The 68516-nt window shown below is 65.1% G+C and overlaps 2 protein-coding genes across 4 annotated transcripts; one reads left to right on the forward strand and one right to left on the reverse strand.

Annotated features, from left to right (window-relative positions):
- Positions 1 to 7643: 7643 nt before the first annotated feature.
- IGHMBP2 (immunoglobulin mu DNA binding protein 2) lies at positions 7644 to 41527 on the reverse strand. Of its 2 annotated transcripts, XM_051827841.3 has the most exons (15): positions 41391 to 41519; positions 39713 to 39882; positions 35833 to 36025; positions 35604 to 35701; positions 34418 to 34581; positions 32548 to 32748; positions 30820 to 30967; positions 20594 to 20768; positions 15151 to 15333; positions 13897 to 14012; positions 13380 to 13474; positions 11665 to 11788; positions 9677 to 10561; positions 8991 to 9163; positions 7644 to 8297 (listed from the first exon to the last, which is right to left on the reverse strand). In XM_051827841.3, exons 1-15 carry the CDS (start codon positions 41471 to 41473, stop codon positions 8100 to 8102), a joined length of 3006 nt encoding a protein of 1001 aa, XP_051683801.3. In that variant the 5' UTR covers positions 41474 to 41519; the 3' UTR covers positions 7644 to 8099. The 2 variants fall into 2 exon arrangements, with proteins under 2 accessions (XP_051683801.3, XP_089163510.1); XM_089307384.1 differs by lacking the exon at positions 39713 to 39882 and having other exon boundaries at positions 41391 to 41527.
- A 55-nt stretch (positions 41528 to 41582) lies between these two features.
- MRPL21 (mitochondrial ribosomal protein L21) lies at positions 41583 to 52423 on the forward strand. Of its 2 annotated transcripts, none has more exons than XM_070064912.2 (7): positions 41583 to 41696; positions 44862 to 44919; positions 46157 to 46242; positions 46522 to 46735; positions 49803 to 49855; positions 50877 to 50980; positions 52305 to 52423. In XM_070064912.2, exons 1-6 carry the CDS (start codon positions 41597 to 41599, stop codon positions 50942 to 50944), a joined length of 579 nt encoding a protein of 192 aa, XP_069921013.2. In that variant the 5' UTR covers positions 41583 to 41596; the 3' UTR covers positions 50945 to 50980; positions 52305 to 52423. The 2 variants fall into 2 exon arrangements, with proteins under 2 accessions (XP_069921013.2, XP_089163514.1); XM_089307388.1 differs by having other exon boundaries at positions 46522 to 46685.
- The last annotated feature ends 16093 nt before the right edge of the window (positions 52424 to 68516 follow it).

Below are 68516 nucleotides of genomic sequence, written 5' to 3' on the forward strand. Positions count from 1 at the left end.
GCCGTGGGGCCGAGTGGATCATCCCTGCTCTGCCCCCATCTGCATCTGTCTTCCACCGAGATACTGGGGGTGACCACCCAGCCCCCTTAGCGCTGTGGCGGCACGCCCCCGAGTCTCCCACGGCCAGCGGGCTCAGGGGAACTGGCATCTTGCACTGGGGACGAGGAGGCCCCTCTGTGGGCTCTGCTGCTGTCCCAGGGCTCGGTGCAGGGACCCCGGGGCGGAGGGGACAGTGTCCTCCACACACTTGCTCTAAGCCGCCTCCAGGGCGCAGCGCAGGACAGGTCCCTGAAGGTGCCACGGCCTCGCTCCCTCCCGCCCTGGGCAGTGACACCTGCCCTGAGGGGCCTGACTCTGTCCGCCAGGTGGGTGCCAGGCCAGGGAGCACTCTGGCCTCTGGAGCGAGGATGTCCCTGCCGCCCCCCCCACCCTGTGACCACGGGCGGCCCTCAGCCAACACGCCAGGGCCGAGGGGGCCGGAGGCCGTCCTCAAGTGCACACAGCGCACCTGTGGTGGGGCTGGCACAGGCGCCTTCTCGTGAGGGGAGCTGGGGACACGCGGTGCTGTGGTCGGCAAAGCGCACACACCACACACCCACACATACACCACATACCCCGCACACACACACAACGCCTGCACACACCACACACTCACATACACCACATACCCCGCACACACACGCAACGCCTGCACACACCACACACCCACATATACCACATACCCCGCACACACACGCCTGCACACACCACACCCACACATATACCACACACCCTGCACACACATCCAACACATGCACACACCACACACCCACATTTATACCACATACACAACACACACCCATCTATCACAGCCCCACACACATATACACCCAACACACGCACACACACATACCGCACATTCCACACACATATACAAATATCACACACATACACACCCCACCAGGCCCCAGCTCTGCTCCGCCCGCCCCTGTGCGTCCAGCCCTGTCCAGTGTGCCACATTCCCATGTCCGCCGAGCGCAGGGGCTGCGTCTGCTTTGGTCACCGCGGGGCCCCAGGCCCGGGACAGGCTAGCAGAGCGGCCACGCGGCAGGCGGGTGCTGGAGTCCAGGCCGGGGGTGGCACGGGAGCCTCCAGGACACACCGTGGCGAGGGCTGGGGGCACTGTGCTCCATGGACACGTGTGTGTGTGCACAGCACTGACCTCCAGGGGCTGTGCGTCTGGGGTTTGACCGTCTGAGTCGCAGGACGGAGAGGCGAGCCATGCGTGCGCCGACCCGATGCTGCGTCATGCAGGCCACGTCGTCAGGCGCACGCAGGGTTACGGCGTTGTCTTCCTGGGAACGGGCCTTTGCTCACAGAGGCGGAGCCGCCGCACTCGCCCCACCTGGTCCGCGAGCGCAGCCCACACACTCCTGCTCACGTGAGCACACGCATGCACGCCACACACGCACACACACGCACACACTCAGCTCCTGATGCTGCGCTCACATGCGGAGAGCCAGGCTCTCCAGACGCTGGGGATGGCTTCACCGCGGGAGACAAGATGCCAGACTGCAGAGGAGACGGAGCCGAGCCAGGTTGGGCGCCGCCTCCCGGCTTAGGGTGGGGACGGCGCTCGCCCTGGACCCTGTGGGCCCTGTGGGCCCTGCCACCGACCCAGTGCGGGGGAGGGGAAGAGCTGTCAAGGAGCTGGCCTCCCACACGCACCGCCTGGCCAGCAAACCACAGGGGCAGAGCGGCAGAGGGGTTTCCGTCCGTGAGCGCGTGGCGGGCAGGGTCCACAGGAGACGAGGAGGTGCTCAGGGCGCATCCCTCCTCCCTGCCGCGTCCCCCGCACTGCCCCCCTCCCCTCCCTCCTGAGCCCCCGGGCCACGCCCCACAGAGGGCTGGCTCCAGGGGGTGTGTGCACAGCACATGCTGTGATCCCCAACTCTGGGAACACAGGGAGGCGACGTGTCCCGGATGGAAGACAGCTCCACGCCACAGCACCAAGCGCTCGGCAACCTCACAGCTGCAGGCCCGACTCCACGGAGCAGGCGTCGGCAAAGGCAGCCGCGCGGCGCGGGCAGGCAGGGGCCGTGCACCAGGGCAGCTGGGCACCAGCGTGGAGCCAGGAGGGACCCAGAGCGGAGTTCCTGGGCTGGGTGGGGCAGGGCGGGGCTCAGAGAGAGACAGCAATAGAACGAGAGAGGAAGCGAGAGGCGTGGAGGGGGCTGCCCTGCCCTGCACGTCTCCGGCTGCGGTGCCACACCTGCCACGCACCAGAGCCCACGGCCCGCGGCGACGCAGGCACAGACGTGTTTCCCATCACGGCTCACAAGTCACAGAGGTCCCCCAAAGCCCGTGGTGACACCACGCTGTGCGTGGCCGGCGGCCACTCTTGGTCACTTCTGTGGTCTTCCAACTAAGACCTGGCCCCAACTCACTGACCCCACGGCGGTGGGAGAAAGGAACGGGGCCCAGGGCACTGGGTGGCTGCCGGGGACTTCACGGCGGCGGAGGTTCTGCACTTCACCTTCCACTCCAGGGTCTTCCTGCCCGCCGCGGACTCAGCCCCTGGCTCCGCGAGGCAGCGGGCTCCCCGCGAGGCAGCGGGCGCAGGGCCGCGAGCTGAACTGCCACGGATCTGCTGGCGACCTCATGCCAGACAGCGCCTGCACTCCACACCCAGGCCTGGGGGGACGAAGGGAACGAAACCCAGGAACTCTGGGGTGGACGGGTGCGACTCCTGAGGTTCCGAGCGGCCAGAGGAGCCAGCGGCCACGGCCACAGTACCGCTGAGGGCCAAGGGCGAACGTGGTCCTGTGGGCCCCGGCAGCTCTGGGTCCTGCTGGGCCACGCACAAGAGCGAGATCACGGCTGCAGGGCAGGCCCGGCGCCCGGTGTGCAGTGTGTTCCCCGTCACCATCACCATCCCCGGCAGGGCAGGCCTGGTGTGCAGTGTGTTCCCCGTCACCGTCCCCACCAGTGAGTGAGAAGGCCGGGCCCCGGCAGCCAGCCCGTGCTGTGGACCCGGCTCGGATCCACCTCCGACGTGGCCCTCTCATCCCGTGACCCACAGGGAAGAGGCCCAGGCCTCCTCTGCCCTGACCAGCCTGGTCCCAGCAGGTCCACCACGCCTGCCCTACTTCTCCCTGTGGGGTCACGTGCTCTCAGAGGTGTTTCTGTTTTTTCTAAATCGCTGAGGTGGAGCCGTGAACTTGCACAGTCTCACGGCTACGCAGCAGCCGAGGGGGTGCCCGCACGCTGGGGCCTGGGAGCCACCCAGGGCAGGCTGTGCTGCGGGCCCCTGGTCGGGCGTGCGGATGCGCACGGGACTGAGACCCAGGAGGGCACCCTCAGCACAGCCAGTGACCCACAAGACGCCAGGACAAGGCAGCAGGGAGCGGGCGGTCTCAGCAAGTGGAGCTGGGGCGATCGGACCCTCACGGGCGACACAGACAAGAGAACGGAGACCCTCCCCTCAGCACGCAGGGAGCACGCGTCCCAGAGAACCTGCAGGAGGCCCTGCGCCCCCCAGGGAGGCAGGACAGCAAAGCGCAGCCTGCAAGCACACATCTGGGACTGCACCTCCACACTGCCAGAGCCCCAGAGCAGCATGGGACACGGGCCCAGGACTGGAGGCAGGCACCTGTCCACATCGGACACAGACCCCTGCGCGTGTGACGGGATCTCCTGTTTACACCCCAGGAAGAAGACCAGCAGGGGCCTGCCACCCCAGCACCCACATGGGCGCCGGTTTGAGTCCTTGCTGCTCCACTTTCAGTCCAGCTCTCTGCTGTGGCCTGGGAAAGCAGTGGAAGATGGTCCAAGTCCTTGGGCCCCTGCACCCACGTGGGAGACCCGGAAGAAGCTCCTGGCTCCTGGCTTTGGATAGGCACAGCTCTGGCTGTTGTGGTCATTTGGGGAGTGAACCAGCGGGTGGGAAACCTAACTGCCTTCCAAGCAAATAAATTCATCTTAAAAAAAAAAAAAACCTGGGCCGGCGCCGTGGCTCACTCAGTTAATCCTCCGCCTGCAGCGCTGGCATCCCATATGGGCGCCGGATTCTGTCCCGGTTGCTCCTCTTCCAGGCCAGCTCTCTGCTGTGGCCCGGGAGTGCAGTGGATTATGGCCCAAGTGCTTGGGCCCTGCACCCCATGGGAGACCAGGAGAAGCACCTGGCTCCTGCCTTCAGACTGGTGCAGCGCCAGCCGCAGCAGCCATTTGGGGGGTGAACCAACGGAAGGAAGACCTTTCTCTCTGTCTCTCTCTCACTGTCTAACTCTGCCTGTCAAATTTAAAACAAACAAACAAACAAACCTGCCCACTTTTAAGAGGCGCGTCCCTGAAGGAGGGGTCTGTGCGGCTCGAGGCTCAAGCCTGTGGACAGCGGTCAGCACGCCAGTCTCTGGCTTGAGCACGTGGACAGTGGTTAACACGCTGGTCTCTGAGCGTGTGCAAAGCCGTGGCGGGCTCTCCCGGCACACCCATGGCCAGAGAGAGTGGATGAAGCGCGCAGCCCTCGCACGCGGCTGGGAGGAAGCGACGTGTCGCAGGCGCGCCGCAGAGGCCCCGGGGTTCCTTACAAACAAACAGAGACTGACCACAGGATGTGGTGACCACGCCAGAGACCGCGCCCGAGAAAGGCGCAAACCCACTCCCCCCGTGGCTGCGAGCTCACGCAACCCCAACATTCACCAGGCACCGAGTGGCCAGACAAGAGCTGACTGCGGCTACCCATGCGGTGATGTCCTGACAACAGAAAGGGGGTCGGCAGTGTGGTGCCGCGGGCTAAGCCACCACCTGGGATACCCCCACCCCACACCGGGGCACCCGTTCCAGTCCCGACTGCTCCGCTTCCGACCCAGCCCCCTGCTACTGTGCCTGGGAGGCGGCACAAGACGGCCCAGGTCCTCCGGCCCCGGTCACCCACACAGGAGACCCGGACGGGGCTCCTGGCTCCTGGGTTGGCCTGGCTCAGTCCTGGCTGCTGTGGGCACTTGGGAAGTGAACCAGCAGAAGGAAAAACCTCTCTCCTTTTTAAGTCGATGAAAACAAAAACATGTTTAAAAAAAGAATCAAAGATTTACACACGCCACAGGTGGGAGAACCCCACAAACACATATGAAGTGACAGACGCCACACGCAACAACAGGTTGTACGTGAGGGGATCCAAAGATCCTAGGGAAACGGAATCAAAAGACAAGTTTATTCCGATGCAAATTTTAAAAACATGCACTTTTTCATGATACGCACTTCCCACGTGATTTCACAATCCTCCGCATCGAATAGACTTATCTGCTACTTTGCACAGCTTCCTGAAGCAGCCTGGACCCCAGAAAGGTGAGTGTGTCGGCACAGAGGCTGGCGGGAGACCGCCAGGGCGGGGGAGGAAGCGGGGTCTCGTGCCCCAGGCCGCGGGGACGCCCATGTTCGCCCCATACCTCCAACGCCCGAGTCTCACGCTAACGGCACCCCAGGCCACACAGGAACCCCTTGGCGCTGGGGGCAGGGGACGGGGCCGAGGCGGGGGTCCTGGGGAGACGGGGAGGTGGGCAGAGGGGGGCAGGGGACAGTCAGGCAGAGGCTGGGGTGAGGGAGACCGGGCCACGTGTCCGCCTGCTCGGGGGGAGGCGCACGCTCCCTGCTCCATCTCCCTCTAAGCAAAGAAGTTTCCAGACCAAATAAGGCCGCGCCTCTCCAGGCTCCTGGCACGGGGCACAAACTTGATACTTGCCAAGGCTCTGGCCTGGACCCAAGCCCTCCCAGAGCAGCCACGGCCCATCGGGCACTCAGATCCCTCCGGGTAGCGCTCCCAGCAAACCAAGGTAAACACACAGGGCCGCCCCGCAGAGGGCGGGGAGCCAGGGGCCCCCACACCGAGGGGAGCACAGTGACCGGCCGCCCTCACCTCTGCCTGGGCCAGGGGCATCTGCTGGCCCATCGCGGGCCACACGTAGTGTCACCCCCGCTTCCCCACAGCCTGCAAGGGGGCGGTGCCGACAGCAAGCGCGTCAGGTGCCGGTGCTGTTCCGAGGGCTTTGAGCGTCCGCCCCTCCTACTCCCCCGTCTCCCAGGTGGGAAGACTGAGCCCGGTGAACCTGGGGACAAACTCCAGGGCTGACCTGCTCGGAAGCCAGGGCGCTACAGTCTGCACCCCGTGACCCCTGGGTGCCAAAGAAGACAGCAGGGACGCCTCAGGGCCAGCTCTCCAGGGAAGGGGTCCCCAGCCCCGGTGCCCCTTCTACAAGAGGGTCCAGGGTCGGGCCTGTCAGCAGGTCACCTCGCTGGCTGGGGGGACAACGGGCTCAGAGGGCTTTCCCCCTCTTCTTTTCAAAAAGTATTTGTTTCCTTGAGAGACAGAGAGGTAGAGACACAGAGATGGTGCCATCCACTGGGCCACTGAACACCCGTGATGGCCGGGGCTGGGCCAGGCTGGAGCCAGGCACTGGGAGCCACACCCGACGCCCAGCGTGGGCGGCAGAAGCTGCACCCCGAGAGCCATCACTGCTGTGTCGCAGGGAATGCGGCGGCAGGAAGCTGGAGCCAGCGGGACCGCGGGGCACTGACCCCAGGCCCTCCGGCCTGGGGCCGGGCGTCTGAGCCGCGACGCTCAGCGCCTGCCCTGCCCTTGGTCGGACGCCCGGGCCAGGCCCAGCGCGAGGGCATTTACCAACTTTCCCCAGCAAGTCCTCTCTGGGGTGAGAAATGGAGACCCTCGTGCTGCACCCTGCCACTCGGACACTGTAGCCAGGCCTCGGCCACCGTGGGGGGGTGGGCACAGAAGCCCCTCGCCCTCGCCCGCACGCGCGTCCCTGCCTTGGCACGGCAACCAAGGGGGCAGCCACGCGCACTGCACAGACTCACTGGAGCCACGGCGGTGTCAGCGCACGGTCACGCTCTGCCCTCCACTCTGGGCTCTTCCTGGAGGGGGGCCCGGGTGAAGGGACCGTGCGGGACCCCCATCCTGCTGAGGGCACAGGCGGCCTGACTCCACGCTGGCCGTGCCGGAGACACAGGGACACCAAAGAGCCTTCGGCAACAAGTGACACAGACTCGAGGCAGGCTTCAGCTACAGAAAGACGGCTTAGGGCCGGCACTGCGGTGCGACGGTTACGCTGCTGCCTGACACCAGCGGCCCTATCAGAACACCGCAACCAGTCGAGTCCCAGCTGCTCCACTTCCCAGCCAGCTCCCTGCTCATGCGCCTGGGAAAGCAGTGGAAGATGGCTCAGGTGCTTGGGCCCCTGCACCCTCATGGGGGACCCGGAGGAAGCTCCTGGCTTCGGAACAGCTCAGCTCCGGCCGTTGCGGCCATTTGGGGAGTGAACCAGTGGTTCGAAGATTCTCTCCCTCTCTGTGTTAACTCTACCTCTCAAATATTAAAAAAGAGAAAGCAGAAGGGAGGGGGGAGGGAGGGCGGTTAGGATGGCATTTTACTAGTTCAGGACTTGGGGGATGGGGCCCGGGCGGCCTCTCCGTCTACACCAGGCTCTCTGCCGCGTGGCTCTTCCCCCGAGTCGGCAGGCAATTCAGCAGAGGCCATTTTCCCTCCCACCTGCCTGCAGGACCGGAACCTCCCCCTCGCCACGCTCCTGAGACGCCCTGCGCACCACTGCCGCCGCCGGCAACCGGAAATGGACAGAGGCCAGCCCAGACCGCACGGTGCAGCTGACTTTATTTGGTTCTGGAGTGTACGTCCCTGTGACACCAAACCCTGAGGCTGAACACATCACCACACAGCTGGCGAAGCGCAGAGGGCACTGGGAGGGAGCCCCAGCCCGAGAGGCACGGCGGGCACCAGGGCGGAGCGGGGGCGGGTCCTCCCCCACGGCCGGAAGCTGGCCGGCCGGAGGCACAGTCTGAGGCTGGCACACGTCCACGGGAACAGGGCCTTCCTCAGCCCCAGCCCCGCACTGGGATCTGGGCTGGGCCGCAGTGAAGGGGGCCCCGGGAGGCGGGCCCGTGCGGGAGCCAGGGAGAGCCACCTGCTGCCCCCGCGTGCCTGCCACACTCCTGCCACTCCGCAGAGGCCCAGCGTCTCCCACGGCCGCTCCACGCCAGGCAGCAGGCCGGGGGAGGGGACGGCGTGGCACTGGCCGTGTGGACGTGGCCGCTCACGTCCCCCGCTCCTTCTTCTTGCTCGTCCTCTGGCTGCTGAGCTCGCCCAGCTTCTTACCCAGCTTCCTCTGCAGCTGTGCCCTCCTGGCCGGGTCCAGGGACCTGTCCTTGGTCCCACTGCCGGCATACAGCACGCCCTCCCGGCTGATTCTCTGCCGCGCGTGCGCGCGGGCCTTCTCGCCGCAGCCGTGGACCTGGGGAGGACATGAGAGTCAGTGGTGGCTCAGGTGGCAGCTGTGCTACCCAAGAGTGTGGGGACCACGGGAGCCCCAGCTCCGTCCTCCTCCCCGACGCTGCAGGCTCCCGGGTCGGGGCGGAGGGCTGGAGGCTACAGCCCACAGAGGACGTGGCCAGGAAATGCCCCCCACAGGCCGTGGCCAGTGTGCTCACACCCCCCAATACACCCCACGCCTGACTCCTCCAGGCGGCCTGGCCTGGCCTCCACTCCCCAGTGCCCGGCTGCACCCCAGGGCCTTTGCACACGCAGGCTCCCCAGCCGATTCACCCCTTAGGTCTCAGCGTGACCACTGCAGCACCCCCAGGACAGAGACCAGTTCTGCTCCGGCCCTAGCTCCACACGCAGCCGGGAGGGTACTTAGCACACAGGCTCCAGGAATGAGCACGGGCAGACGGCTGCTACCAGCTCCGAGCGCGGACTGCAGGCCCCACTCCCCGCCACGCAGACAACAGCCCGGCACTCCGCCGAGCGGCTGTGACAGCGGATGGCGCATTTTACTGACGTGTGCCAACTGCTGGAACCAGTCACGCCCGATGTCACCTGCCCTGCCTGCGAAGCCACCCGAGCTCATGCGGAGCTGACTCCGTCCGCCCCCGGCCCCGCCCCGCCCCGCCCCGGCCCCGCCTGCACAGGGAGGGCGGCAGCAAACCTCAGGCAGGTGGTGGCTGAGGCAGTAGCGGCGGCTGCAGAGCTGGCAGAGCTGGCCCAGGGCGGCGACGCTGGCTGTGCACCTGGCGAAGCTGCAGGTGTTGTCGGCCTTCACGGCCGCCGAGACCAGAGCGTCGAAGTCCTCCTCCGGGGGCGGGTCTCTGGCCGGACGTCCTGGAGAAGGGCCGGTGCCACGCAGTCAAGCCGCAGCACGCCAGGCCCGGAGCCGCCCCCCGCCACCTTCACTGCGTGTGCAAACGGGGTCTGCCCAGCTGCGGGGCCCCTGCGACTCCCCGGGCTCTTCAGGAGCGAAGAACCCAGAAACGCCCAGCCGCTCTCCGCTGGGTGGACTCCCGGAGGGGCGGGGGCAGCACGCACGCTGCAGCCCAGGCAGAGCCCCTCCTGACACAACACGGCTGCGTGTGCAACAGGCTGGGGCGCCTGAGCCCCCGGGGGCCCGAGCGCTTTGCCCAGGCTGAGCACGAACACCAGCCACCCCCAGCCCAGGAGCCGGGGGAGCCCAGCCAATGTCCCCTCCTCCAGGCCCTCTGCCCGCCACCCAGGCCCGGGCGCTTCCTCTGTGCCAGGCCTGCACCAGCCCTGTGCTGAGGGGGACGGCGGCCCGGGGAGGCCAGCGCGGCGCGGGGAGGGGCACCGTCACTGCACGCGGCGGCCGCCACCACTCACCTTTCGCGTCTTTCTTCTTCTTCTTGCCGGGGAGGCTCTGCGGCCCGGCGCCCCCGGCCGGCTGCCCCCTCTCGGTCTGCGGCCCGGGCTCCCCCTTCGCCCTCTGCAGTCTCTCCAGGTGGAGCGCCTTCAGGTCTGGCTGGCCCTGGCCATGCGGCTCCTTGGGGGGCTGCTCCCCGGGGGGCTGCTCCCCGGGGGGCTGCTCCTCCTGCGCGGGGCCCGGGGGCGCAGCGGGTACGGGGGCCGCGGCAGGTACGGGGGCCGAGCTGTCTGATGGCGCTGTGGGTGGCCGGGAGGGCGGGGTCCTCTTGCTCACTGTGATGTACCTGGCCTTCCCCTCCCCCGCGCTGCTGTGCCTCAGCCCCAGCTCCTCGGCTATCTGGTGCACCCGCAGCCTGTCGTGGGCGTTCAGGGACGCGGGAAACTCCAGCCGCGTCTCCTCGCTGGCCACAAACTCGGTGAGGAGGGCCCTGAGGTGCTGCGCGCTGCCTCCGCCCCCGGCGCCCGCGGGGCCGCCTCCGCTGGGGCTGGCTTGCAAGGGGGCTCCGGACCCCGCCGGCTTCCCGCCCGGCTGCCTGGGGGGCTGCCTGGCCGCCGCTGTAGCCTCCTGGGCGCCCTCCTGCCGCCGGCTCCCAGCGGGCTTCTGGGCGGCCACGCCGGGGCCCCGCGGCTTCTCGACGGCTTGGCCGTAGTTTTCGGGGACGATGTCGTCAAGGTACTCGAAGGCGGTGCGCACTTCTCCGTGCTCTGTGAAATAATCCACCAGGGTCTTCAAGAAAGCGTGGTTGCTGACGGTGCGGGAATCGCACACGACTGCCACGTGGCGCCGGGCGCGGGTCACGGCAACGTTGATCCGCCGGTCCTCGGCCAGAAAGCCAACTTCCCCTGATGAGAGGCCGCAGTGAGGGGCGGATCCGCGGCCAAGAGACCCCTCGCTCTCGCAGGAGCCCTCCCGCGGCCCTCAGACAGCCACGCCCACTGCACGCCATTTGTGGCTCCGCCACGCTCCCACGGGTGCTGGCAGCTCTCAGACTGCCGCTCGTATCCAGAAGCCCGGCCGGGGCGACAGCGTCCTGACGGGGGCCCAGGGACCACTTGCAGGCAGCTGTCCCGCCGGAGCTGAGCCCCCCTTCCGCCTCCTACGGTGAAGGCTGCCCAGGCCAGAGCGAGGGCCGTGGCCGCAGAACCACCAGGCTCGCGGCTGAAAGCCAGGCCCGGCCTCAGGGGCTCCGGGCTGCTGCCAGCCCACCCTGCGCTCCCAGCCCCTGCCTCTCCGCCTCCAGACTCCGTTCCCTCTGCTGTACAGCCTTCTCCCCTCAGCAGGTGAGGTCCACTCCCCAGCACCCACTCAGGTGGCCCTGCCCCAGGCCCCATGGACCCCCTGAGCAGGCCCCGCGGACCCCTGAGCAGGCATGTGGACCCCTGAGCATGCTCTGTGGACCCCCTGAGCAGGCCCCGCGGACCCCTGAGCATGCCCTGTGGACCCCCTGAGCAGGCCCCGCGGACCCCCTGAGCAGGCCCCACGGACCCCTGAGCATGCCCTGTGGACCCCCTGAGCAGACCCCGCGGACCCCCTGAGCAGGCCCCACGGACCCCTGAGCATGCCCTGTGGACCCCCTGAGCAGACACCATGGACCCCTGAGCAGGCCCCGCGGACCCCTGAGCAGGCCCCGCGGACCCCTGAGCATGCCCTGTGGACCCCCTGAGCAGACCCCGCGGACCCCCTGAGCAGACACCATGGACCCCTGAGCAGGCCCCGCGGATCCCTGAGAAGGCCCTGGCAGACCCCCTGAGCAGGCACGTGGACCCCCTGAGCAGACCCCACAGACCCCTGAGCAGGCCCCGTGGACCCGAGCAGGCCCCGTCACAGCCCTCGCCAGGCCGTGTGCCTTGGTCTCCTGCACCCAACCCGAGCCCCCGAGGACGGGGCAGGCGTGGCACCTGGCAGACCCGACAGCCTGAGCGCCAGCAGGTCCGCTCCGCCCCACCTTTCCTGTTGGACCGGACAAAGGACAGGATCACTGCCTCCTTCTCTCGTCCCTGGAAGCCGTCGACGGATTTGATTTCCAGCTCGGGGTGCCTACGGGCAAGGCTCTGTCTCAGCAGGTCCACCTGAAACACGAGGCAAGGCGTGGCCTCGTCACATCCCGCCTCGCCAGGCAACTTTACGGCCCTGCCCTCTGGGCCCTGCCCGGTGCTGTGACGTGGTGGGCTAAGCCTCCGCCTGAAGCGCCAGCATCCCACACGGGCGCTGGTTCGAGTCCCGGCTGCTCCACTTCCCATCCAGCTCTCCGCTGTGGCCTGGGAAAGCAGTGGAGGATGGCCCGAGTCCTCGGGCCCTGCACCTGCATGGGAGAGACCCGGAAGAAGCTCGAGGCTCCTGGCTTTGGACTGGCCCAGCTCCGGCCACTGCGGCCAATCGGGGAGTGAACCGGCGGACGGAGGACTCTCTGTGTCTGCCTCTGCCCCTCTGTAACTCTGCCTTTCAAATAAACAAATAAAATATTAAAAAAAAAAAGGATCCTGCTTCCTGCTGCTCAGCAGAGGCCCCACACTCACGCAGCCAGGGCCCAGGACGGCTCCCACGCGGCCCTTCTCACAGGCGTGGGAGAGAAGACAAGGAAACATGGAGACGTGTCACATGAGCCCTGTCACAGGTAACATTACACACGTCACACGTGACCCCCATCACCAGGTAACACACCAGCATGTCACGTGACTGCCTTGTCCCAGGTAACAGTAAGCACGTCACATGTGAGCCCCCGTCACTAGGTAACAGGTAGGTGTCACACATGAGCCCTGTCACAGGAACATGTAAGCATGTCACATGACCCCCATTATTAGCTGACACATGAGCCACATCACAGATGGTCTTATCACTGTGTAACCTGCAAGCATGTCACAAGACACCACCAGGTAACAGGCAGGCCTGCCACACGTGACCCATGGTCGCCAGGTAACAGGTAGGCCTGCCACACGTGACCCATGGTCGCCAGGTAACAGGCAGGCCTGCCACACGTGACCCATGGTCACCAGGTAACAGGCAGGCCTGCCACACGTGACCCATGGTCATAACAGGTAAGCCTGCCACATGTGACCCATGGTCGCCAGGTAACAGGCAGGCCTGCCACACGTGACCCATGGTCACCAGGTAACAGGTAAGCCTGCCACATGTGACCCATGGTCGCCAGGTAACAGGTAGGCCTGCCACACGTGACCCATGGCCGCCAGGTAACAGGTAAGCCTGCCACATGTGACCCATGGTCGCCAGGTAACAGGTAAGCCTGCCACACGTGACCCATGGTCACCAGGTAACAGGTAAGCCTGCCACACGTGACCCATGGTCGCCAGGTAACAGGCAGGCCTGCCACACGTGACCCATGGCCGCCAGGTAACAGGTAAGCCTGCCACATGTGACCCATGGTCGCCAGGTAACAGGTAAGCCTGCCACACGTGACCCATGGTCACCAGGTAACAGGTAAGCCTGCCACACGTGACCCATGGTCGCCAGGTAACAGGCAGGCATGTCAGGTATCTGCCCCTCACCAGGTAACAGGCAGGCAGACGGACAGGCAGCGAGACCGACCGACCCTGCTCTGGGCACAGGAGGCCAACCCCGCCTGGCCCCGCTCACTGTGGCCTCCTCAGCGCATGGCTGGCTGAGCCCCAGGCTGCGCGCAGGGGGACAAGGGCCCACGCGCACCTGCAGGTTGTAGGGCGTGATGACGGCAATGTCACTTGCTTGGACCCCAGCATCCACCAGAGCCTGGATGTGCAAACTGACGAGGCGGACTTCACCTGAGGGAGGAGGGTGGGTGGGTGTGGGCGCGGAGGCACACCTGCCCGCCTGGAAGGCTATGGCGCCCATCAGCTGAGTGGGAGCCGTGCCAGGCTCAGGAGACAAGAACCCAGGGCACCAGCTACTGGAACCACACACACCCACACCCTCCCGTGAACTAACGGCCGTGCGCCCCACTGATCAGCCCTGGCTGTGGAACCTGGGGACGCTGGGCCTCGTGCCCAGGTGGAGAGCACGCCCCGCTGCCTGGGACCCACGGCCGTCCTGGCGTCACAGCTGTCTGCCCCAGGGGGCATCGAGGCTGCCTCACCTCCGGAGGGCCAGGTTCCCGGGACCTCGCTCCCACAGCCTCCGCCCCCTCGGCCCCCGGTCAGGCTGGTCAGCTGACAGATGGGGCCGCCGTGTCCACAGAGGTACTCACCAGGGTTCCCCTTGGACTGGTTGCCCTCATCCAGCTCAAACAGCCCACAGCCGGCGGTGTCCACCAGCAGCAAGGGGATGCCTGTCTCCTCGGTGGCGGCCACACCCGGGAGGTCCCTGGCACACAGGTGGACACCGAGCATGTGAGTGGTGGCTGGGGGCAGCGATAGAGCCAGCCCCTCCCCCTAGGAAAACGTGGGCCTGCACGTGGAGAACACAGGGCCCAGCAGGGACACCAGGGTCAGCGGTGGGCCAGTCAGGGCAAGGCAGGGCCAGGTGGGCCAGGCAGGGCAAGGAGGGGCAGGTGGGAGCCAGGGCAGGGGGGCAGGTGGGAGTCAGGGAAGGGGGGGGCAGGTGGGAGTCAGGGCAGGGGGCAGGTGGGAGCCAGGGCAGGGGGGCAGGTGGGAGCCAGGGCAGGAGGGGCAGGTGGGAGCCAGGGAAGGGGGGGCAGGTGGGAGCCAGGGCAGGAGGGGCAGGTGGGAGCCAGGGCAGGGGGCAGGTGGGAGTCAGGGCAGGGGGCAGGTGGAAGTCAGGGCAGGGGGCAGGTGGGAGCCAGGGCAGGAGGGGCAGGTGGGAGCCAGGGAAGGGGGGGCAGGTGGGAGCCAGGGCAGGGGGCAGGTGGGAGCCAGGGCAGGGGGGCAGGTGGGAGCCAGGGAAGGGGGGGCAGGTGGGAGCCAGGGAAGGGGGGGCAGGTGGGAGCCAGGGCAGGGGGGCAGGTGGGAGCCAGAGCAGGGGGGCAGGTGGGAGTCAGGGAAGGGGGGGGCAGGTGGGAGCCAGGGCAGGGGGCAGGTGGGAGCCAGGGAAGGGGGGGCAGGTGGGAGCCAGGGAAGGGGGGGCAGGTGGGAGCCAGGGCAGGGGGGGCAGGTGGGAGCCAGAGCAGGGGGGCAGGTGGGAGTCAGGGCAGGGAGGGACAGGTGGGAGCCAGGGCAGGGGGGGCAGGTAGGAGTCAGGGCAGGGGGGCAGGTGGGAGCCAGGGCAGGGGGCAGGTGGGAGCCAGGGCAGGGGGGCAGGTGGGAGTCAGGGCAGGGGGCAGGTGGGAGTCAGGGCAGGGGAGGGACAGGTGGGAGCCAGGGAAGGGGGGGCAGGTGGGAGCCAGGGCAGGGGGGCAGGTGGGAGCCAGAGCAGGGGGGCAGGTGGGAGTCAGGGAAGGGGGGGGCAGGTGGGAGCCAGGGCAGGGGGGCAGGTGGGAGCCAGGGCAGGGGGCAGGTGGGAGCCAGGGCAGGGGGCAGGTGGGAGCCAGGGCCGTGTCACTCACTGCAGGAGGTGCCCCGCCACGGAGGGGTGGGCCGTGAGCTGCCCGTGGTACATGGCCTCCGAGGCCCAGCGCATGATGGCCTGGTGCATGCGGTACTGCACCGTCAGCACCCGCATCACGTTCTCGCCGTGCTCCTCGGCCAGCCGCTCCATCAGGCTCCGCGACAGCCCCGCCAGTGCGGCCCTGTGCCGGGGGAAACGAGGGCCTGAGCTCCAGGGTCCACACGAGACCCTGCAGCTGAGTGTGACAAGCCGCCCTCAGCCTCGGGCCCAGTGCGGCCGGTTCCAACCCTGAACTCTGGGCCCCGAGACACCGCGCCTGGCGATGACCAGCCTCACGCGACAGGCAGGGCCTGGCTGACGCATGGGAGGGGGTGAGGACCCTGACACGGGTGGGCCCTGCATGGTCACACACTGCAGGACAGGTGGGGCCTGGCTGACGCATGGGAGGGGGTGAGGACCCTGACACGGGGTGGGCCCTGCATGGTCACACACTGCAGGACAGGTGGGGCCTGGCTCACGCATGGGAGGGGCGAGGACCCGGACACGGGGTGGGCCCTGCATGGTCACACACTGCAGGACAGGCGGGGCCTGGCTGATACATGGGAAGGGTGAGGACCCTGACACAGGGTGGGCCCTGCATGGTCACACACTGCAGGACAGGTGGGCGGGGCCTGGCTGACGCATGGGAGGGGCGAGGACCTGGACACGGAGGTGGGCCCTGCAGGGCCTGGCTGGCTCATGGTAGGGGCGAGGACCTGACACGGGTGGGCCCTGCAGGGCCTGGCTGGCTCATGGGAGGGGCGAGGACCTGACACGGGTGGGCCCTGCAGGGCCTGGCTGACGCATGGGAGGGGCGAGGACCTGACACGGGTGGGCCCTGCATGGTCACACACTGCAGGACAGGTGGGCGGGGCCTGGCTGACGCATGGGAGGGGCGGGGACCTGACACGGGGTGGGCCCTGCAGGGCCTGGCTGACGCATGGGAAGAGGTGGGCCCCACACAACAAGGGACCGCAAGATGCCACGCTGCAGGCTCTGAAGATGGAGCAAAGGGCCGGGAGCTGACAGACGCGGCGGCGTGCGGGGCAGGCGGAGCAAGGAGATGTCTCTGGGCGCTTGCGGGCCGTGAGCCTCGCTGACACCCGACTCCAACATGTGACCTCCAGAGCCAAGAGGCCACGCCTCAGGTGGCTGGAAGCCGCTGCGTCTGTGGCCACTGGTCACAGCAGTGACAGGAAAGTGACACAGGACACCTGGCGGAGCGCGAGACGCTGCTGGCCTGGGCTCACGGCTCAGCTCTGCTTCCGGTGCAGCCCCCTGCAGATGGGTGCCTGGCAGGCAGCCAGCGATGGCTCAGGCACCAGCACCTGTGTCCCCCGGGCCGGTGCTGTGCCGCAGCAGGCCACGCCGCTGCTGGCATCTCATGAGCACCAGGTCAAGTCCCGGCCGCTCCACTTCTAATCCAGCTCCCTGCTAACGCACCTGGGAAAGCAGCAGACCATGGCCCCGGCACCTGGGCCCCTGCCACCCATGTGGGAGACCCGGATGGAGCTCCAGGCAGCTGGCTTCCGCCTGGCCCAGCCCTGCCTGCTGTGGGCATTTGAGAAGTGAGCCAGCAGACCAGAGGTCTCTGTCTCTCTCTCTCTTTCAAATAAACTTTAAAAAAAAAATGTATTTATTTATTTGAAAGAGTTACAGAGAGGCAGAGAGAGAGATCGTCCATTTGCTGGTTCACTTCCCCAAATGGCCATAGCAGCCAGAGCTGAGCCAATCCAAAGCTTCTTCCGGGCCTCCCACATGGACGTAGGGCCCCAAGGACTTGGGCCATCTTGCACTGCTTTCCCAGGCCACAGCAGAGAGCTGGATGGGAAGTGGAGCAGCCAGGACTCGAACCAGTGCCCATATGGGATGCCGGCACTGCAGGCGGCAGCTTCACCCGCTAAGCCACAGCACTGGCCCCTCAAATAAACTTTGTAAATTCTTAGAATATGTTCCACTCCAACACTGCCAACACCCGTCAGCACTGCGGGGCGGGCTCTGGCACGGTGGTCAGTCCACCACAGTTCCTGGGTTCAAGTCCCAACTCTGCTCTTCCTGCAAACTCCATCGCGGGAGGCAGCAGGTCCCGGGCAGGCGGTCCAGCCCGACACTAACGTGGGAGCCTGGCGCAAGTTTCTAGCTCCTGGCTTCAGCCCGGCCCAGCTGGGCTGTTGTGCGTATCTGGGGAGTGAACCAGCAGAGGGGTGCTCTCTGTCTGCCTGTCTCTATCTCTCAGCTTTTCAAATAAATTTGTAATGTTTTTTAAAAAAGGAAACCTGGGGACTGGTACTGTGGCACAGCAGGTAAAACCACCATCCGCAGTGCCGGCATCCCATGTGGGCCCCGGTTCGAGACCCGGCTGCTCCACTTCCAATCCAGCTCCCTGCTAATGCACCTGGGGAAGCAGAGGGTGGTCCAAGTCCTTGGGCCCCTGCACCCGCGTGGGAGACCTCAAAGAAGCTCCTGGCTCCTGGCTTCGGGCTGGCACAGCCCCAGCCACTGTGGCCATCTGGGGAAGTGAACCAGCTGATAGAAGATCACGCTCTCTCTCTGTAACTCTGCCTTTCAAATCAATAAATCTTTAAAAAAATAAAGAGAAAAAGAAAAGCTAGCCTGCAGAGAGCCCTCACACGGGCCAGCCTGGTGCCTGTGGAAATATTATTATTTTCAGTGGATAGCTCGGAAATTGTTTTCTGTACTAGTAAGTTCATCCTTTAAATTCTCTATTTTCCAAAAATCTTTTATGTATTTATTTATTTGCGAGGCAGATAGGGGGAGAGGGAGAGAGAAAGAGACGGAGAGACAGAGGGAGTTGCCCATATGGGATGCCTAGACCCCTGCTCCTGAACGCCAGGTGTGGTCCTGGCTCCCTGGTCCACTCCCCATAAGCCCACAATGGCCCCGGGCCAGGTGCAAGTGGAAGCCGGAAGCCGGAACTTGATTCGGGTCTCCCGCTGCGGGACAGGGACCCAGCCACCTGAGTGTGGCTGCTGCCTCCAAGCGGGCGTTAGCAGAAATCTGGACCTGGGGACCACCGCTGGGCACCGAGCAGGCACCCGACGTGGGCAGTGTAGCTGGTAACCCCCAGGTCAGACGCCCACCCCACACACCGTCATGTGCACTGTGTGTGGATTCGCTCACTCCACCTCCACCACAGCCTGTGTGGGAGGCAGAGGTCCACTCCGGTGGTCAAGACGGTGCAGCCCACGTCAGACTGCCTGGCTCGGACTCCGGCCCTGCTGACGCAGACCCTGGAGACACAATGACGGCGCCAGTGACTGGGTTTCTGCCGTCCGCACAGGAAACCTGCGCTGCGTTCCTGACCCCTGGCTCCAGCCCCAGCCGAGCCCTGGCCACTGTGGGCATCTGGGACGTGGACCAGCAGACAGGAGAGCGTGCTTGTCCCCCTCCCCCCCACTCCCTTCCTCTCTCTGCCTCACAAATAAAAACTTAAAACCAATAAAATCGGAATCTGGGACCCAGAGGTTAGGGCGCCAGCTCAAGGGGCCCGGCCAGGGAGCCGGGGAGCCAGGACCACACCTGGCGTTCAGGAGCGGGGGTCCAGGCAGGGACACCTCAAGGCCTGGGAGGCCGGTGTGGTGGGTAAGGGGTGCGTGACTGGGGGGCTCGGAGGAGGGAGGGGAGAAGAGGGGCAGCACTGCCTCCACCCAGGAGAGCTCTGCCGGCCCAGCTGCAGCAACTGCTCACCTCCCCACAGCAGAACCGGGGCCCGAGCGCCCCACGGCCCGCACCGTGGACGTGCCTGCAGACGGGAACCACAGAGCCGCACAAGGTGAGCCGCAGGGCGGCTGTCACTGCCCCACCCCCACCCCCACCCCCAGAGCACGGGCCTGCCTCTCCCCACGCTGTGCTGTCACTGCCCCCACCCCCACCCCCACCCCCAGAGCACGGGCCTGCCTCTCCCCACGCTGTGCTGTCACGGCCCCACCCCCACCCCCACCCCCAGAGCACGGGCCTGCCTCTCCCCACGCTGTGCTGTCACAGCCCCCACCCCCACCCCCACCCCCAGAGCACGGGCCTGCCTCTCCCCACGCTGTGCTGTCACGGCCCCACCCCCACCCCCACCCCCACCCCCAGAGCACGGGCCTGCCTCTCCCCACGCTGTGCTGTCACGGCCCCACCCCCACCCCCACCCCCACCCCCAGAGCACGGGCCTGCCTCTCCCCACGCTGTGCTGTCACAGCCCCCACCCCCACCCCCACCCCCAGAGCACGGGCCTGCCTCTCCCCACGCTGTGCTGTCATGGCCCCACCCCCACCCCCACCCCCACCCCCACCCCCAGAGCACGGGCCTGCCTCTCCCCACCCTGTACTGTCAGAGCCCCACCCCCACCCCCACTGCACGGGCCTGTCTCTCCCCACCCTGTGCTGTCACGGCCCCACCCCCACCCCCAGAGCACGGGCCTGCCTCTCCCCACGCTGTGCTGTCACAGCCCCCACCCCCACCCCCACCCCCAGAGCACGGGCCTGCCTCTCCCCACGCTGTGCTGTCATGGCCCCACCCCCACCCCCACTGCATGGGCCTGCCTCTCCCCACGCTGTGCTGTCACGGCCCCACCCCCACCCCCACTGCACGGGCCTGCCTCTCCCCACGCTGTGCTGTCATGGCCCCACCCCCACCCCCACTGCACGGGCCTGCCTCTCCCCACGCTGTGCTGTCATGGCCCCACCCCCACCCCCAGAGCACGGGCCTGCCTCTCCCCACGCTGTGCTGTCACGGCCCCACCCCCACCCCCACCCCCAGAGCACGGGCCTGCCTCTCCCCACGCTGTGCTGTCACAGCCCCCACCCCCACCCCCACCCCCACTGCACGGGCCTGCCTCTCCCCACGCTGTGCTGTCAGAACCCCACCCCCACCCCCACTGCATGGGCCTGCCTCTCCCCACGCTGTGCTGTCACTGCCCCCACCCCCATCCCCACCCCCACCCCCACCCCCAGAGCACGGGCCTGCCTCCCCCACGCTGTGCTGTCACGGCCCCACCCCCACCCCCACCCCCAGAGCACGGGCCTGCCTCTCCCCACGCTGTGCTGTCACTGCCCCACCCCCACCTCCACCCCCACCCCCAGAGCACGGGCCTGCCTCTCCCCACACTGTGCTGTCACGGCCCCACCCCCACCCCCACCCCCAGAGCACGGGCCTGCCTCTCCCCACACTGTGCTTCTCACAGGCACGGCAGACACACAAGGCAACAAGTACCCACTGAGCCAGGAAACGGGGGGACACCCGGCACTGTGCCTCCGCCCCTCGCCCCAACAAGGACACAGTCCAGTGATCAGTGCAGGGAAACAGGGTGGAGGAAGCCCATCGGCGCCCCGGGCAAGCCCGGCCTTCTGGGCTGGAGCTGGCAGGGCGGCAGACAGGCGCCCGGCCAAGGCTCTTACTTGGGGGACACGGTGGTGGGCGGCAGCTGCTTGTGGTCTCCAGCCAGGATGCACTTCCGGGCCCTCAGCAGCGGGATCCAGCAGCTCGCCTCCAGCGCCTGGGCGCACTCGTCCACGACCACCACGTCGAAGTGGCTCTCGGGCAGCAACTTCAGGGGGCCGTCGGGAGAGGCACCTGCCGCGGACAGGGCACCGGGGTCACGGGGGCCCTGGCTGCTTCCTCACAGCCACAACCACACCGGCAATGAGACACAGGCGGTGAGGGGGCTGCTCCGCCCGCCAGCCGTGCTCAAAACTGCACGGGGCGGGCGCTGCGCCCACACCCCACGCTGCATTACTGTGCACGGGGCAGGCACTGCGCCCGGCACCCGAGGCCCACACCCCACGCTGCGCTACTGTGCACGGGGCAGGCACTGCGCCCGGCACCCGAGATGCCCACACCCCACACTGCATTACTGTGCACGGGGTGGGCGCTGCGCCCACACCCCACGCTGTGCTACTGTGCACGAGGCGGGCGCTGCGCCCACACCCCACGCTGCGCTACTGTGCACGGGGCGGGCGCTGCGCCCGGCACCCGAGGCACCCACACCCCACGCTGCACTGCCTGGGTCCAGTCCTGGCCCCAGCTCCCAGTTCCAGCTTCCAGTCAGTGCAGACACTGGGAGGCGGCAGGTGATGTCTCCTGCCCCTCACCTGGAGACCTGGGCTGACTCCCAGCGCCCGGCTTCAGCCTAGCCCAGCCCAGGCACGGCTGGGGCGGGTTTCCGGGGAGTGAACCAGTGGATAAGAGCTCCCTTGTGTCTCTTTCTGTCTTTGCCTCTCAAATTGAAAAAAAGGGGAGGTGGTGTGGAGTAAATTTATCTTAAAGTAAGAACAAGGAAGGAAGATTAATCTCTCATCTTTGGGGCAGGGGTTTGGACTAGCAATTCGGAAGCCACTTGGGACGCCCGTGTACTATACTGCAGGCCCTGGGTTCAAGTCCTGAGTCTGCCCCGACTCCGGCCTCCTGCTGACACACGCCCTGGGAAGCAGCAGGTGACAACTCAAGTGGCCGGGTCCCTGCCACCCACGTGGGAGACCCAGATGGAGCTTCCGGCTCCTGTCTTCAGCAGTTGTGGGCATTTAAGAAAAAACTAGCAGATAAGAGACTGCTTTCTGCCTTTCAAATTCTTTTTTTTTTTTTTAATTTATTTTATTTGAAAAGCGCACAGGCAGAGAGAGATAAGAGACAAAGAAAGAGGTCTTCCATCTGCTGATTCACTCCCCAGATGGACGCAACGGCTGGAGCTGAGCCGATCCGAAGCCAGGAGCCTGGAGCTTCCTCCAGGTCTTCCCACGTGGGTGCAGGGGCCCAAGCACTTGGGTCATCTTCCACTGCTTTCCCAGGCCACAGCAGAGAGCTGGATCAGAAGTGGGGCAGCCGGGTCTCGAACCGGCGTCCATATGGGATGTTGGCACTTCAGGCCAGGGCTTTAACCCGCTGCGCCACAGCACGGGCCCCTCAAACTCATTTTTTAAAAACCTTCTGGTTCCAGGGTGGGTGCTGTGGCACAGGTGGGCTCAGCTGTCACTTGGGACACTCGACTCCCACACCAGACCTGGTTCAAGTCCCAGCTGCTCCACTTCCCATCCAGCTCCCTACTGACGAGTCTGGGGAGCAGTAGGAGATGGTCCAAACACTCGGCCCCCGCGACCGCGGAGGAGACGGGCGCCGTGCCAGGTTCCTGGCTTCGGCCCGGCCCAGCACTGGCCGCTGCAGCCATTTGGAGTGAGGCAGCGCCAGTGGACAGAAGATTCTCCCTCCCCACCCCTTCTCCCACTCTTCTGCAACACTGCCTTTCAAGTAAATAAATCTAAAGATAACGGGCCAGGTTCCCGCCCGCCTGCGTGATATGCAGCCGGGGCTGTGGCCGCGACCACACTGGCCATCAATCGCCAGCGGCCGTGGCCCTGAACCACAGAATAATCTAATTTTACACATCACAACCACATCGGCTCTGACTTCAGCGTTTAATTCTCCTCTGAGGATTTTAGACAGAACAATTCTCGGCTGGGCAAGCACGCAGAGAAAGCCCACGCATCTGACGACACAGAACCACTGCCCCATTCCTTCCTGGGGTATGCAGCATCGCAGTGAGAACACGGGTGGGCAGGCCCGGCCCCAGCCCCACGCCAACTCCTGCAGGCGGCCTGGGCCCGGGCAGGCCCACCCGAGCTGTTCTCACGGGAAAACGTGGCTCACACGTGTCTCCTATCTGAATGAGGGCGTGTGGCTTTGGTAAATGCTGGTTTGTAGCCGTATGAATCACGCTACAGACACCCGTACTATTTTATGATATACAAGAGGACCTCAAAAAGTTTGTAGAAAATGAAGTTGAGTTCATTTTGGTGCAAGAAAATTTTGAAATCCTTGCACAGAGGAATCGTCAAAAAGCTCATGGAACCGGCCGGCTTCGGGCACGGCAGGTAAGCTGCTGTAGCCGCCACGCCACAGCGTGGCCCAACCCACACCGTTCTGAAGCCCCAGGTACGTCTGGAAGGACTCCTCAAGCCCGGACCTTCAGAGGCGGCTGGGAAGGGGCCGCACGGGACGCGGGAAGGGGCCGCACAGGACGCGGGAAGGGGCCCGGACCTTCAGAGGCGGCTGGGAAGGGGCCTCACAGGACGCGGGAAGGGGCCGCACGGGACGCGGGAAGGGGCCTGGACTCTGCATAACAGAGACGTGGTCAGATCACAGATGCAGCCTCACGGTGCCAAAGGAATGTGTACTTTTGGTTAACATCTACTTATTTGAAAGGCAGAGTGACAGACACACACAGACACACACACAGAGATCAATCTTCCGTCCACTGGCTCACCCCCCAGATGCCCGCGGCTCCACCCCGGTCTCCCCCGTGGGCAGCAGGAGCCCAGGCACCTGCTGCCTCCCCAGGCACACCGGCAGGGACCTGGGTCAGAAGCAGAGCAGCAGGGACTCAAACCGCGCGCCAGTGCTGGGCTAAGTGTGGCACCACCACCAGCTCCAGAGGCCAACTCTAAAGGAGAAGCACTCCCAGAAACTGGCCTGGCTCCTAAGGCCGCCAGGGGGGACCGAGCGGCAGCGCAGTGGGCAGGGCCGGCCCTCACTTCCCCAGGTGCTCCATTTAAAGCCAGGCACGGAGTGACGACCCCTGCACTCTCTCCTCCATTAACGCAACACCACCACCGGCAGAACAGCTGGAGTCAGCTCCGAGAGTTCTGGAAGGTTCCCTAAGCTCTGCCTCAGCGCAGCGGGCTGTCCACGCGGGGCCGGCCGACTCTCAGGAATGTGAGCCGTGCCTGTTGTAGCCGCCCTGGTGCCAGCCGTCCCCTGCCCATCCTAGGGGCGCCTGCAGGCCCCGAGGGCGGACGGGGCCGGACCCCCACAAAGCCTTCCCAGCAGGCCTCCACGGCCTTTTCCCGGCAGCAGAGGCAGCTGCTGGACACCGTGGCCCTCTGGGGCAGGGGCTCGTGGTGGGAGCAAAGCAGCGGCCAACCCCAACACCACGTTCCTGGGAATCTGGAAACCCAGCTTGGGGTCAGTGCACACGCCCAGGGGAGACCACGAGGCCCCACGCCCCGCCTCCGCTTCATCTGGAGGCACTGCACACACAGGAAGTGAGAGCCAGGGCTGGACACAGCCTGGCTGGGGGCTGCCCGTGCGCCCCAGACACCGGGAGACGCACTGGTTCCAGGAGCCTGAGGGAACTCTAGTCCCCAGCTGGCTACAAAGCCAAGGAGAGATCTCAGCAACCAACACTGTGGCGGGGAGGGGGCTGCGTCTCCAGGACGCCCACGTCACCGCACTGGCAATAAACGCAGCAGGACAGCAGAGCCAAGGCAGGGCCCGGACACAGCCAAGCAGAGCAGGCTGCAGGGGCCCGCCTGTGGCGCGAGGGGCTTCGAGTCCCACCTGCTCGGCTTCCGACCTGTCAGCTCCCTGCTGCTGCACCCGGGACAGCAGCAAAAGATGCCCCAAGTACTTGGGCTCCTGGGACCCACGTGGGAGATACAGATGAAGCTCCTGGCTCCTGGCTTTGGCCTGGCCCAGCTCTGGCTGCTGTGGTCATTTGGGGAGTGGACCAGAGGATGGAAGATCTCTCTTTCTCTCTTTCAAATAAAATAAATCTTTTAAAAACATTTTTGTTTTTGGCCGGCGCCGCAGCTCACTAGGCTAATCCTCCGCCTTGTGGCGCCGGCACACCAGGTTCTAGTCCCGGTCGGGGCGCCGGATTCTGTCCCGGTTGCCCCTCTTCCAGGCCAGCTCTATGCTGTGGCCCGGGAGTGCAGTGGAGGATGGCCCAAGTGCTTGGGCCCTGCACCCCATGGGAGACCAGGAGAAGCACCTGGCTCCTGCCATCGGATGAGCGCAGTGCGCCGGCCTGGCCGCAGCGCGCCGGCCACGGCGGCCATTGGAGGGTGAACCAACGGCCAAGGAAGATCTTTCTCTCTGTCTCTCTCTCTCACTGTCCACTCTGCCTGTCAAAAAAAAAAAAAAAATTTTTTTGTTTTTGACAGGCAGAGTTAGACAGTGAAAGAGACAGAGAGAAAGGTCTTCCTTTTTCCGTTGGTTCAGCTCCCAAGTGGCTGCTACAGCCAGTGCGTTGCGGCCAGCGCGCTGCACCGATCCAAAGCCAGGAGCCAGGTGTTTCTCCTGGTCTCCCATGGGGTGCAGGGCACAAGCACTTGGGCCATCCTCCACTGCACTCCCAGGCCACAGCAGAGAGCTGGCCTGGAAGAGGGGCAACCGGGACAGAACCTGGCGCCCCGACCGGGACTAGAACCCGGGTGCCGGCGCCGCAGACGGAGAATTAGCCTAGTGAGCCGTGGCGCTGGCCTTAAAAACATTTTCCGAGAGCAGCAATCCATCAGGAGGTTCCGCGCCGAGGGCCCGGGTGCCGGGTCTTACAGATGAGGGCAGTACAGCCCCTTCACACGCAACAAGCAACAGGAAACCCAGCGAGACCAACAAGCGCGAGACGAGAATTCGCACGCAGAGAGCGCACCGGGGCAGACACCAAGAAAGCCCCACAGGGACCCAGGACCCGGGACGCGGGCAGTGGAGTCCACGAGCAAGGCTCGGCAGGCAGCGGCAGTGGGCGGGACAGCGGTGACCTAAAGACGGGTGAGCGGAGAGCGTGCCGTCTGTGCACAGAGAGAGAATGAAGGGAAACAGCGGAGCCCTGTGGGGCACACGCACAGCAGGAGCCCCACACAGACAGGGGGCGAGAGGGGGCAGAAGGAATATCTGAAAGAAACAGCGGCCAAAAACATCACACTTAATGAAAAACACGAATCCACACGCCCAAGAAGCTCCGGACTCCATCAAGTTTGCAGAGCGCCACCAGACATGAACTGGGACAAAGGTGTGGGTGGGCATGGGCCTGGTGCCCAGGACACGACTGGGACACCCACATCCTGCCTCACAGCCTGGGCTGCAGTCCTGGCCCGCTTCCTGCTGAGACGCACCTGGAGACAGCAGGTGGGGCGCGGCCAGTGGGGTCCTGCTCCCCACCTGGGACACCTGGAGGCAGCAGGTGGGGCGTGGCCAGCGGGGTCCTGTTCCCCACCTGGGACACCTGGGACACCTGGAGGCAGCAAGTGGGGTGTGGCCAGCGGGGTCCTGCTCCCCACCTGGGAGACCTGGAGGCAGCAGGTGGGGTGTGGCCAGCGGGGTCCTGCTCCCCACCTGGGACACCTGGGAGACCTGGGAGGAGCAGGTGGGGCGTGGCCAGCGGGGTCCTGCTCCCCACCTGGGAGACCTGGAGGCAGCAGGTGGGGCGTGGCCAGCGGGGTCCTGCTCCCCACCTGGGACACCTGGAGGCAGCAGGCGGGGCGTGGCCAGTGGGGTCCTGCTCCCCACCTGGGAGACCTGGACTGAGTTCCCGGCTCCAGCTTGTCACAGGCATTTGGGGAGTGGACCAGAGAGGCAGGATAATCGCTCTCTCCCCTCCACTTCCCCTCTCCCCCCTCCCCTCTTCCTCTCTGCCTCTCAACTAAATAAAAATCCACAAAAAAATGCAGACAGCCGGAGCGCTGCACAGGAGGAGAGGCGCGGCTCCCAGGCAGGCCCATGGTCAGGTTCACGGCTGGACTCTCGGCAGGCACCGCGCAGGCCCACGGCGCGGCACAGCACGTCCCATGCGCCAGCGCCGACGGTCACGCAGGACTCCGCCCACCTGCGCAGGAAGGCGCGGACGGAGCCCCCAGCACGCGGGCCTCAGCAAACTAGTGGCCACAAGCCCAGGGCCACACGAGGGCGGCAACCGCACACTAAAGGCAAACAACTACACGGACGTGGCTTTCTGGTTTTTGACTCATTTTTTTAATCTTCCACAATTCAGAAAACAACTGGACTCGGCCCTGCGCCCAGCCGCCGTGCCTCAGCACAGCCCACAGCACAGAGGGCACCACAGCAGGGTGGCGGCGGCCCGGGAGCCCAGCCCCGGCTCCAGGCCTTGCTCCGTCGCCCCGGCGTGTGCGCGGGGCCTGACACTTGCCCGTGAGCACCAGGCCGCGGCGGTGAGGCAGCCGCACTCCCCCGTACGGGACACGGTCACTCTGGCGCTTGCCAGCTTGGAGGAAGAGCGGCCAGGTCGGGAGGCCGACGGACAAGCAGCTGCCAGCGGCCTCCACTGACAACCGGCAAGAAATCCAGCCAAGGGCCCGCCAGACCGGGCGCTGCGCAGAGGCAGAGGCGCCAGCCACACCTGGCCGCAGCCGGCTAAGCCGCGCCAGGACCCCTGGCCACGGAAACTGTGGACTGAGAAGTGTGCTGTTCGTCGCTTCCTCGTGGTCACGTCACTACAGCAAGCGCAGGGGTCTCGGCCCCCCCAAGGAGTCACAAGGAACACGAGAGCCAACAGGGAGGAGGAAGGAGGCCCCCACCTCTGCCCCGGGCTGCTTCTCCCCTGAGACGGCCCCTCGAGTCCTAAAACCACAACCCGGAGCATAAAACCATACTGACAGGAAACAGAAACACAGAACGTACGAGGGGAAAGGGGCGCAAGCAGGCGGTGGCAGGCACCAGGCACAGGAGACACAGGGGTAGAGCCAGCGGGACGGTGTGAAGAGACTGCCCGGAGAACGCCGGGGCGGGCGCTGGCACATGGCGCAGAGGGGGTAAGCCGCCGCCTGCAAAGCCGGCATTCCACGCGGGTGCGGGTTCAAGTCCCGCCGCTCCATTTCCAATCCAGCTCCACGCTAATGTAAGGCAGCAGAAGGTGGCCCAGGGAGTTGGGCCCCTGCACCACGTGGGAGACCTGGATGAAGCTCCTGTCTCCTGGCTTCAGCCTGGCCCAGCCCTGGCCATTGCAGCCATTTGGCGAGTCCCACAGCGGATGGAAGGTTCTCTTTCTCTAACTCTGCCTTTCAAATAAATAAGCAAATCTTAAAAAAAAAAAAAAAAAAAGTTACCATCCCAGTATCCCCAACGCTCAAAAAATTAAGTCAAAGCACCAAGATATAAAAAAAGAGCGAATCTTATTTCTGGGCATCCGACGCAACGACACCGGATGGACAGACGTGAGACTCCACACGAGAGCCGAAGGCCGGAGCAGTCAACAGGGGCAGCTCCTGCACGCACGGGCCGCCAGCCGCACCGCAATGCGCATTCAACACGTGAAGACGGCAGTCTCAGCTCCGTGTTCTCACAGCAATCAAAGACAACAGCAGACGCGACGATCCAAAACAAAACATGGAGGAATCGAGAGACAGAGAGCGCACGTGGGCAAACACTAGGCAGCCAGAGGTCCGTGCAGCTGCAGCCCCCCAGGAAGAGGGGCAGGGGGGGCGTCCCTGGAGAAAGAGCGGCCGGAACATTCTCGAAGCTGGTGAGGCCGGAAAGCCAGGGACCGGGAGGTCAACGACCACAAAACACAAGCAGGGAGGGGACCGAGCATGGCGCGGGCAGCGGCTGCTCAAACCAGCAACTGGCCAGCTCCCACGCAGGGCCTCGTAGGGCAGGAAAGCTGGAGACGCCCGCCCCAGGGACAAGGCGGAAGCAGGTGTCTCCCCAGAAACCGCAGGCAGGAAAGCACCGGCCCAGAGCCCCCCCCAGCACACCTCGTCCCAGGCAGAGGCTGCACGCGACCCTCGCCAGCCCCACGTCATCAGCAACGTCAGCGCACGTCCCTGGGGCGGAGGGAAACCGTACCGTCCAGAAACACGGGTCTGCACACACGACACACACACACACACACACACACGGGACACACACCCAGACGCACACACACCAACACACAGGACACACATCCACACACACGGGACACACACACACACACACCCAGACACACACACAGGCACACACCCACCCACACAGGACACACACACACATTACACACACCCAGGACACACATCCACACACACAGGACACACTGACACACACACACACACACACGGGACACACACCAACACACAGGGCACACACACACACAAGGCGCACACACATACATGGGACACACACACGCCCACACAGGACACACACAATCACACACCCAGGACACACATCCACACACACGGGACACACAGACACACACATACACATACCGACACACACCCACCCACCCACACACCAACACGGGACACACACACACCACAGGCACAAGACACACCAACACACACCGACACACACACACACGGGACACACACCACACATCTACACATACCACACACACACACACGTAAGGGACACACACACACACACACACACACACGGGACACAAAGCGGAGCCTGTGTGGAGGAGCACCTAAGACAGCTTTCTCATCACTTAGATCTTGTCCAAGACAACTACTGAAGCAGTAGCCAGGGCCGGCGCAGCAGCGCAGCGGGTTAAAGCCCCATGTGGGCGCCTGTTCAAGTGCCGGCTGCTCCACTTCCCATCCAGCTCCCTGCTAATGCGCCTGGGAAAGCAGTGGAAGATGGGCCAAGTCCTGGGGCCCTGCACCCCCATGGGAGACCCGGAGGAAGCTCCTGGCTCCTGGCTTCAGGTCGGCTCAGCTCTGGCTGCTGCAGTCATTTGGGGAGTGAACCAGGGGATGGAAGACCTCTCTCTCTCTCTGTAACTTTTTCAAATAAAGAAAATAAATTTTTTAAAAGATTTATTTTGTTTATTTGAAAGACAAAGTTACAGAGAGAAGTAGAGATAGAGAGAGGTCTTCCATCTGCTGGTTCACTCCCCAGGTGGCCGCAACGGCTGGAGCTGCGCTGTTCCAAAGCCAGGAGCCAGGAGCTTCTTCCAGGTCTCCCACATGGGTGCAGGGCCCAAGGACTTGGACCATCTTCTACTGCTTTCCCAGGCCACAGCAGAGAGCTAGATCGGAAGAGGAGCAGCCAGGATTAGAACTGGTGCCCATATGGGATGCTGACGCTGCAGGCTGGGGCTTTAACCCGCTGTGCCACAGTGCTGGCCCCAATAAAATAAATTTTAAAAAAACAAACAAAACAGTAACAAGTGGGCTGGCACTGAAAAGCCATTGCCCGCAGTGCCGGCATCCCATATGGTCACCAGTTCGAGACCCGACAGCTCCACTTCTGATCCAGCTCTCTGCTGTGGCCTGGGAAAGCAGTGGAAGATGGCCCAAGTGCTTGGACCCCTGCACCCACGTGGGAGACCCAGAGGAAGCTCCTGGCTCCTGATCAGCACAGCTCCAGCTGTCACAGCCATCTGGGAGTGAACCAGTGGAAGGAGACCTCTCCCTGCCTCTGCCTCTCTGTAACTCTGCAACAGTAAGGAGCCTGAGGAGGGGGACGACTCCGGGAGATGACAGCAGGCGCGTGGTGCCGTGCCACACGCACAGGGACTGGGACGAGCTACAGCTGCGCCCGTGCAGCCTAGCGCGAGCACCGAGAGCACAGACATCACCAAGAACTCAACAACGACGACCAGAAAACTCAGTTCATCCAAAACAAAACACAAAAATAGAAAAAAGGAAGAAAGAAGAAACGGCAGAAACCACAGACCTGGATGCCACGCGACCCGGGGAGGTGTCACCCGTGAAGAACTCCGCCGGGGCAGGCTCTTCACGCGGTGGATCGAGACGTCCCCCCGCACCCCGTCCACGTCGGGGCCCCGAGCTCAAGCCCTGCCTCCACTTCTGATCCCGCTCCCTGCTAAGGCGCGCCTGGGGGCAGCAGACGGCGGCGAGCGAACGGAGGGCAGCGCCTCCCCCGGGCAGCCCACTCCCCCGGGAGCCCCGGGCCGCCTCACCTGTGTTCGTGGCAAGGACCACGCTGGCCGCGCTGAGGCTCTCCACCATGGCCGCTTCCTCCCTCGCCTGCAGCTCCTTCCGCAGCAGCCTCACCTCGTCCCGGAGGCTACTCTTCTCCCGCCTCTCCTGGGTCTTGGTGGTCTTCACCTGCAGCGGGCGGCCGAGGAGAGACCAGCATCGAGCGGGCCGCCGCCCACCTCCGGCCCCTTCCCGCTCGCCAAGGGCCCGGGCCAGCTCCCCAGAACCTTCCCCGCGGGAGCCACGGACGCACACACGTGACCAGGCTCCTGAATCCCGGCCCGCATGGAGGTCCCTGGCCCCTGCCTGGGGAGCACCAGGAGGGCCGTGGGGTCCTGGCGGGGTCTTCACCGGAGCTCACGAGAGGCAGACACGGGCTCCACGCGGAGGCAGAGGCTGTGCCCACCGCGAGCGCCCAGCCTCCAGGGGCTGAAAAAATATTTTCTCCACGGACACTGAGCCCGCGCCCCACTGCACTCCAACAGCTCAGGCTGGCTCGGGCCCTCCCCGCGTCCTGAGCTCTCCTGGGAGCAGGGCTCCGGTGGGAGGAGCCGTCTCCTCGGGCACAGCTCGGCGGGGGGGGGGGGGGGGGGGGCCCTTGAGGGCATTCATCTCAACAGGAACAAGAGAATCAAACTGGGGCCGGCGCCGCCGTGGCGTGGGAGGCTAAACCCGGCCTGCGGCACGGCACCTCTTCCCATCCCACCTGCACCCGCGTGGGGACCTGGATGGAGCGCCAGGTTCCTGGTTTGGGCCTGGCCCAGCCCTGGCCATGGTGGCCATTTGAGGAATGAACCAGTGGGTGGGTAGAGATCTCTCTCTCTTTCAAATAAAAAAATAGATCTTAAAGCAACATCAATGAAAGAAATGAAATCGTCCATGGCCGCGAGGGGCAAACACCTCCGCATCCCCCGCCCCGCTGGCACCAGAGCCGACCCCTTCACCAGGGCAGCCTGAACCCAAGGCCGCCCCGAGCTGCGTGTGCAGCCTGCGCGCGTGCTGGAGGGAGCCGGGCACACACACAGCTCGAGCCCGACACCACCAGGCTGCCAGAGGAACGCGCCCGCCTGCCCTCTCCGGACGAGCGGCGTCCTCTTCACCAGGGTGACACAGAGGGACACGGGGACCTGCGGGACACAGCGTTCTCACGCTCAGGCCACTCTTCCCCCGCCAGATCCAGGCAGACAACGCGGCCCAGCAGGGGGAGACGACGGGGAACACTTCCTTTAAGACCACTGCTCACCCCCATGTTGCGAGCATGAGGACATCGGGTCCCTGGAGACGCTGGGTACAGTTCTGCATCAGAGTGAGCAGTCCGGGGACGGGCACTGCACTGGGCCTTCGGCCTGGAGTTAAGACGCCCACGTGCCTCAGGGCAGTGCCTGGGCCTACATCTCAGCTCCACTCCCGATTCCAGCTTCCTGCTAACGCGCACCGGGGTGACGGCCAAGTGCGTGGCCCTGCCTCCAACACTGGAGACCTGGACTGAGGTCCCACCGCTGCAGGCACTGGGGAGTGAACCAGTGGGCAGGAGCTCGCTCTCTCGCTCGCTCCCATTCTCTCTCAATTAATAAATAAAACCCAACTCTTAGAATTGAGTGACCCAACGGAGGCGAGGGAGAAGCAGGGGAACACGGGGACGTGGCTCGTTCCTGACCGCCTGCCCACGGGAAAGCTGGCCGCAGGGCAGGCCGCCGGGCGGTACCTACAAAGACCTGGTCGATGTCCTTCCTGATGTCGGCCACGAGCTGGGCGCCGTCGCTCCGCGCCAGCACGGCGTCCAGGCAGTGCTGCTGGATGGAGGGCAGGAGGCGCGCGGGGTGGCCCAGACGCACGATCCGCTGCTTGCACCGGGCCAGCCGCTCCACCAGGTTGTCCACGGCAACGTTGGAGGGCGCACAGCACAGAACCTGGCAACGCGGGCTCCGGTTAGGGCTTGTTGCTTTGCTTTACCTCGACCCCTCGCTGCAATCCCACGCTGAATCACAGACACAGGACGCCCCACAGGTAAGGAGCCAAGGGCAGAGCGTGCAGCTCTCCCACACGTAACCACCATCTGCAGGACACCTGCCACCGCGGGCTGCCACGCTGGCCAAGGAGACCCTGCACCTCCCCACGCGGCACACCTGCTAGTGACCAGCAGCTCGGACAGGTCGGAGTGCGCCCCATCGAGGCTCGCGGCGCCTCACCAGCCTGTCTCAGCCTCCGGCAGGTCCTGAGCGGGCCCCCGCAGGCCACCATCAGGAGGGGCGGCAGCTGGCGGAGGGGGCAGAGAGGACAGTCCCCCAGGCCACGGGCGGGAACGTCCGGCCCACGGGCCCTGTGAGGCCGGCGAGATCACTGGTGTGGCCCAGCCCGGGCGACCGCGGCAGGACTCAGCTCAGAGGATGTGCGGCAGGCTGGTTTGCAAGCTGAGAATTCCGTGCGGCCAGCGAATGATGCTCTAAATACCCCAGTGGCCCTCAGCGGGAAAGGGCTCCCCAGCCCCGGCCTACACCCTCCAGCGCAGGGCAGAGGGGGCCCAGGAAGGAGGCCCAGCTGCCCTTCCTGGGGCCGGAATCCTCTCTGCCCCCAAAGGCACAGGAGCGAGGACCTCACCCCGCCTCACTCTGGACGCCGAGACAGGAGGCGACCAGTTAACCCCCAAAGCTGCTGGCTGCCGGTGACCGTTTTCCTTAGGAGCTCTCGGACACCTGCGAAGACGGTGCCCCGGAGGAACCCCTGCCGGGTCTGTAACGTAACGGGCTTCCCTGTTGCCGCAAAGAGGCAGCTCCACCAAGCCCAAGTCCCAGCCCTGGCGCTCACGAGTACCTGGGCCGCAGAGCGCACGGGGCCATGGAGCGCGCAGGGCGTGGGGCGCACGGGGCCATGGAGCGCGCAGGGCCGTGGGGGCGCATGGGGCCATGGAGCGCGCAGGGCCGTGGGGCGCACAGGGCCGTGGGGCGCACGGGGCCATGGAGCGCGCAGGGCCGTGGGGCGCATGGGGGCCATGAAGCGCATGGGGCCACAGAGTGCACAGGGCCATGGAGCACCTGGGACCAAGGGGCGCACAGGGCCATGGGGCACACGCGACTGTGAGGCACACAGGGCCACGGAGTGCATGGGGCCGTGGAAGTCCCGGCACCAGGCCTTCTGAGGGAGAGACGAGCAGCCACGGGGCCCTGGCTGGTGAGCAGCGGTCAGCGCTGACCTGCGAACACCCACCATCCGCACCCCAGTTCTGACCGGGACGCGACACCTCTATAACGCAGGTCTCTCCAGGTGCTCGGGCCCTGACCCAGCGGATGCAGGTGGACTGAGGACCCTTTCTCGACCACGGAACGTCGCGTGAACAATGGGAATGTCCTAAGCCACAGCTCCCGAGCACCACGGCCGTGAGCCGGCCCAGCGCTGAGCCCCGGCACCGCCGCCCACCCCGGCCGGACCCGGACCCCGGTCAACTCGGAGCCGACGGCGGCGCTGTGCACGTCTGTGGCGCCTCATGGGAGCCGTGGGAAACGGCAGGGCCCAGCCTAGGGCTCCAGCAGCGCCCCCGCCCCGCCCAGCCCAGCCCACCGGGCCGCCCCGTCCCCCGCCCACCTTCAAGCCTTGTTTCACGGCCTGCAGGATGACTTCAACCACGGTCGTGGTCTTCCCTGTGCCAGGAGGCCCGTGGATGATGGCGAGCTCTTTCTGGGACAGCGCAAACGATACAGCTTCCTTCTGGGAGGCGTCCAGGGCAGCGTTGAAGAAGACGAGGGGCTCTGCGGGAGAAGTGGGCATGAGACCCTCCACGCGCCCCGCCTCCCACACACACAGGGCGCTGCCCCTTTCTCCCTCTCTCTGTAGCTGTGCCTTTCAAATAAGTCAATGAATCCCTTTAAAAAACAGTAACAAGCCAGAGGCTCCCGGGGTAGAGAGGGGAACGCGCTCCCGCAGGGTCCTGCTGGGGAGGGAGGAGGCTGGAAACGCGCGCGAGTGCACGCGAGGCCGCCTCTCGCCTCTCGCCTCTCGCAGGGCAGGTGTCCGAGTGACTTCTCTTCCTGGCTGACGTGCCCCTTCATTTCCACGTCTTCTGCCATCCCCACGTATTGCTCTTAGAAGCAGAAATAAATATGTTAAATTTGAAGGCTGCTGAGATATAACCAAAGGCTTGGGGGATTGCAAGTGTTCATAAAGATTTATTTATCTGAAAGGCAGAGTGACAGTGAGAGACACAGAGAGAGGTACCTTCCATCCACTAGTTCAACCCCCAAATCGTTTCAACAGCACAGGCTGGGCCAGGCCGAAGCCAGGACCCAGGAACTCCATTCAGGCCTCCCACGCGGGTGCAGGGACCCAGGCACTTGGGCCATCCTCTGCTGCTTTCCCGGGCCTAGCAGGGAGCTGGATCGGAAGTGGAGCAGCTGGGACTCGAACCAGCGCCCGTGTGGGATACATGTGTCCACAAGCAAAGGCCTACCCTGCTGGCTCCAGGACTGAAAATTCTCGAACCTAAAACTGCCATCAGGCAGAAGGGACGATGCACCACCGTCTCTTCCCACAGAGCACCGGGCCAGAGAGACACCCTTACAGTTCAGAACCAGAGATGGATACGGGAGGAGAGCGCTACCAAAAACTAAGCGGCAGGAGCCACTTGCTGGGCCTGGCGGCCAGGGAAGCTGGTCCAGCTCACGCAGCCAGTGAGACACACGGCCGCTGCTCGCTCCACGCTCCCCAAGGCCCGCGCGAGGCGTCCAGACCCACCGTTCACACCCCAGTTTCAACCAGAAAGGAAAAACCTTACGGGCTTCGCGGGCAGGGCTGGGCGTGGACCCGCCGAGCAGGACATCGGTGAGCGAGGACGCTGGGCCCCAGTGGCCCTTCTTCAGGGTAAGCAGAGCTCTGCCGGGGGGGGCCAGGATTAGCAGCTCAGCGCCCGAGCCCCTGCCCCAGCCCACGCAGCTCCCACCCCCGCGAGCAGGTGGGTGGCTGGGAGCAGGTGCGCCCCGGGACACACTGTGACAGGCGCTCACTTTCTCAGTCGCTTGTAAGTGACGTCGTTGGCGAGCTTTAACAGGCGGTAGGAGCCGTCTCGGTCCAGGCCCAGCTGGAGATCGTGGCCCTCATCGAAGGCCACGGTGACGGATTTCTGGGTGAGGTGGGTGAGGATCCCCGTGGCCAGCTGACCGCCTTCGCTGGCAGTGTCATACAGACCCACGATGTCACCTGCGAGAATCCGAAACGCCCTGCATAAGACACTGGGAACGGTTAAATATTCTTTTTTTTTTTTTTTTAAGATTTTATTTATTTGAAAGAGTTAGAGAGAGAGAGAGAGACAGAAGGGAGGTCTTCCACCTGCTGGTTCACTCCCCAACTGGCCGCAGCAGCCTGAGCTGTGCCAATCTGAATCCAAGAACCAGGAGCTTCTTCCAGGTCTCCCACGTGGGTGCAGGGGCCCAAGGATTGGGCCATCCTCCACTGCTTTCCCAGGCCACAGCAGAGAGCTGGATGGGAAGTGGAGCAGCCAGGAATAGAACCAGCGCCCATATGGGATGCCGGCGTCGCAGGTGGCAGCTTTACCAGCTAGGCCACAGCACCGGCCCCTAAATATTCTTTTTTTAAGATTCATTTTATTTATTTTGAAAGGCAGAATTAGAGAGAGGGAAAGAGAGACATACACACAAAGGGGCAGAGAAAGAGATCAATGTTCCATCAGCTGGTTCACCCTCCAAATGGCCGCAACAGCCAGGGTTAGGCCAGGCTGGAGTCAGGAGGCCCGAGCTCCATCCTGTCTCCCACGTGGGCGGGTGCAGGGGCCCAGGCACTTGGGCCATCTTCTGCTGCTTTCCCAGGCCATCAGCAGGGCACTGGACTGGAAGCAAAGCAGCTGGGACTCGAACCCTAGTCCTGACCTACCCCCGGCACCACACCGGTTCCAACAGGACTTGGGCTCCCGAGCTGCCGACACTTGGACTGCTCCCTGGAAGACGGAGAGCCTCCAGCTGATTGTGTTTACACGCCGCCTGCACACCGTCCTACCTGCCAGCAACGCCCCAGGCACTGCAGGCCCAGGACTCGGGCCCGGTGACCACCTCCTGGTCACACGGTGACAACAGCCAAGGCTCCGCCTGGGACACACACATTTTCCACAGTGAGCGCCTGGCTTCCAGCCCCAGCAGACACACGCCTGGGAGGCAGCAGGCAATGGCTCCAGCGGCTGCGTCCCCGCCCCGTGTGAGAGCCCCACCACGTCCTGGCTCCCGGCTCCAGCCTGGCCCAGCCCCCGCTGCTGCAGGCATTTGGGGAGTGAACCAGCAATGGAAGACTGCCCTCTTTTTTTTCCTCTAAGATTTTTTATTTGAGAAAGAGAGTTACAGAGAGAAAGAGAGGCAGAGAGAGCTTCCATCCGCTGGTTCACTCTCCAAATGCCTGCAACGGCCAGAGCTGGGCCAGGCTGAAGCCAGGAGCTTCTTCCGGGTCTCCCATGTGGGTGCAGGGGCCCAAGCACTTGCCCCATTCTCCACTGGTTTCCCAGGCCACAGCAGAGAGCTGGACCGGAAGAGGTACAGCCGGGACACAAATCAGCAGCCATAGGGGATGCCGGCGCTGCAGACAGAGGCTTAGCCTACTGCACCACAGCGCCAGCCCCAATCTCCCTCTCCCTCCCTCCGCCCCTGAAATAAAATAAATATCTCAAACTCTTCTCAGGTTTGACTCCGCCCAGCATGTCCTTCTCCTCTCATCTGCAAACCCAGCCAGTCTTCCAGCAACTGCTGTGAACCAAGTCTGTGACGTCAGAGGACTATCCCCAGCAAGACAAGACAGAGACGCCCGGGCGGCAGACACAGGGCTGGCAACCCTGCCGTCATCCTCAGCCTTCCGGGCCAAGGCCGACCCGAGCGTCCCCAGGATGGAACAGGACTGCCCCTCCTCTCCGACGGGGCTGGCACACATGGCGCCAACGCGTGCTGGGTGTGAGAAAGGCTGGGAGTGCGGGGCCGTGCAGGCTGCATGGCACCAGTTGGGGCCACATCTGCCCGCCACAGAGAAATGGGACGGGAGGGACGGCTGCGTCCTTTACCAGAGTGGCTGGTTCACGTCCCGGCTCCTCCACTCAGTCCAGCTCCCTGCTAACAAGCGCCTGGGAGGCAGCGGGGAGGGCTCAGGTCCTGTGGGCCCTGCCACCCACGAGGGAGATGGGAGACTCGGACTGAGCGCTGGCCCAGGCTGTTGTGGATTTGGGGAGTAAACTAGCAGATTGATGCACTCTCTCTCTCTCTCTCTGCCTTTCAAATCAAATGAAAATGATTACATAATTTCTCTAAAAAAGAAATATAATGAAAATCACAAAGAAACAGGTAAATTGGTTCTAATAATTTTCGGGGCGAGTGCTAAGGTGCAGCAGGTTAAGACACCACCTGGGACGCCAGCATCTCGCACGAGCGCCGTGGGCCCTGGCTGCTCCACGTCCAGTCGGGCTCCGTTACTGCACCCGGGAAGGCAGCAGGTGCCCACGCGGGAGACCCGGATGGAGCTCCAGGTTTCTGGCTTTGCCCAGCCCCAGCACTAGTGGCCATCTGGAGACCGAACCAGTGGATGGAAGATCTGCCAGAGTCTGTCTCCCTCTCTGTCCCTCTGCCTTCCATATAAATAGATCTTTACTAAAAGTGATTTGGGGCTGGCACTGTGGCGTGGCACGTTAAGCTACCACCTACAATGCCAGCATCCCACAGGGGCGCTGGTTCAGTTCCAGCTGCTCCACTTCTCTGCTGTGGCCTGGGAAAGCAGTGGAAGACGGCCCGAGTCCTTGGGTCCTGCACCCAGTGGGAGACCCAGAGGAAGCTCCTGGCTCCTGGTTTTGGCCTGGCCCAGCCCTGGCCATTGCAGCCATTTGGGGAGTGAAGCAGCAGATGGAAGCTCTGTCTCTCTAACTCTGCCTTCTGCCTTTCAAATGAAATAAAATAAGTCTTAGGAAAAGTTTATTCAATGCAATATAGAAAAAATAGCATTTCAACATGTAATCCACATTTGAAACAATGACCCGCGATCTATTCCGAATCCTTTAACTCAATCTTCAAAACCTGGCGTGTACTGAGAGCTGCGGGCAGTCGTCGGTCCCCTGCCAATGCGCCGTCCCCACCGTGGTCGGAGGCGGCCATTCTAAACAGCGCTGACCCCGATGAGCGAAAGCCACGCACTGCTGGGACGCCTAGTGAGCAGGTGCCGCCCCGCCGTCTGACCCCGTCTTCCCTGTTTCTCGTAGCTGTGCTTTGCTCTGCTGTCTGAGAGCTGGAGACTGAGGGCTCCCACCCACGGGCCGCTCCCAGACGGCCGCAGCGGCCCCTGACTGGGCAGGAAGCCGCGGACTCGGCTTCCCGTGCGGGCGGCCGGGCCCTCGTGGCCCCCTCCCAGGTGTGGGTCAGCAGGAGCTGGGGTCGGGAGCAGGTCGTGGCGTGCGGTGTGATGTCTCGGCACGCATTCACAGCGCGCCCCGGTCACGAGGGGTAACTGCGTGTGTGTCAGCAACACCACGAAGCCTCTCGCTCGGTGTTCGGAAATACTCAGTTGGCTGCTGCCCATCAGTAAGCCGGTCTCACGGCAACACTGGAACATCTGAAAGCGCACATGCCCGGTGGGCGTTGGCCCAGTGCTCGGGACACCTGCGTCCCACGGCAGAGGCCCGGCTCAAGGCCTGGCTCCGCCACTGCTGACACACAGCCCGGGAGGCAGGTGGATGGCTCACGCACTCCGGCCCGTGACCCACGTGGGAGGCCCAGCCGGGCTCCGGGCTCCGGCCTGGCTGTCGCAGGCATCTGGGGAGTGAAGCAGAGGGTGGCAGACGCCCCCGTCTGTCTCTGCTCTAGAGAGGAAGCGAGGCGCAGGCGGAGAGGCCCCAGACGTCTGCACACGCACCCGAGGCGAAGCTGTTACTGGGCAGCTCCCCCGCCGAGACGCTCTTCCTGGGCTCGAAGGTGACCAGCAGCCGGCCATAGAGCCCGGTGCGCTGGCCGCTCACCCGCAGCCTCAGCAGACACACGCCCCGGCTCTGCAGCTCCTTCAGAGAGAGGCTCTCCTGCCAGGACCTGGGGAGACACGGACCGCAGCGTGGCCGCCCCGCCGTCTGCATCCCCCCGCCGCGTGGGCTGAGGAGAGGAGAGCAGACCGGAGCCGGGAGCAGTGGGGGCGCGAACACGCCCCGCGGGACCCCCGGCCTGCACCCGGCCCTCACCCGGCCCTCCTTGTCCCCTAGGGCAGGGAACACTCCGCCACGGCCACGGCCACGTGCTCTGCCCCCACAGCGCCGCCCGCATCCTGTCCAGCAGAGTCCTGGCAGCCCCTGACTCCACTCCGCCCCCCCCCCGGCCCTGGTCCAGCCCACCCCACCGCTGACCGGTACACGCGGCCTCCCCCAGGCCCTGGTCCAGCCCACCCCACCGCTGACCGGTACACGCGGCCTCGCCCACAGCCCCGGCCCTGGTCCAGCCCACCCCACCGCTGACCGGTACACGCGGCCTCGCTCACACCCCGGCCCTGGTCCAGCCCACCCCACCGCTGACCGGTACACGCGGCCTCGCTCACACCCCGGCCCTGGTCCAGCCCACCCCACCGCTGACCGGTACACGCGGCCTCGCTCACACCCCGGCCCTGGTCCAGCCCACCCCACCGCTGACCGGTACACGCCGCCTCCCCCTCCCCCCGCCCTGGTCCAGCCCACCCCACCGCTGACCGGTACACGCGGCCTCGCTCACACCCCCGCCCTGGTCCAGCCCACCCCACCGCTGACCGGTACACGCGGCCTCGCTCACACCCCCGCCCTGGTCCAGCCCACCCCACCGCTGACCGGTACACGCCGCCTCCCCCTCCCCCCGCCCTGGTCCAGCCCACCCCACCGCTGACCGGTACACGCGGCCTCCCCCTCCCCCGGCCCCGGTCCAGCCCACCCCACCGCTGACCGGTACACGCGGCCTCCCCCTCCCCCGCCCTGGTCCAGCCCACCCCACCGCTGACCGGTACACGCGGCCTCCCCCTCCCCCGCCCTGGTCCAGCCCACCCCACCGCTGACCGGTACACGCGGCCTCCCCCTCCCCCGCCCTGGTCCAGCCCACCCCACCGCTGACCGGTACACGCCGCCTCCCCCTCCCCCCGCCCTGGTCCAGCCCACCCCACCGCTGACCCGGTACACACGGCCTCACTCACACCCCGGCCCTGGTCCAGCCCACCCCACCGCTCACACCCCCGCCCCCTCTCCCTCTCCAGTAAACAGAACAAACGTTTTTTAGGGCCAGCGAAGTGCAGAAGCGTCCGCTCCCGCTCCCGAAGGCTCCCCTCGCCCGGCTCTGCCCCTGGACGAAGGCTCCCGCGCCCTCACCCCGGAGACCCCCTCCTCCCGGACGCCCTCCCCGACCCTCCGCGGCGGAGAGACCCTGCCCGGCCCCAGCGCACCGCGTAGACCCGCCTCCCGCCGGCCCGCAGGGCTCCCGGGTCCGGAGCGGACAGGGCTGCCGGGGTCCGCAGACTGCGGCGAGGGGCGCGCAGCCGTCTCCGCCCGGGCTCTCGGGGCAGCGCGGAGCGGGGCCGGCGGCCGCCGTACCTGCGCTCCTCCACCTCCGCTTCCCTCTCGAGCTCCAGCAGGTCCAACTGCTTCGTCACGAAGCTCTCCACCGCCGCGGCCATGGCCGCCGAGGTCGCGCTTCCGCGCCGGGCCGGAGTCGCCGCGCGACCCCTGTTTCCCGCCGGGCCCGTGCGGCGACGCACGAGGTTCGCGCCGCTTCCGGTTCCGGCCGAGGCTGCGGAAAGATGGCGGCGCCCATGGCGGCATCGGCCCTCACGGTCACGGTGGGGCGGCTGATGTCCGCGTGCAGCCGTGGCCTCCTGAGACCTTCGGGGCCCGCTGCGGGTGAGGCCAGGGCCACGGGACGAAGGGAGGGAGCGGGGGCGAGCGGTGCTCCCCGGCTGTCACGCCGTGCACGTGTGCGGGTGCAAGGTGGTGCCTTCCGCGTCGGCTTCGCGGTGACCAGGCGCGGGACTTGGAGTCCCGGGAGCCGTCGGTTATGGGTTATGGGAGCCCGGGCTTGAAGCGCTGCGCGCCGGCCGAGGAAAGCGGCGCTAGTGCCCCGTCTCCCGCCTGGAGCGAGGCCGGGCTGTCGGGAGGCCAAGCAGGCGTGTGGCTGGCGATGCGAGGGCCGCCTCACCCGGGCGTGGCAGTGGCCGCTGGCTGGACCTGCGTCTTCCGTAAAAACGTGCCGGCTGGCTCGGCCGAGCGAACAGCGTGTCTTGTGGTCCGCGCCCACAAGTATCACGGGCGTGTCCAGCAAAGCTTGTGTCCGCGCAGAAAGCCGGCCCCGGGGACGCCTGTGCGCCCCAGAGTCTGGAAGCGACCGGCAGGCCGTCCAGCAGGCGAAGGGTTAAGTAAGCAGGTGCATCGGTGCCGCGCTGGCCCTGGAAAGCTGTAGGGACGGGGATCGGGGTTTGGCACGGCGGCGGGGTGGGCAGCAGGTGGTGGCCACGCGGGAGACCCCGGCTGCTCTCTCCTTGCGCCCCGGCCTTTCGAGTAAAATAAAAACAACAAATCTGTTTATTTAAGAAAAGTGGGCGCCCTAGAAGAAAGGACGCACGTTGTGTGGTTCCCGCTGTGGAACATCCGGGAAAAGGCGAAACATCGGAGACCGGGACCGCGACGGTGGTGCCGGGGAGGGGGAGCCCGAGGGAGGGCCGCGAGAGGAACTCTGGCTTGATGCTGAGGGCGGGCACACCTGGTAACTGTCTAGAATGGCACGGGGGCGGGGTGGGGGCTGTGGCCTCGGTGGTGACAGTGGGGGTGTGCGGGTGATGTGTCCCTGTGTCGGTGTAGGCCAGGCCAGGGGCCCACAGGGGGCACAAGAGCCGAGAGCGGTGTGAAAAGTCCGCACCGAGCTGGGCCCGAGGGGACACGGACGCCGGCGCTCACGTGGGAACGCGTGGACGTAGCGGCGGGAGTTTACACAGAAGCCGTGGGCCTCGGTGCCCTGGGCTGACAGGGTCCACGCAGGGGAGGGGAGCGGATGGGACGTGCAGAGCGGGCGAGGGAGACGGGTGCAGACACAGCCAAGCCTCAGGTGTCTGGGCGACAGAGCAGGTGGGGGCGGACACTTGCAGACTGAGCACTTCGCGGCGGCGTGGCTCCCGGTGGGGGCAGAGCCGCCAGTCCTGGGCACCCCCGCAGAGGGTTAGCACAGTGGATCTCGGTCTTCACAGAGCACCTGTTACCTGCCAGACGCGGGGGGAGGAGGGCACAGGCGATAAATACAGAACGGGGGTTCCTGCTGGGAAGCCGGGGCTCTGATGGGGCAGGGGGTGTGCGGAGGGACAGGCAGCTCCCCTCCCTCCCTCGGGGGTCCGTGATGCATTAGAAGACAGGAGGACCTAGGAGAAAGGGCTCGCGGAGACCGGGCGGGCGGGGTCTCCCTGCTGAGAGCGGTGAGTGGAGACCCAGGGGCGGGGAGGGTCAGCGTTGCGGGCCCTGGCCAGGCGAGTGAGTGTGGGTGTCCAGGGGGCCACAGCCAAGTCAAGGCCCGAGGCAGGGGTGCGCCTGGCGGGGCAGGGTAGGGGGTGTGGGCGGGGCATCCGGGAGGGGTCGCCTTGCCCCACCTGTAGCCACTGTGCGGGCGTTGGCTTTTCCCTGAGTGACAGGGCGGCTCCGCAAGGGCAGCAGTGACTGGGCGTGACCTGAGTGACGCCCTCACGGGCTGCTGTGCAGAGAGCAGGGCCGACAGGTTTGCCCACGCCTCGGCCGAGGGGTGTGAGAGAGGGTCCGTGGTGTCCAGGGGTTGGAGCCTGAGTGTCTGGAGGGATGACGCCGCCCTCGTGTACCGTGAGGAGGACGTGGGAGGGGCCGGGAGCCCGTGTTGGGTTCAGAGTGTCCGTCAGGCGCCCAGGTGGCGATGGCACATGGACAGGTGGCTGTGCAGGTCTGGGAGAGCAGGCCAGGCCAGAGGGGCACACTTGGGATCCGCTCTGTGTGTTTGAGAGCAAGCTCCGCCCACGGGGCCACGCCCCAAATGCCTTCATGACAGAGCCCAGTGCCACCGGTGCCTGGGACCCAGTGCCGCCAGGGTCTGCATTAGAGGAGCCGTGATCTGCGGGCTCAGAGCCGGCTCTCCCAGCGCGGAGGCGAGCGCCTGCCCGGTGCTGAGTGACCACCGGGTGGCAGCAGTCACCAGGCAGAGGTGGAGCCCAGGCCCGCGACGGGCGAGGAGACGGGACCCAGCCCAGGAGAACCGGGAGCTCTTGTGGGGGAAGTCTGGGGGTGAGGTTTACGCTGTGCAAAGTGGAGCCTGCTTTATTTCACGCGAGTGCCATGTTCGCTGAGCCGCGTGCCCTCTGCTCACGCTGCGCGCCGGCTCTGCCTGCTGCGCCCGTCTGGTCAGCTGCAGGCCTCGTGCCTGGCCTGGCGCTGCCCTCTGCCGTGGACACCCCGGAACCTGCAGGCTGGGACGGCGCACATTTCCTTTCTCGTGCCGTTTCTGAGGGTGGGAGTTGGGAGCAGTGGGCCGAGGGCTTCCGGCTCTGGGTCTCGGACGGCAGCGAGGCCGGTCAGCGGAGGCTGCGGTGGTCCCGACTCCATGGGGCCTGGATAATCCACTCGCATGCCTGCCCCCGTGGGTGCCGGCCACACCCCTGGCTCCTCGCCGCGTGGGCCTCTCTGCAGGGCCACTCCCAGTGCTGCAGCCAGAGAGCAGCGTCCGAGACAGAACCTGACCCCAGAAGCCACGCGTGTCACTTCTGCCACGAGCTGTGGGGAGCACAGACCCAGCACCACTGGAATCGCAGGAGAATCGTCGACCGACTGGGTGACCGCCCACGCTCAGGCGCGGGGCGCGTCTGGGCCCGGGGGCTGTGAATGAGAGTGGGGGTGACTCACGTTAGCAGCGTCTGCGCGGCGCGGTCTCACTCGTTCTCTGAGACTGCTCACCTGGACCTGCATGTGGGCGTGTGGTGACGTGGGCCACGGCGGCTGCGGCAGACGCCAGCGGTGCCATTGTGCACTTAGCGCCGTCCCCGCGTGTTTCTCTTGTTCCCACAGCCTGCCTCCGGTCTGCTCCTGGGAGGTTCCGGTCACAGAGCGCTTCGTTTCCACAAGGGTAATGCCGAGCCGAGCTGCGGGGGACTCCTGTGTTGGGGCGGGCACGCACCTGGGACCCCACAGCCCATTAACCAGCGCCTGGGCCCGCTCCCAGCTCCGTTCCTGACCCCAGCTCGCAGAGGCCTCGGGTCCCTGACACTCCTGTGAGAGACCCCACTGGGTCCTGGGCTCCTGGCTTTGACCCGGCCCAGCCCCAGCTGTTAGACGCATTAGGGGAGGGGGCCGGCAGATGGGCAGTCTCCCTCCCTCCCTCCCTCTCTCTCTCTCTCTCTCCCTTTCTCTCTCTCTCTTTCTCTCTCCATATATATTCTACGTATATGTGTATATATACTACTGTATATATAAAACCTTTCAAATAAAATGAAAATAAATAAATGCGGAAGTCCCCAGGAGGAACTGCCCGATTCTGAAAAGGCGCATCCAAGGGTTAATCGTGTGCTTAGGAAAAACCGTCACGGGATGGAGAACTGCACCAGGCCTTCTGCCGGGTTCGTCCGCGCCTGGTGACTGAGTGCCGGCCTGACTGCCCAGTTTGTTTAGACGCTGCGCTTCAGAGTGCACCCAGTGCCAGAGTTCTCTGGGTTCTTCCCATCTTGGAAGCCCCCTCCATGCCTCTCTGGCTGGAGGACTTTGACTCTAATGAATCTTTTTAGACCCCCCCCCCCAAAAAAAAGAAAAGAAACAAGCAGAGCGGACGGTAACCCTGCGTGGCCTTTGAAGGCCACTGCTTTGTTCCCGAATTCTCAGAGACTTGGGGCAGAGCTGGGGTCACACACACGGCTGCCTGGCGCCCTCTGCCCAGGTGTGAGGGAAGCGTGTGCCCACCTGAGTGGGGCTGCAGGGGGAAGGGCGGGGGGAGCCGGCCCGGTGGAGCCCGGTTGAGCGAGGGCTGATAGCAGCTGCTTCCAGCGGCCTTGATGCCCAGGAGGCCGTGTGCAGGGAGAAGCGCCCACCCTCATCCGTGTGGTCCTGCGTGGTGGGGAGAGCGCCGGGAAGCGCCCTGCCCTCCGGGCCGCAGTCTGGGTTGTTGGAGGCTTGGCACACACGGCGGCTGGCTGGGGGCTGTGCGGGAGCGGCCGTGGTGCACCTGGGGTCCCGTGACGTGGCAGGCCTGCACACTCACGCACGCGGCCTGCAGGGCCTGCGGCCGTGGCTCGCGGCCCTGCCCTGCCCAGCCATTGCTTCAGGATTTTGAGCGTACGTGCTTATAGCCACGTACGTGAATGTTCTCACAGCTACGTCCCCCGAACGTCGCTGAGCTCGCCGCCCTGGCCCGTGGTTGCCCTGCCGGACCCCACTGAGGAGACCAGACACCACACAGGTAGACGGCACCGCCTCCCCGGGGCGGGCCTGACCGCAGAGCAAGGGTTTCCCGGGGCTGGGTGCAGGGGTGACAGCTCAGGTTCGCTCTTGCCATGAGCACCTGGGTGCTGCTGGCAGGGAGTGGGAGGGAGGGAGGGGCTCTGGCCGGCTGCTGTGGGTGGACAGACACGTGGGCTCAGGGACAGAGTCTTCCTGGGTCGGAAGAGCGGGGGTGGGCTGGCCGCTACCCCCGGCCCTGCTGCTCCGTCCGTGCCGCCCCCACCCGCTTTCCCCGTAGAGGTCGTGGCGGCGGTGAACGAGCTGATCGCCCGGGGCCAGCACGGCCGGCTCTTTGCCGTGGTGCACTTTGCCGGCCACCAGTGGAAGGTGACCTCCGAAGACCTGATTCTGATCGAGCACGAGCTGGACGCCGCATGCGGGGAGAGGATCCGGCTGGAGAAGGTGAGGCTCGCGGCTCTGCCGTCCCCACGCAGCGGATCCGGCTGGGGAAGGTGAGGCTCGCGGCTCTGCCGTCCCCACGCAGCGGATCCGGCTGGGGAAGGTGAGGCTCGCGGCTCTGCCGTCCCCACGCAGCGGATCCGGCTGGGGAAGGTGAGGCTCGCGGCTCTGCCGTCCCCACGCAGCGGATCCGGCTGGGGAAGGTGAGGCTCGCGGCTCTGCCGTCCCCACGCAGCGGCTGCTCCCCGCCCGGCCGGTCAGGCCCCAGGCCAAGGGGCGCAGCCGCAGCAGGGCGCCGGCCGGGCCGGGCCTCGGCTGCTCTTTCTGGCTGTGCCTCCCACTCTCCTCACTGCAGCGGATGTAGAAATCCCGCCGAGGGCGTGAGGCGCGGGAGTGCCACGGCCGCTCTGTCCCGAGCCGTGGGGACGGGGTCAGGCGCGTCTCCCCGGGCCGGCTCCCTGTGCTTGGCCACTCAGCAGGGTGTGCACCCTGTCCAGGGAGGGTCTGGCTGCCGTGTCCGGGGAGCGTGTGGGACGTTCACCTGCGGATTCGCAGTGGGCACTATGCGGATCGCGTGGCCAGGGTGCGGTCAGCACTCATTCAAGCTCCCCCGCCTCTGCGCCCGGCCCTGGGCGCGAGCTCAGCTGCCCAGCCCGGAGCTGGGCTCACCGGCCACGTCCAGCAGCCCCGGGCGAGGCTTTCTGCCCCTAACGGGTGCAGCGGCTCTGCGGGGGCTTGGGAGCGGGAGCGCGTGCGGCTCACCATCGAAGATGCGCTCCACGGCGGGAGTGGGCGCCTGAACGTTTCTTCTTAAGATTTATTTATTTATTTATTTATTTGAAATGCAGTTACAGACAGAGAGAGATGGAGAGAGAGAGAGAGGTCTTCCATCCACTGGTTCTCTCCCCAATTGGCTGCAGTGGCCGGAGCTGAGCCAATCTGAAGCCAGGAGCCAGGAGCTTCTTCTGGGTCTCCCACGCGGGTGCAGGGGCCCAAGCACTTGGGCCATCTTCCACTGCTTTCCCAGGCCACCGCAGAGAGCTGGACCGAAAGTAGAGCAGCCGGGACTCTAACCAGTGCCCATATGGGATGCGGGCACCACAGGCAGAGGCTTAGCCTACTCGGCCACAGCGCTGGCCCCTTGTCAGCATTGTCTTACTGGACATTATTTTGAAACGTTTTACATGCACACCAAAGCCCCACCTCGTTCACTTTTCCTAACTGGAAATGCGGAGTGGGGGCCTGCCGTGCTGACACCGTTGTGACGGTCTGTCGTCGTCTCGTGGACGTTGTCCGTCGCCGTTGCTACGTGCTCCGATATGTAGGTTTGCCCCCGGCATCTATGAGTACCACTGCCCTTGGAACACGCCGTCTCCCGTGGCCGCCCAGGGCCGCAGGTTCCCCCACCCGAGAGTGGCTGCCTGCCCCGGGAGCAGCGCCGCTGCCTCGCAATGTTGGGCTGCCACACGGGAGCCGCGGCTGAGGCTCGTCTGCACGCCTGGCCTCGCAGCTGGGATGCCTGTGCCCCGCGTCTGGGACCTGAGTTCGATGCCCAGCTCTGGCTTCTGACCCCACTTCCGCTGTCCTACAGCCTGGAGGCAGTGGGTGGTGACTCGGAAGGTTGGGTGCCTGTCACCCGTGTGGGAGACCCAGATTCAGCGGGGAACTCCACCTGGCTTCGGCCTGGCTGGGGGCCCGCACTGTGGGCTTTGGGAGTGAACCAGCAGACAGGAGCTCGGTGTGTGTGTGCGTGTATCTCTCTTTCAGTCTGTCTCTCTGTCTCTCTGCCTCTTTTTTTTTTTTTTTTTTTTTGACAGGCAGAGTGGACAGTGAGAGACAGAGACAGAGAGAAAGGTCTTCCTTTGCCGTTGGTTCACCCCACAATGGCCACCGCGGCCGGCGCACCGTGCTGATCCGATGGCAGGAGCCAGGTGCTTCTCCTGGTCTCCCATGGGGTGCAGGGCCCAAGCACTTGGGCCATCCTCCACTGCACTCCCGGGCCACAGCAGAGAGCTGGCCTGGAAGAGGGGCAACCGGGACAGAATCCGGCGCCCCAACTGGGACTAGAACCCAGTGTGCCGGCGCCGCAAGGCGGAGGATTAGCCTAGTGAGCCGCGGCGCCGGCCCTCTCTGCCTCTTAAAGGGCGTTTGGCACCACCGTGAAGTCTGCTGGGACGCCCGCGTCGCCTCTCAGAGGCCCTTGGCATCTGTCCTGGCTCCACTCTTCTGATAAAACATCCCGCCGGGGACCGCCGAGGACGGCCCAAGTGCCTGTGTCTCTGCCGTCTGTGTGGGAGACCCAGGGGGAGTTCCCAGCCCTGTGCGATTTAGCCTCGGCTGTTGGAGGCGTCTGGGGCGTGAACCAGCGGAGGGAAGCTGTCTCCCCTCCCTCTCTCCCTCCCTCCCTTCCCCTTTCACATCTTTTTTTAAGAAGCCCCCAGTGTGTGTAGGAGGTTGCCGAGGTTACATCTCCTGCCGCTGACACCATGGGGCATTGGCTGAGCCGGCCTGTGCTGTGGGCTGAGCGGGCCTGTGTTGCCGGCCCACACCCCACTCGCCGGCTGTGAGGGGTCACTACACCAATGTGTTATACCCTGCTCGCTGGCTGTGAGCCGTCCTCACACTGGCAAGTGTATCACCCACTCACCACCTGTGAGCCGTCATCATACCGATGTGCGTTACACCCGCTCGCCAGCTGTGAGGGGTCATCACACCAGTGTGTGTTACAGCCGCTCGCCAGCTGTGAGGGGTCATCACACCAGTGCATTTTACACCCGCTTACCTGCTGTGAGCCGTCATCACACTGATGTGCGTTACACCCGCTCGCCGGCTGTGAGCGGTCCTCACACTGACAGGTGTATCACCCGCTTACCAGCTGTGAGCCGTCATCACACCGATGCGCGTTACACCCGCTCACCGGCTGTGAGCGGTCCTCACACTGACAGGTGTATCACGCACTCACCACCTGTGAGCGGTCATGGTGCGTGTTACACCTGCTCACCAGGGTGAGCCGTCATCACGCCGTGTGCATTGCCGCTGTCTCCGTGGCAGCTGCCGCCGTCCTCCTGGGACTGCCTGGTGACGAGTCGCTGATGAAATGCGCCTGTTCACTTTTTTCAGGTCCTGCTGGTTGGGGCAGACGGCTTCACGCTGCTCGGCAGGCCACTCCTGGGGTAAGGCGCTGCCCGGGGCCGGGCCGTGCGGGCTGAGGACCTGGAGCAGTTAGGCCGGGCGGGGACATCGCTGTCGGCGCCGCACCGGCACGGGGTGGGCGGGTAGCATCGCGTGAGGAGAAGGCCCGCCCCAGTCACTGACCCGGGACTCGTCCATCGCTCGCGCCACGCTTTGTCAGGCTTTTGCGTAGCTTCCGGAATGTTCCCAGCGAGGGCAGCTGCTTCTGCGTCAGCAGAGAACAGAGCGCGCCCTCCCCTGGGAATCCGCAGCAAAGGCGTCGGGGCCGCGGAGGGGCCGTCCCCGGATCCGCCAGTGCGGACGGAGGGGCCGTCCCCGGATCCGCCAGTGTGGACGGAGGGGCCGTCCCCGGATCCGCCAGTGTGGACGGAGGGGCCGTCCCCGGATCCGCCAGTGTGGACGGAGGGGCCGTCCGCGGGATCCTTCAGTGTGTGGACGGAGGGGCCGTCCCCCGGATCCGTCAGTGTGTGGACGGAGGGGCCGTCCCCGGATCCGCCAGTGTGGACGGAGGGGCCGTCCCCGGATCCGCCAGTGTGGACGGAGGGGCCGTCCGCCAGATCCGCCAGTGTGGACGGAGGGGCCGTCCGCGGGATCCTTCACTGTGTGGATAGAGGGGCCGTCCGCGGGATCCGTCAGTGTGGATGGAGGGGCCGTCCCCGGTTCCGCCAGTGTGGACGGAGGGGCCGTCCGCGGGATCCTTCAGTGTGGACAGAGGGGCCGTCCGCGGGATCCGTCAGTGTGTGGACGGAGGGGCCGTCCGCGGGATCCTTCAGTGTGTGGACGGAGGGGCCGTCCGCGGGATCCTTCAGTGTGGACGGAGGGGCCGTCCGCGGGATCCGTCAGTGTGTGGACGGAGGGGCCGTCCGCGGGATCCTTCAGTGTGTGGACGGAGGGGCCGTCCGCGGGATCCTTCAGTGTGTGGACGGAGGGGCCGTCCGCGGGATCCTTCAGTGTGGACGGAGGGGCCGACCGCGGGATCCGTCAGTGTGTGTTTTCTTCTAGAAAGGACCTCGTCCGAGTGGAAGCCACGGTCATTGAAAAGACAGAGTCGTGGCCAAAAATCAACATGAAGTTTAGGAAAAGGAAAAACTTCAAGAAGAAAAAAAGTAAGTTTGAGCAAGTGTGGCCGGCGCCCGCACTCCCGTGCCCTGGCCGTTGGGCCCGTGTCCTGCTGCCGGGTGGCTGAGAGCGGGGTGGAGCCGGCGCCAGGCGGGGGGTGGAGGGTGAGGCCCCCGGGAGTCGCCGCAGGAAGTGCGGACTTCCGCCTGCCTGGTGACGCCCACACGGCCAGCAGGAGCGGGGACGTGGGTCAGCTGTGCCCCTCAGCACAGGCGTGCGCGGCCTGGGGTGCCGGGGGGCGGGGCCTCTTGGGAAGCTCTGCGTGGCGGTGAGCAAGGCCGCACTGTGCTGGGTACCGTACAGTGCTTCTCGTGCCTCATGTGGCCTACGGAGGGCAGAATGGGTACAGAACCCACGGCCGCAGCCCCCTCTGGAGGGGTGCGGGGCCGCGAGAAGGGGCCGAGAAACCCGGAGGGACGCACGGGTCTTGGGTGCAGGTTAACTGGTGAGGTCAGAGCAGGAGGGCCGGAGCAGCTGAGCCCACGGCAGGAGGGTGTGGGAGGGCAGCAGCCCCAGGACCTGAGGGTGGAGCCGAGCCGCAGGGGCGGGTTCACAGGACCCCAGCTTCCCCTACGGACCCCCCCCCCCCACGGAGAACACAGCAGAGGGCAGCTGTGGGCAGGTGGGCGGTGGGTCAGCAGCAAGCGGCCAGGACAGCGGTGCCTGCAGTGAGGACGGGGACAGGCGCTGGTGCCCGGGGCACGTGGGTTCCCCTTTGTGCTCCGAGGAGCAGGTGCACCCAGACGTCGGGGCCATGGGAGGAATCCCGGCAGCTCTCAGCCTGGCCAGTGCTGCCCACGTCCCGCTCTCCCGTCCCAGGGAGCGCCACCCAGGCCCCCCCAACGCCTCCCCTGCCCGCCGCGCCCTGCTCGGTTCAGTCGCGGGGCTGGCACCGCCTCAGCCCTTACGCCACGAACAGCTCCAAGGCTGGCCCTGGAGGAGCCCCTGGGAGGCACAGGCCCCGCGAGGTGGGCACCTCCAGGACCGGAGCCGCCCGGGCTCAGGCCACGCAGGCCGGGGAGTGGCCGGTGGCCGGCCGCACAGTGCCGCCTGGCACAGAGCCCCTGCCGTGCCTTCTGGGGAGTGGGCCAGCCCCGCCCGCCGGCCAGGAGGATGGAGGGAGAGGGGCTCTGCTGGCCTCCAGGCCTCTGGCGCTGCCGTCTCTGCTGAGCGAGCGAGCGAGGTGTGGCAGACACCGCGGAGCACCAGTGCTGCGCAGGACACGGGGCTGCGTGCCGGGGCAGAGCCGGAGCCGTGGGCGGGCCGCGGGCGGATGCCGTGCTGAAGCGCGTGGCGACTTGTCTCTCGCAGTCACCGTGAGCCCACAGACCGTGCTCCGGATAAACACCGTGGAGGTCGCGCCGCGCCTGCTGTGATGGCTGAGCCGACGTCCGTCCGCCGCAGGGTGACAATAAACCTGTTGGGCAAGACACCAGGCTCCCGTGTTCACATCTGGAGCCGGGTGAGCGTGTCGGGGACACGGGCACAGGCGGGACTCCTGGGCGCCCTCTGCGCTGGCGTCAGCGAGGCCCCTGGGACAAGGACAAGCGCGGGCGCCTGTGTGTGAGGCTTCCCTTGGGGTGCAGCCTGGCGGGGGTCACCTTGGGCAACCAGGAGGACTGGGCGGGCCCAGGGCCTGGACGGAGGAGGCTGGGGGTGCAGAGGTCCTGGAGACGAGCCGGGCGGCAGCAGGGAGGGAGCTGGGCCCCGGAAGGGCGCGGGCTCCTCAGGTCCGTTTTGGGGTGCACCAGGCAGGCGTGGGGGAGGTGCCTCGGGAAGCTACACAGCATGAGAAGGGACAAGGTCCTGGGCCCAGGGCGGCCCCGGGAGCCTGCAGCGGAGAGGCAGGGCCTGGGGTGCAGAGGTTCCCCCAGGAGAGGGGTCGGGGCTTTCCGTGAGACGGCTGCACCTGTGACGAAAGTGAGCCTGGTATTTTCCCTGGGCCCTGGGAGTGAGGAAGCGACCCCTCCCCGGGGCCCCCAAGTCAGTGCCCTCGCCCCTGCAGTGACCCCTGCGAGCAGCAGGGGGCAGCAGCCCCGCAGGCTCCCCCTCGCCTGCAGCCTGGTCCTCAGAGCGGGGAGCGTGGCCCACAGTCCCGAGGTTCTGCTTTGTAGATGCAGGCCTGGCTGGCTGCGTCTCCGTCTGTGTCTGCACCCGGGGCCGTCTCTGGGCCTGTCTCTGCCAGCCCCGGCGCTGTCTCCCAGCGTCATCGTCCCCCGTGTCGGTCGTAGCCCATCCGCACTCCGTGGCTTGCTCACGTCCGTCTTCCACGCTCTGCTTGCGCCAGAACAGACCGGGAAGCTTTGCTGCAGCCGGGCCTTTCAGCCTGGGGCCGGGGGCGGGGTCCTGGAGCCACTGCGCTGTGGTGCTGGGCCTCTGAGCTGGCTTCTGTGCTGCCTGCCCCGTGGGGGCACGGGGAGGGGCTCCCCACAGCCGGCAGGCCCCACGTGGCACAGGCATGGTCAGGATTCGCAGTGGGCGTGGCCTGGGAAGAGACGGAGCCAGCACGACCTGCCGCTCACGGGTCCGGGTTAACTCCTAAAAACCCTGCTTCAAGCGCCGAGCGATCCAGCAATTCCATGACCGGCACACCCCAAGGAACTGGCTCTGGGGGAGAGCCTTGTGCCCCACGCGCATAGCGGCCTTGTCCATGTGACTAAAGCCTGGAACAGCCTGAGTGTCCGTCCACAGTGCGGTGGCAGGCGGTGGGGGTGGTCAGCCTTGAAGACGGGGAGATTGCCACTCGTGCTCCCCGCATTGCGAGCAACCTGGAGGTCGTGTGCCAAGTGGAGAGGCGACTCCTGGGGCCGCCGGGCAAGCTGCCTCCTGGGTGCACAGGTGCCTGCAGCGAGGCCTGCGCCTGGGTGCCTGTGTCCCTGCCACCTGGGTGTCCGCGTCCCTCAGCGAGGCCTGCGCCTGGGCGCCCGTGTCCCTGCCGCCTGGGTGCCCGTGTCCCTCAGCGAGGCCTGCGCCTGGGTGCCCGCGTCCCTGCCATCTGGGTGCCCGTGTCCCTGCCGCCTGGGCACCCGCGTCCCGCAGTGAGGCCCGGCTTCTCCACTTTCTATCCAGCTCCCCGCTGATGTGGCTGCGAGGCAATGAATGGTGGCCCCAGTGCTGAGTCCCTGGCGCTCGGAGCTCCCAGCCCGGCCCTGGCTGGTGCAGGCATGCCGGGAGTGAGCCGGCAGGAGTCAGTGTTGGGCGGGGACAGAGTTCCAGTGTGGGAGGTGGCGACTGCCCAGCCCTGTGTGTGCCCGATTTGCTGACCTGTGCACTTAGAGTGGTAACATGGTAACTTTTGCCACAGTTTTTTATTTTTATGAACTCGATTAATGAGTTACAGCTGACTGAAAAACAGCACGTGCAGATCCGTCACCATCTCCCGGAGTGCAGGCGCCCCTGCCGCCCCCACTGCACAGCCTGCCGGCCCTGGCACGGCTCCCATGGCTCCTCTGCTCTGTGGCCACGTGGGCCTTACCCAGAGGCACCTGCTGGCGTCCCCTCCTGCAAACAGCCACCTCGACCCCGCCAGCTCCCGCGGCTCTGTGGCCGCCCTTTGCTCTCTCACCTCCTGGCCGCTCTGAACTGTGGGGGCCAGGGATGGGCCAAGAGGTCACCCCTAAACCTCCCCGCTGGGGCAGAGGGGGTGAGGCACAGAGGAAAACGTGCGGGAGCCCCACGGCCAAGCCCCAGGCTCTCGGGCCCCTGCCGCCGCCCAGCCAGCACCCTTCCCACAGCCATCAGTGGGAGGTGATTCCGGAACCTTCCTCAGAGCTCATGGCACTGGTAAAACGGTGCCCGGCAGCGTTAATTCCGGAGCCAGCCTCCGTGTGTGGACCCTGTCCGTGGATTCAGCCACTGTGGGTAGGAAACCTCTGTGGATAGGTGAACGCGGGAGTCTTCCCTCGTCACTCCCTGAACCGCAGCCTCGCAGCTTGTACCGGCTCCTGTGTCGGGGCGTCAGTCACCAGGGCTGGCCGAGGGCACACGGGGACGTCCGTGGGTTCCGTGCACGTTCGGGGATCCCGGGGGGTCCTGGATCCAATCCCCTGTGGATTCCGAGGAGCGACTGGTCCCCAGCCCTGCGACTTCCCACCTCTCCGGGCTCTGTCCCTTGGCCCTGGTGTCCCCTGTCCTAACGCCCCCCTGGGCTCCTACTGGCTGCTGGAGTCAGCCGTGGCCTCCCTGCCGAGGGCCTCCCAGGGGCAGGGGAGCCCCTGCCGCGCATGTCACCCACGGCGGTTCTGCTGCTTTGGGGCCGTGTGAGCTTGGGCAGGGCCTGCCGCGGCTTCCTCTTTGGTAACGTGAGGTGCCAGCAGGACCCTGGTTAGTGCTAGGCTTGCTAGATACGTGCTCCTGGAGAAAGCCGCAAAGTAACCGCCTGCACCGTCCCGCCTCGGCGGGTCCCTCCGCGTCTCATCTGCCCTGTGCGCTGCCAGCTCCCAGGGGGCATCCGTCTGCATCGCTGGCTGACATGGACACTGCACCCGTGACCTCACCAAGCGTGCAGAGAGCACTCGGGGAATGGCTCTCAGAGGACCCTGACTCCACGCAGCTGGGGGCCCAGGGGTGCAGAGCCTCCTTCGGGGAGGCACAGGGGTCTGCGGGCCTCAGGCCGCACCTGGCTGGTGTCAGGTGAGTTTTCCAGGGGCAGAGGTAGCTGGTCGCAGGCCCAGTGAGGGACGGGCAATCAGGACCCGGCCCCCAGCCTCCCCGGGCCGCACCCCACTTCCTGCCGCAGCCTGCAGAGATAAAGAGAGCACCCTTGGAAGGCTGGGTGCCCCTTGACTCACTTCCTGGACAGACACCTCGCCCCGTGACCGTGAGCTCAGGGCCCAGGCTGCCCAGGGCTCCTAGGAGGTGCCCTCTGCTCGCAGGCGCTCCCCCTGCTGATGGCCACCGCAAACACACCGGTGGTCTCTGGGCAGCCCAGCCAAGGGTCTGAAGCCCTGATGGACGGGACACAGGTGCCAGGGGCTTGCCCTCTACCCAGGCTGGCCATAAACGGGCAGGGCTGGCAGCGCCCTTATGAGATCGGAAGCCACAGCTGGGGACAAAGGTCACTTGGAGGAGGGCTGACTGGGAAGTAGAAGTGCGCTGTGTGGGTGCTGTCACCAAAGAGGAAACAGGAAGCAGTGGGAGACTCACCCCCCACCCGCTGGGGCCGGGGCGGGCGGGCTCCGCCTCCAGTGTTTGCCGAGCCCGTCCTGTGGGCAGGGCACTGGGCACGCACAGCAAACACGCTAATCCTCAGAACCAGCCCAGGCTCCACTCCCACGAGCACACGGAGGTCCGGCCGGTGCCACCCCGTTGCCTTCCCCGGGGCGAGCCCTAAGTCTGCAGGGCTCTCCCCAGGAACTCACCAAAACCTGGCGCGGGAACCAGGGGCCCGCATCCCACGCCACAGGGCCTGGCTCGGGTTCCGGCTAATGCGGACGCTGGGAGGCCTGGCGGTGGCTCCAGCACTCGGCTTCCAGCTCCCCAGGGAGACCTGGGTGAGCTCCAAGCTCCGGCTTCAACCTGGCCCAGCCCATGCTGCTGCAGGCATTTGGGGCGTGAACCAGGGGGTGGGATAGGAGAGCGCTCTCGCTCCCACTGTTAAATCAATCAATTGAAAGACAGCAGTGGCGCAGGCCAGGTCACTGTGGTGCAAAACGACACAGACTGGGTCTTCGGCCCCAGTCCTGCACCCTGCGGATTCCCTGACTGACAGGAGGGTCTCTGTCACTCGTAAGGGGCCCCTCTGGGTCACACTGAGTTTATGCTGGTGACACGGCTTAGGGTGAGCCCACCGCCTTAGTCTCAGGTTGGGGCCCCTCACCAGAAAGTCCCACCCCGGCCTGCAGGAGGGCCAGGCTGGCGACCAAGCTCCTGGGGGCTCCAGAGGGTTTCAGAGCACGAGATTTGATGAGCAGAACGGGTGTGGGGAGGGCATTCCGGAAGAATCCCTGGCAATCCACTGTGTGTTCTGTGGGCCCAGGGGACTGGGGACAGGCCCCGGGGTGTCCTCCGAGCCCGTGGAGCTCCCCCAAGAAGCACTCACTGCTCCCTTAGGAGTGGTCTGCCCTCCCCACTCTACCGGGGGGTGCACACCTGCTAACTCCCGGGAGGGGTGATCTCAGCATGCAAGCGCGGCACACACAGCAGTTCGTGTGTTTCCTCTCTTGCAGCAGGGCCTCAGGGGCCGAGGGGGGCCTGGCCCGCGTTCCTACGCTGCCAGCACCAAACCCAGACAGACCAACGGGAGCCCGGCACTGACGGGCACCCAAGGCGGCACTTCCCGCAGTTCAGAGACTCACCTCGCGCTCTCGCCCTGCCTCTCCAATAAATAGGTCCTCAAGTAGCTGGGCCCTGCCACCCACGTGGGAGACTTGGAGTGGGGCCGGGGCTGTGACATAGCAGCGTAAGCCATGCCTGTGGTGCCGGCATCCCGTACGGGCACTGCTGCTCTGCCTCCGAGCCAGCTCCCTGCTAATGTGCCTGGGAAGGAAGTAGCTGGGCCCTGCCACCCACGTGGGAGACGCACATGGAATCCCCGGCTCCCGGCTTCCCTGGCCCAGCCCCTGCCGTTTTGGCCACTTGAGGAATGAACCAGTGGGTGAAGATCGATCTCTCTGGCTCTCTCGGTAACTCTGCCTTTTAAATAAATCTTTAAAAAACAATTTAAGATTTTATTTATTTACTTGAGAGGCAGAGTTACAGACAGAAGCAGAGACAGAGAGCTTCCATCCACTGGTTCACTCCCCAGATGGCCACAAACACCAGGAGCTGGGCCAGGCAGGAGCCAGGAGCTTCTTCCGGGTCTCCCACGCGGGTGCAGGGGCCCAAGGACGTGGGCCATCTTCTACTGCTTTCCCAGGCCACAGCAGAGAGCTGGATCGGAAGGGGAACAGCCAGCCTCCTTTGTCACTATTGACTAGCTCATGGGAGTCAGCGGGACTGCCAACGCTCACTCGTGTCCAGGCTAGCCCACTCCATGTGGGATGGACAGATGGTCTCTGACACAGCCCCACGCACTCTGACACAGCCCCACGCAGAGCCTGAACCCGGGCTTGGGGCCACGTCCCCTCCCTGATGGGACTCTGAACTCCAGAGCTTCCGGCTCAGGGCCGTCCCCTCCTGCTGTCACATGAGTGAAGCCACACCTGTGAATGCGGGCCGTGATGGCCCCTGGAAAGCTGGCGCCACGGCACCTGGGGCGTGCAGGGCAGGGCACCCAGCGAGGCGCCCCTTCCCCTGCACGCAGGGCGGCCGGGCCTGCCCCTGCCGTCACACAGCTGCAGGCTCCCGCGGGCAGCTGCTTGACCTGTGGAGGACCAGTTCCTGCAAGGGCGCCGCCCTGCTGGAGGAAGGCAGAGCTGCAGGCGCAGCCCACGTGAGCGGACCTGGGGTCGAGTCCCGCGCCTGCTCCCGATCCCGGCTCCCTGCTACTGTCCCCGGGGGGCAGCAGAGGACGGCCCCAGTGCTGGGTCCCTGCGCCCACGTGGGATGGAGGTCCTGGCTCCTGGCTTCGACATGGCCCAGCCCTGACCATTATAGGTATTTAGGGACTACACCGGTGGAGGGAAAACCCCTGTGTGTGTGTCCCTCCCACCCTTTCTCTCTGTCTCTCTGCCTTTTTTTTTAAACTAATTTATTTATTTACTTGAAAGGCAGAGAAAGAGAGGGGGAGAGAGAGGTCTTCCATCGCTGGTTCACTCCCCAGATGGCTACAATGTCCAGAGCTGCACCAATCCGAAGCCAGGAGCCAGGAGCTTCTTCTGGGTCTCCCACACAGGTGCAGGGGCCCAAGGACTTGGGCCATCTTCCAGTGCTTTCCCAGGCCACAGCAGAGAGCTGGATCGGACGTGGAGCAGCTGGGACTCGAACCAGTGCCTATATGGGATGCCAGCACTGCAGGTGGCAGCTTTTCCTGCTACGCCACCGCGCCGGCCCTGCGTCTCTCTGCTTTTCCAAAGAAAAGAAAAAAAAACAGTCAGCAGCGCAGGCTGAATGCAGGCTATTTGCCCAGCAGCACTGACCCGGTGTCTGGCCCAGCAGGAGGACAACGGGTGCCCAGCCGGCCAAAGGCGGTGCCTGTGCAAGGCTCGACCCCGGAAATTTGAGCAGTCATCGAAGGAGGACAATTTGGTGCCATCAGAGGGACTCCTGCGTGCTCATGAGAGGTGGCCATGGGTCCAGGATGTGAGAGGTCACTGGGTCAGGGCGCCCAGCACAGAGGTGAATCCAGACGTGTTCCCGGCCCCTGTGAGGTGCAGAGTGCCCAGTCTGCCGGCCGAGCAGAGGCCACCAGAGGCCGCGTGGTAGACCCCCTGGCGGGAAGGCCCACAGTCAGCTGGCCCGCGAGACAGATGCCCCTGGAATGGACACTGGCCCGCACGGGGCTTGGCGGGCCTGGTGGCGGCTGCAGTGGCCCAGCGTCCCTTACAAGGAACAGAACAGAAGACGCTGGCCGGCACGGCCCATCAGGTGCACCCCGGGGCAGAGACCTCCGGCAGCGCAGGGCCGTGCCCGTTTCCGGTGCTGTGCCGGCCACCTGGGCCAGGTGGCTCATAAAGAAAGAGGCTCGTTTACCCGCTGGTTCTGGAGGCCGGGAGGTCCCAGAGGCCCTGGCATCGGGTGAGGCTTCCTGCTGCTTGGTCACCTGCTGGAGGCGTTCGCACGGCAGACAGAGCCCGCCTGTTAGAGGGTCGGCTTCTCTGACACCACCCAACCCCCCGCAATGACCATTAAGCCGGGCCTAGATGACTCCACTCACCCGGGCACAGCCCTCCCAACCCGGCGCCTCCCAGGGGTCCCACCTGCCAGTGCCACTCACACATGGGACTGGGTTGGGGGGACGCATTCAGACCACAGCTGATCCTTTGACCAAAGCCTGAGAAGAGGAACCCCGGCTCCGGCTCGGCCCCCCGCCTTCCCGCATGCTCACGCTTCGAGCAGGGCGCCGGGGGGTCCCCACTAGACACCGCTCTGTTTCCCTGGGGGCCTGGGGGGTGCGTGAGAGGGGAGGGCGTGGGGGTGGCGGTTACAGCTGTGACCTGTGTTCCACAATTGCTCAGGAACTCCCAGGGCCAGTTGTGTCCCCCCGATCCGGCACAGCTGGGGCCAAGAGCGAAAGTGGCCGCCGTGCCCGGTGGTCCAGGTAGCCCGAGCCCCGCACTCGCGGCCCGAGCTCGGCCGGCCGCAGCTGGGGAACAGCACAGGGCCCAGCCTGGGGTCCTTCCCCTTCCCGGGGTGGAGAACGTGGGTGTGAGTGGGGTGGAAGCGGAGGAGCTGCTGTGGGAAGAGGACGCTCCAGGGCCACAGCCTGCCTTGAAGGGGCTGGCCACCCCAGCCAGGGCCGCACGGGGAAGCCCCAGGACCCGGCAGCACGCGAGGAGCAGGTGCACAAGGGGCGGAGCCTCTACTGCGAGGCCGCGCATCTGGTGCAGCTGCTAGGCGGCCTCCCACACCGCAGTGGCTGGGTTTGGATCCAGCTTCCTGCCTGTGCACAGCCTGGGAGGCAGCACGCGCCGGCTCCGGTATTTCAGCCCCCGCCACCCACACGGCAGAGTGCAGTTCCTGGCTCCTTGGCTTGGCCTGGCCCAGCCCTGCTGTGTTAGGCATTTGGGAAGTGAACCAGCCGATGGAAGATCTGTTTTTCCCGTCTGTCTCAGTCTCTCTCTCTTGAAAATAAATTTAAAATAAGAAATACAGAAAGTAAAAAGGCACAGTTGTTACGTCCTCAGCCGTTGGAAGCTGGGAAGGGACACGGGACAGAGCCCAGCCCCAGCCCCGGCTCGGGCGCCCGTCACGCAATGCAACAGGAGACGAGAAAGGCGCCTGCCTGCATCCGCGTCCCCCACGCGACTCAGCCTTCTGCCTCCCCAGTGGTTGTGCAAACCCAGCGTGGGAAGGTGCTGCGCACTCTGGAGAGCCCTGGGACCGCCTTTCCCTGAGGGCCCCCCACACCTGCACACGCATGTACACACGTACACGCACACACATGCACACACGGACACGCCTGCACACGCATGCACACACGCCTTGCAGCATTCTCTCCACTTCCTGGAGAGTGGACGCCGTGCCAGGAGGCCTGTGCTGGACCCGGCAACTGGTGGACAAACTGACGACCTGGCAACCGTGGAGTGCCGAGCACAGCAGCCACAGGTGCTTCCGGAATCAACCCTGCCCCGCTCCTGGTGCTCGGGCGCCACACCCGTCTCCCAGACGGGGCTCCTGTCCAGGTCTGGCCTGGGGACCTGGCCCAGGCATGGTCTGTTTCTCTCCCAAAGCCAAGTCAGTGTTCTAGAGCGCTGCCGGCCGCCGGGCCTGGCCCCTGCGCTGGTCCCGGCACCGCCCAGCGGCCCTGGGGCTCCCCCACCACCGGAAGACACTGACCTGAATGCTGGTCAGACAGAGCTTCCAAGAGGAGGCCTCAGCGCTCCGGCCAGACAACCAAGAAAATGTCCCCAGAGCGAGATGAACAGAACGGGGTCTCGTCTGCGCAAGACAGAATTCAGACGTGGGGCAGAGAGGAGCGGTCGGTGAGGAAGAGTGGGGTAGGGCGTCCGTCAGAACAGATGGGCCCGCCTCCAGACGGAACCTGGGAGACAGCGCCCCGACGCTCAGACTGGGAGAGCAGGGTAGCGTGGGCCAGTGGCAAGAGTGCAGCTGGCAGGCCAGGCGGGCGGGCACGCAGTCGGGGCTGACGGGGGCTCACGAGGGAAAGGGGTCCGGTTCTTCCCCGTGTCTCCCTCCCCCACCCAGGACAGAGGATTGCTGGGTGTGAACAGGTGAATGCCTCCCTAGGTCTCAGCACTCGGTGCCGTCGGGCTGGGGGCCCCGGGCCTCAGCGCTCGGTGCCGTCGGGCTGGGGGGCCCCGGGCCTCAGCGCTCGGTGCCGTCGGGCTGGGGGGCCCCGGGCCTCAGCGCTCGGTGCCGTCGGGCTGGGGGGCCCCGGGCCTCAGCGCTCGGTGCCGTCGGGCCGGGGGGGCCCCGGGTCTCAGCGCTCGGTGCCGTCGGGCTGGGGAACCGCCGGGCGCCGGGCAGAGCAGCTGCCCCTGGGGCGTCTTCCTTTCTGCTTGGGGAGGACTGGGCATGTGGCCAGGCCGGGTACCCCGTGTGGTGCTGAGCAGCGAGGAGTCTCCTGGGGGCTTTCCTCGGGGGGGCAGGCAAGCCCACCCGTACTGCTATTTGGGGTTGGGCAGGACCTTGTCGCGCGGAATCCCGGGCTGCGTCCAAGGCTGTTCCACTCCTGTGCGCCCCCGCTGTCACAGGCTAATCTAAGTTCCAACCTAACTCTCGGGTGGGCCCAGCCGCCTTCACCACGGCTGACCCCCACCCGTGTGAAAACAACAGGGCCGGCAGCCTGGGGCGCGCGCTCCGTCGTCACCACACTCCCTGGGGACGAGAGGGGTTGGTGAGCAAGGGCAGCACCACCAAGGCCTCTTCTTAAGTCACCCTGCCCCGAAAGGGAACCCCTGTATCACCTATCCCCGCAGCCGTGGGGTCACCCCGGGGAGCGATCCAGCCGGCCCCACGAGGAGCTCACCACCGGGGTTATTTGCGTCTCTGACAGGTGAGAACCTTGGCGGCAGGTGTGGCCGCTGTCGTCCTGGGGTGGACTGTGAGTGGATTCCAGTCGGAGGTCACTGTCACCTGCACAGAACTGGAGCCCACCGGGCCACCGTAAATCCTCGGGGAGCCCGGGAATGAAGCACTAACTGCCCGGCTCCTTGCTCTAAACACCCAGCTCTCGTCCCCCCCCACACACACACCCTGACATCAGGGGTCAGCTTCCTGCGGCCAGTGCCTCCTGCTGCAGGGCCTGACTGGTCCATTCCGGATGTCACAGGCTCTGGGTCCTGCACCCAGCCTAGCCCAGGGCCCCGCCCAGGACACGATGGAGGAGCCTTGGCGACAGCACGCCCCGGGCCCGGGCCCCCGCAGCCCACAGGCTCACTCACCACGCTCCGCAGCCTGCGGCTTCAAGCCGTGTGGCCCTGGACACAGTCACCAGCCTCGCTCTGCCTCGGTCTCTTCGTCTGCAGGTTGGGCATACGACGGCAAATAAGGTGCTTGGAGTCTCCTGGAGCGTGTGCAGAACAGACGGGGCACCACACAGTGCAGGGTCTGGGCAGATACAGGCGCCCTGGACTGGGCGGGGTCTGGGCAGATACAGGCGCCCTGGACTGGGCGGGGTCGCTTCCCGAAGGCACGGGCCGTGGCAGTTCAGCCTAGCAGCTAGGCCACCTGAGCGCCGTCTGAGGCTACTTGGGTTCAGCACCTGTCTCCTGTCTACGCAGCCCCTGGGAGGCAGCGGTGATGGCTGGAACAGTCGGATTGCTGTGACCCACTGGGAGGCCCAGGTTCAGTTCCAGGCTGAATTCAGCCCAGCCCAGCCCTGGCCATTTCGGGCATTTGGGAAGTGAACCAGCCAATGGGAGTGTTCGCTTGCGTGCATGTTCAAATGAAATAATTTAATGTTTTAAAGATGTGTGTAAAGTGCCTGCTCCTCCAAACCTCTTGGCTCGGCAAACACAGCCCAGCGCAGAGCCTGGGGGGGGGGGGGTTGTCCTCGCTGTCACAGGGCCCACGGCACCGCACCTGCTGCTGCCTGGTGTGGCGAGAGAGGCCTGGGCAGAGGGAGATCCGAATTCAGGGTTCCAGGTGTGTGTGTGGGCAGCTGTGTGTGCAGTTAAGATCTGCTCGGGGCGGCTACACCGCATCCCAGAGTCTGGATTCGAACCCTGGCTCCAGCCTGCTACGCATATGCACCCTGGGAGGCAGCAGGTACTTGGGTTCCTGCCGCCCATGTGGGAGGCCTGGATTGAGCTCTGGGCTCCTGGCGGCTTCAGCCTGCCACAGTCCCGGCTACCAGAGGCCCGTGGAGAGTGAACCAGAAGATGGAAGATCTCTCCCTCTCTCTCTCTCTCATATCAATTTATTTTTTTTTATTTCAACTATAATTTCTATCGAATGTGTGTGAATTTCACACCAGGGTAGAGATAAATCCTAAGCCAACCATCACAACCATCACAAGTTGGTTGCTACAAACGGCAGAATAAACAAACGCACAAGTGGACGGAAGAAAGCTGACAACGGCGTCCTCACAACGGAGCTCAGAGAACGCTGACCACCCGGGAGACCACGTCCCTGGGAAGAGCCACAGCCTGGGTGTCACGGCGGGATGCAGAGGTGGTACCCGTAGCCGGGCCCGCCCCTACGCAGCCGAGCGCTGGGCTGGGTACCCAGCAGCCCCACACACAGGTGCTCCTGGGAGGCAGAAGCCGGCTGCAGAGAGAGCGGAAGTCCCCCAGACAGCTGCATGGCTCCCCGCGAACAGCAGGTTCACAGTGAGCTCCCGGCTGGGGTCAGGGTCAGTCAGCTCTGCAGCTTGGAGGCTGCTCCACGCAGGACAGACGTCTGCTTCCTGGTTTGCAGGGCTCACAGAGCCGCCGACTGGGCAGCCCCGTGGGTCCAGCATCTGGTGACGCACACCAGGCCCAGCTCGTGGGTGCAGGGGCCCAAGCCCTTGGGCCACCCTCCACTGCTTTGTCCAGGCCATCAGCAGGGAGCCAGATCAGAAGTGGAGCAGCCGGGACAGGAACCGGTGGGATGCTGGTGTGGAAGGCGGCCCCAACACTGACCCCCACCACCCATCTCCCATGGCTTCCTCAGCGCCTGCCTGCAGGGACACAGGTCTCCTGTGCGTCTGCGCTGGTGGAGGTCCTGAGCAGGGAGGCTGGGACACACCCACGCTGCGTGCACACGGCCCGGGCGGGAGCCGGGATTCTGCAGCCGCCCTACAGGGCACCTGCAGGTGGGGAAGGCGGCCTCGGCACAGCTGCTCCCGGCAACAACGCGTGCAGGAGCACAAGGCTGGGAGCACCCAGCACCAGCACCCAGCGTCCCGGGACATGCGCTGCGGGAGGACAGGACCTGGTGAGCCACCGCGCCCGAAGCAGCTCGCGGGTACAGACCAGGGACGCGCTGTCCACTCACGGGGAGACAGCGCCGAGACACAAAGGCCCCCGAACAGGCAGGCGCAGAGCAGGGCCCACAGCAGCCATCCTGGACGTGAGACGAGGAAGACACACACACAGCACACAACACACGCACAGAACACACAGACCACACAGAACACACAGCACAGAACACACAACACACACACAGAACACACAGAACACACAACACACACACAGAGTACACACAACACACGCACAGAACACACAACACACACACAGACCACACAGACCACACAGAACACACGCACAGAACACACAGCACACACAACACACACACAGACCACACAGAACACACGCACAGAGCACACACAGACCACATAGAACACACGCACAGAGCACACACAACACACACAGCCACACAACACATGCACAGAACACACAACACACACAGGACACACAGCACACACACAACACACACACAGGACACACAGCACACACACAACACACAGCCACACAACACACACACAGAACACACAGACCACACAGAACACACAGCACACACACAGAGTACACACAACACACGCACAGAACACACAACACACACACAGACCACACAGAACACACAGCCACACAACACACATACAGACCACACAGACCACACAGAACACACGCACAGAACACACAGCACACACAACACACACACAGACCACACAGAAGACACGCACAGAGCACACACAGACCACACAGAACACACACACAGAGCACACACAACACACACATAGAACACACGCACAGAGCACACACAACACACACAGCCACACAACACATGCACAGAACACACAACACACACAGGACACACAGCACACACACAACACACACACAGGACACACAGCACACACACAACACACAGCCACACAACACACACACAGAACACACAGACCACACAGAACACACAGCACACACACACAGAGTACACACAACACACGCACAGAACACACAACACACACACAGACCACACAGAACACACAGCCACACAACACACGTACAGACCACACAGACCACACAGAACACACGCACAGAACACACAGCACACACAACACACACACAGACCACACAGAACACACGCACAGAGCACACACAGACCACATAGAACACACGCACAGAGCACACACAACACACACAGCCACACAACACATGCACAGAACACACAACACACACAGGACACACAGCACACACACAACACACACACAGGACACACAGCACACACACAACACACACAGCCACACATGCACACATATACAGCACACACAGCGCACCGATACAGCACAGACACACAGGAAACACACAACACACCAACACACACACAGCACACAGACAACACCCACAAGCACACACACACACTTGTTTCTGCTTACCTTTTCTTTGTTAATTTTATTTACTTTCATTTTATACGAAAGGGAGAGATCCCATTTGCTGGCTAGCTTTTCTTTTTTTTTTTTTAAGATTTATTTATTTATTTGAAAGTCAGAGTTACACAGAGAGAGAGAGAGAGAGAGGTCTTCCATCCGCTGGTTCACTCCCTAATTGGCCGCAACGGCTGGAGCTGCACCAACCCAAAGCCAGGAGCCAGGAGCTTCTCCCACGTGGGTGTAGAGGCCCAGGGAGTAGGGCCATCTTCTACTGCTTTCCCTGGGCCACAGCACAGAGCTGGATCAGAAGTGGAGCAGCCGGGTCTTGAACTGGCGCCCGATGGGATGCCGGCACTGCAGGTAGCGGCTTTATCTGCTGCACCGCAGCGCCGGCCCCTGGCTGGCTTTTCAGACCCCTGCAGGAGCCAGGGCTGAGAGCGGCAGCTGGGCAGCCAGTGCAGTCTCCCCCCCCCGGGGGGGGGCAGGGCCCAGGCCACCCCCCCCCCCCCCGTTACCTCCTCCTAAGTAAATTCCGGAAGGATAAAGAGACCAGGTCAGATGGGCAGCCGTGGAGGAAGGCCGGCTACACGCCTTTCTATCCTGGCTCCCTGCGCTCACCCACCTCTGCCGCGCTCACCCTGTCCCTCTCGGTGCTCCTGCCACCGACAGAGGCCTGCTCCCTGGGCTCACCCAGTGGGCGGGCGTAAGATGCAGAGACAGGACGCACAGAGGGCAGGTTCGCACCAGGGCTCCTGGGGGGTGGTGCAGCTGCACGGGGGTCTGGATGCACCCGCTCTGCGTCCTTGGGTTCAACCAATGTGAGCCGAAAACACTCAGGACAGTGCCCAGCATCGTGGGGAGTGGGAAAGCCACCACCTGCAGTGCCAGCATCCTCTATGGGCGCCGGTTTGTGTCACGGCTGCTCCACTTCTGATCCAGCTCCCTGCTGTGGTCTGGGAAAGCAGCAGAGGATGGCCCAAGCCCTTGGGCCCCAGCACCCGCGTGGAGACCTGGAAGAAGCTCCTGGGTTCAGCCTGGCCCAGTACCGGCCGTTGAAGCCATTTGGGACCAGCGGATGGAAGCCCCCTCTCTGTCTCAGTCTTCCCTCTTTCTCTGTCACTCTTTCAAATAAATAAATATTTAAAAAGCATACTCAGGATACAGGAGGGTGCATTTGCTCAAAACATGTACAGACTTCTCATCACCACCCCCTAAACAATGCAGTGCCCCAACTCTCTGTATTTGACAGGGAGGGGGGAGGGGGAAGGGGTGGGAGGGGGAGGGGAGGGGAATGGGGAGGAGGAGGGGAGTGGGAGGGGGAGGGAAATGGGGAGGGGAGGGGAGAGGGAGGGGGAGGAGAATGGGGAAGGGGAGGGGGAGAGGAGAGGGATGGGAGGGGAGGGGAGGGGGAGAGGAGAGGGATGGGGAGGGGAGGGGGATGGAAAGGGGAGGGGAAGGGAGAGGAGAGGGAGGGGAGGGGGAGGGGGATGGAAAGGGGAGGGGAGAGGAGAGGGATGGGGAGGGGAGAGGGAGGGGGAGGGAAATGGGTAGGGGAGAGGGAGGGGAGAGGGATGGGGAGGGGAGGGGGAGGGGAGGGGAGGAGGAGGGGATGGGAAGGGGAATGGGGAAGGGGAGGGGAGAGGGATGGGGAGGGGAGAGGGATGGGGAGGGGAGGGGGGAGGGGGATGGGGAAGGGGAGGGGGAGAGGAGAGGGAGGGGAATGGGGAGGGGGAGAGGAGAGGGATGGGGAGGGGAGGGGAGAGGAGAGGGAAGGGGAGGGGAAAGGGGAGGGGAGGGGAGGGGGGAGGGGAGGGGAGGGGGAGGGGATGGGAAGGGGAGGGGAATGGGGAGGGGAGGGGAGAGGGATGGGGGACAGGGACAGGGACAGGGATCTTCCATCTGTTGGTTCGCTCTCCAGATGGCCACAACAGCTGGAGCTGGATGAAGCCAACCCAGGAACCTGGAGCTCCACCCAGGTCTCCCAGCAGGCGGCAGGGACACGGGCACCTGGGCGTCCGCTGCTGCCTTCCCAGAGGTTAGCAGGGAGCTGGATGGGAGGGGAGCAGCCGGGATTGCAGCAGGCGCTCGGATATGAGACGTCGGCACTGCGTGGTTCAACCCACTGAGCCTCAGGGCCGGGCCCCTAAATATCACCACGTGACGTGCAG

Source organism: Oryctolagus cuniculus, chromosome 1, assembly GCF_051225735.1.
Source record: "Oryctolagus cuniculus isolate XC-2025 breed Fujian yellow rabbit chromosome 1, ASM5122573v1, whole genome shotgun sequence".
Lineage (NCBI taxonomy): Eukaryota > Metazoa > Chordata > Mammalia > Lagomorpha > Leporidae > Oryctolagus > Oryctolagus cuniculus.

Bases quoted from the DNA above. Each gene is read 5' to 3' on its own strand.
- IGHMBP2 (XM_051827841.3), bottom strand. From the start codon at position 41,473: ATGGCCGCGGCGGTGGAGAGCTTCGTGACGAAGCAGTTGGACCTGCTG. The intron at 34,582-35,603 runs GTAAGGTTTTTC...CTTCTCCCGCAG, and splicing joins CAGCCCTGCCCGCGAAGCCC to AGCCCCTCGTCTTCTTCAAC. The intron at 8,298-8,990 runs GTTTGCTGCCGC...TGTCCTCCCCAG, and splicing joins TCAGCCACCACCTGCCTGAG to GTCCACGGCTGCGGCGAGAA.
- MRPL21 (XM_089307388.1), top strand. From the start codon at position 41,597: ATGGCGGCGCCCATGGCGGCATCGGCCCTCACGGTCACGGTGGGGCGG. The intron at 44,920-46,156 runs GTAATGCCGAGC...ATGTTCTCACAG, and splicing joins AGCGCTTCGTTTCCACAAGG to CTACGTCCCCCGAACGTCGC. The intron at 50,981-52,304 runs GTAAGTTTGAGC...TGTCTCTCGCAG, and splicing joins AAACTTCAAGAAGAAAAAAA to TCACCGTGAGCCCACAGACC.